The sequence below is a fragment of the Odocoileus virginianus genome, chromosome 1, assembly GCF_023699985.2.
Source record: "Odocoileus virginianus isolate 20LAN1187 ecotype Illinois chromosome 1, Ovbor_1.2, whole genome shotgun sequence".
In the NCBI taxonomy this organism is placed as follows: Eukaryota; Metazoa; Chordata; class Mammalia; order Artiodactyla; family Cervidae; genus Odocoileus; species Odocoileus virginianus.
Genome location: NC_069674.1, coordinates 12,816,209 through 12,888,297, shown reverse-complemented (window position 1 = coordinate 12,888,297; position 72,089 = coordinate 12,816,209). Strand labels below are relative to the sequence as shown.

The 72,089-nt window shown below is 41.3% G+C and overlaps 3 long non-coding RNA genes, 1 pseudogene and 1 gene segment (V, D, J or C); 3 read left to right on the top strand and 2 right to left on the bottom strand.

Moving 5' to 3' along the window:
• Window positions 1–1,372: 1,372 nt before the first annotated feature.
• Window positions 1,373–3,765, bottom strand: LOC139035114 (uncharacterized). Its single transcript, XR_011487637.1, has 3 exons — window positions 3,549–3,765; window positions 3,234–3,445; window positions 1,373–2,292 (listed from the first exon to the last, which is right to left on the bottom strand). It is a non-coding gene; the product is annotated as an uncharacterized lncRNA (long non-coding RNA).
• A 4,346-nt stretch (window positions 3,766–8,111) lies between these two features.
• LOC139035099 (uncharacterized) lies at window positions 8,112–9,306 on the top strand. The gene is made up of 2 exons (XR_011487612.1): window positions 8,112–8,718; window positions 8,826–9,306. It is a non-coding gene; the product is annotated as an uncharacterized lncRNA (long non-coding RNA).
• Window positions 9,307–41,838: 32,532 nt separating this feature from the next.
• Window positions 41,839–42,524, top strand: LOC139031842 (zinc finger CCHC-type and RNA-binding motif-containing protein 1 pseudogene; annotated as a pseudogene).
• A 13,490-nt stretch (window positions 42,525–56,014) lies between these two features.
• Window positions 56,015–56,493, top strand: LOC110125827 (probable non-functional T cell receptor beta variable 23-1). The segment is given in 2 exon segments: window positions 56,015–56,063; window positions 56,168–56,493. Coding segments are annotated over 2 exon segments (375 nt in total).
• A 6,988-nt stretch (window positions 56,494–63,481) lies between these two features.
• LOC139033882 (uncharacterized) lies at window positions 63,482–71,871 on the bottom strand. The gene is made up of 4 exons (XR_011486380.1): window positions 71,239–71,871; window positions 70,836–70,913; window positions 65,692–65,730; window positions 63,482–64,843 (listed from the first exon to the last, which is right to left on the bottom strand). It is a non-coding gene; the product is annotated as an uncharacterized lncRNA (long non-coding RNA).
• Window positions 71,872–72,089: the final 218 nt, after the last annotated feature.

Sequence of the window (72,089 nt, the reverse complement as noted above, 5' to 3'; positions counted from 1 at the left end):
AACTCTCTGCAACCCCATGGACTGTAGCACACCCTGCTTCCCTGTCCTTCACCACATCCCGGAGCTTGCACAAACTCATGTCCATTGATTCAGTGATGCCATCCAACAATTTTGTCCTCTGTAATCCCCTTCTCCTCCTCCTGACAGTCCAAGGCTAAGGGTAAATCTCACCCACTGGGTTTTCAAGTAATTATATAACCATCAGATAAACTCAGTTTGAAAGGGCTTCTACAAAATACTTGACTGGTGATCCTCAAAAGGGCATCCCAGGTGGTGCTACTGGTAAAGAACCTGCTTGCCAATGCAGAAGACATAAGAGTTGTGGGTTTGATCCCTAAGTTGGGAAGATCCCCTGGAGAAGGGCATGGCAATCCACTCTAGCATTCTTTCTTGGAGAATCCCATGGACAGAGGAGCCTGGTGGGCTACAGTCCATAGAGTCGCACAGAGTTGGACATGACTGAGCAACTGAGCATGCACACATGATTCTCAAAAGTGTCAAAATCATTCACAACAAGAAAAGACTAAGAAACTCTCATGGCTTGAAGGAATCTAAGAAGACAGGTCATCTAAATGTTCTGTGGTGTCCTGGATTAGATCCTGGAACAGAACAGTAGAAAAAAGCGGGAAATCTGAGTTTAGCCTGTAGCTGACTTGTGCATATGTTAAATCCTTGGTTCTGAGCAAAGAATCATGCTTATGAATGATGCTTACAACAGGGGAAGTTGGGTGAAAGGTGGAGGAACCATAATGTCTTTACAACTCATGGGAAATAAGTTCCCCAGCGTTGAATCTCCAGAGTCCCTGCTAAACCAACAAGTGATGTTGCTGTTAATTGTCCTGGTTCCCCAGGCTCAGAGCACTCAGACAGATCCAGACTCAGCTGCTGCTGAGTGCTCCAGTGCTTTCTGAACATCGGGCAGGGCAATGTAGGCCCAGCAGAAGCCTGCAATGTGGAAGCCCACCACCAGGGCTGGCCCCCTGCTTCTCTGAGGCGCCCCTTCTGTCCCTTCTGCACACAGCCGCCACGCACACTGGGGTCACTGACTCCGCCATCACCAGCTGCTACGAGCTGACAAACACTGAAGCCTAACAGTGAAGAGAATGTGTTGCAGATTTATATACAAAGGGCTCAAGTTGATTCATTTAGTATTATGGGGAAATGACACCCATAAAAATTCCCCAACTGATGAGCAGAACATTTTGTATTGTGTGGCAGGCTGAATAATGACCTCCGGCCCACCCCACCGTCCCAAAGATGCCCATATATTCATCCCTGGAACCTGTGGATGTTGTGACAAAAATGGACTTTATAGATGTGATTCAGTTAAGACTTTGAGAAGGGGCATTTATCTGGGATTATCCAACTGGGCCTTAATAATACCGTGTATATCTTTATTAGAGGGAGGCAGAGGAGATTTGATACAAATAGAAGAGGAAGTAGCAAGGTAACCACAGAGGCAAAGGTCGAACCCATACGAGGTCAATACCTAGTTAAATGCATTAAACAGGCCAGTTTTTTTGATGTCAGGTTTTCCTGATCACCGCTCAAAGGCAGCCTTTTTTGGGGAAAAATAAGCATGCTCTTTCTTCTATGCTTCTGTTTCCCTAGAGGGAGCCACTGAGACCATGGACGCCTGCTCACAGGGTGATGTCAGCGCCAGCCCACACCGTATAGGGACCCCGGGACATGGATCTGCTTTCATTTCTGCTCCCACACGCAAGTTCCCTCATCCGGAAAAGCTCTCATCTTCCTCTGGATCCTGCCATGCTCTCCAGTCTTCTTCGCTTAGCGTCACTGTGTCTCCTGGGAGCAAGTGAGTCCTCAGAAACACGAACGTCTCCACGGGGTCTTTTCCTGTCTATCCCGGTCACGTATGTTCTTGTCTTCTCCCGCAGGGTACATATCAGCTGAAGTCGCCCAGTTCCCCAGCCACAGGGTCATAGAGAAGAAGCAGGCTGTGAATCTGAGCTGTGACCCTATTTCTGGACATGATTCTCTCTTTTGGTACTACCATGCTGTGGGGAAAGAAATGAAGCTTCTGATTTACTTCATAAGAGAGTCTGCAGGACAACTCGGGGATGCCCAAAGGCCGATTCACAGCAGAAAGGATGGAAGGGACGTCTTCTACGCTGAGGGTCCGCTCTGCAGAGCTGGGTGACTCGGGAGTTTATTTCTGTGCCAGCAGCCGAGACACAGCGCTTCAGAGTTCCGTCCTTGCTGTGCAAAACCACATCCTATCCGCTCCTCTCAAGTCAGGCAGCCCTGGACAGAAGTCTTTCTCTGTGCCGCCTCCCAAAGGAAGAGAGGAGGGGAAGAACTGGAATTAACCATTGAAACTCAAGAGTATTTTTAAAAAATTTAACTGGGGATATCTGCGACTTGGGAGACTCCTGGGGTTCCTCATACAGAAGTCAATCTATGCAAAGCTATTTGCTTTAATTTATCTTGTTGAAATATAGATGATTTGCAATGTTGTGTTAATTTCTATTGTACAGCAGTGACTCAAGTTACACACACACACATATACATATACATTGTTTTTCATATTCTTTCCATTAGGCTTCATCGTAGGATATTTAATAAAGTTTCCTGTGCTGTATAGTGGGTCTTTTTGTCTATCCATTCTATACATACTAGTTTGCACCTGCTAGTCCCAAACTCCCAATCCATATGCAAATCGACTTGTGTGTGTGTGTATGTGTGTGTGTGTGTTATCCTGATGTAAAACACAGTGGGTTTCTTGCCTACCTTGGTGCTCTGATCTAAAAAGAATTTTGATGCTGATTGTAGCCACATCTTTATATCCCTTATTACATCATACAAAAGTGTCCCTGATAGAAATAAAAATCGTGACTCAAAATGCATTTACTCTTTTAGTTTGCTCCCTGATAAAGGAGATGATACGTTTAAGGTCCATTTGTCTAGCACACATCCATTAGCAAATATTTTAAAAAGTTCATTTTTGAGTGGAATAAGCAGATCAATTATCATCAGGATAATTTTTCTTTATCTGTAGGGTCTGATTTTTCTAATGTAAGAAGCACGGGTTAGTGCTAAATGTTAATGTGTGTCAGCCCCTCCCGACCATTTGTGAGGTCGGGCCCAGTGGCTGCACTAGGGCTCCGGCATCTTGGTGAGGCTAGTTCACTGGTGTGGTGGCCTGATCCTTCCAGATGCAGTCAGAGCAGGATGAGGGACTGGATACATCTCTAAGCCCTGACGTGACTAACCTTCACCCTTCACCCAGATTTGCTCGGACCAGTTGTAGGAAGGCAGCTTCTAGGCACATTTCTACTGGCCATAAGGAGGCATTCTTTTATCACTGATGGCTAAAAGGTGTGCATATTTCTTTGGTGCTCTCTGAAAAGTGGTCATAAATGGATTCCAGGACCTGGTTTCTGCATGGTGAGGAGAAGAGAGTTTGCAAGCACCAGTCACCCATCTGTGATGAGGAGGGCAAAACACAGACATTATCTCAACAAGACTTCAGCAAAAGCTATTCACATGTTGGGGGTTTCCCAGGTTGCTACTGGTAAAGAACCTACCTGTTAGTGCAGGAGATGCAAGAGATGCAGGATCCATCCCTGGGTTGGGAAGATCCTCTGGAGAAGGAAGTGGCTACCCACACCAGGACTCTTGCCTGGAGAACCCCATGGACAGAAGAGCCTGGTGAGCTAGAGTCCACGGAGTCACAGAGAGTCAGACATGACTGCATGACTTAGCATAGCACACACATTCACGTGCTGAGGAACCTCTGAACAATCCTATAGGAAAAAAGAAATGAGGAGATGGAGAGGCCAGAATGAAATGGGGCAGATGTAGGAACAGGGGCAGACAAGGGAACATCACCTTTACTCTATACCTGATCTGGCCAAGCCCAGATGCCCCTGTCAAGCAGGAAGCTGTGTATATTATCAGTGAGGGTGTCCTTGTGCTGGTCACATTGACGTCACAGGCAGACTGCCTGTCTGTCTCTCAACCCAGAGACTAGAGTCTGGAACGGAGGTCTCCTTCCTGTCCCAGCCCTGCCATGGCGCCCAGGCTTCTTCTCTGCATGGCCCTGTGTCTCCTGGGAGCAGGTAAGTCCTGGTCAGAAAGGACATCTCTAAAGCTTGTCCCCAGTTCTGTGCCTTTCGTTTACGGCAACAGCATGACTCTCCTTCTGCACTCCGTCTCTAAACCTTCCTCCTCCTCCACAGGTCACGTGGGGGCCCTGGTCATTCAGAACCCAAGATACCTGGTTACCGGGATGGGAAAACCAGTGAACCTGAGCTGTTCTCAGAATATGAAGCACGATGTCATGTACTGGTACCAACAGAAGCCAAGCCAAGCACCAAAACTGCTATTGTACTACTATGATAGACAAATCACCAGGGAAAAAAATACCTCTGAAAACTTCCAGTCCAGCAAGCCTAACACCTCTTTCTGTTCTCTTGACATCCGCTCGGCAGGCCTGGGGGACTCAGCTGTGTATCTCTGTGCCAGCAGCAGAGACACAGAGCTGAAGCCTTCCCTTCCCTCTGTTCATAAACCTCTGCTTCCCAGAGCCGAGTCCCCTCTAGACCTGCCTCCCCTCTGGCAACCACGAGAGGAAGTGGTTTAAGGCTGTCATTATCTCCTCTGTAGATAGAAATTGGATCTAAACCTACAAAAGCCATTGACAGTTATGCCAGGAGTGGAAAAGTGGTTACTCTCACCCGACATTCAGTTGGTGGTAACTTCCTTGAATCACACCTTCTGTTCTCTTCAGTAGAGTAATAGAACCTTTTTTCTTGGGTGTTTCTTTTAAAGTCCGAGTGGTTGACTCAGAAACATGTTTAAGGACAGACCCAGGCAAGAGGTAGCACCATTCCCCTAAATTCTCGCCATTAGAGGAAACTGTCCTCCTAAGCGTGTGAATGCAGTCTCACTGTTTTCTTATCAAGTAGGGAAAATTGATGGGGATGGTCTAGTTGCTAAGTCGTGTTTGACTCTTGTAACCCCATGGACTGTAGCCCATCAGACTCCTCTGTCCATGGGATTTCCCTGGCAAGAATGCTGGAGTGCATTTCTTTCTCCTCTTCCCAACTTAGGGATAGAACCCAGGTCTCCTGCACTAAGCTGGGTCTCCTGCATTGCAGGCGGATTCTTTACCAACTGAGGCAGCAGGGAAGCCTGGGGAAAATTAGAACTGCTAAAAATTTGTGCCAGATTTGAAGACAAGTGAATTGCCTGGGACATGCATTATGCACAGTGCCTCTATCAATTTTTCCTGGTATAAATCCATCTATGAAGCATTTAAGTGGCACAAATAGGTCTCATGTCAAAACTGAGAAGCAGCACTGTGGAAGATGTATTAAAATTACTCGAGTTTGCCCTATCTTTTTAATATTAATAAAAATACCAAACACCACAGTTTGTTTGAAACAAAAGGGATTTCTGCACTCTACTATGAACAGCTTTCTGAAAGCCAGTATGTGTCTTATGTCCTTTACTAGGTTGAAATATTTATGGTGACTGATTAAATAAGTGGATGCATGAGTGACTAAAGTTCATCAGTGCAGAAAGGAATAGGCATCTGTTAGCTGTGAGATGCCTGATTCAGAAGATGAGAATGTTTTAATGCTGTGTCCATGTTTTAATGCTGAAGGACACAGACATTCTTACTATACAATGTATTACATCACTGCATATAGGCACCAATATCACAGGTGTCCAAGTCTTTAATCAAGAGACCAAGAAGTACTGCCCTGGATCCCATTCTGGTGATGTTAGGTAAAAATCAGAGAAGCTGAAAACTGGCATCTGAGCCACCCACCATCTAACTTCCATGTTCTACTTTCCTCTTTCTTAACCCAGCATGCATTTACACCACTTTTCTTGTGAGTGATTAAACCCTTTGTCTATTTATTCATCTACCCAGATACCAAATTTTTCCTCTATAAAACGAGACGTTGGGCCTTGATTAATCTAAGGCAGCTCACATTTTATGGCTCCATGGTACAGTCTAGAAAACTGACTCATCTTGAGTGCAATGGCCAAAGAATTCCACCAGGGAGGCAGCAGATGAGAGCCCCCTTTCCTTCCCCAAATATTCCACCTCCTCTTGAATAAAAGGAGGAGAGAAGCGAAAACCACAGGCTCATCTCATTTCAGGCCCAGGTGAAAGGTGGAAAGATGATACGAGCCAAAGAAAGAAAATTAAGGAACGAAAGATAAGAAAAAGTGGAGAGGGGAGTGATACGAACTGTTTCAGAAGCTAAGAGCCTGTAATGAAGGTTATTCATCTCTCAACACTGTCCTCCATACGGACACATTCTAAACTAGGTTGTGTGTATAGTTAAGAAAAGATGCTCCACTCAACTGATGTACAAGATTAATTCTAGAAACAATATTTTTTTAGAGAAAATGCCTGTTGAAGAGAAGTGGGAAGGAAGCCAAGGAGGCTGGGGAGGCCATCTGACTGGGAGGCAGATCTGACCTTGTAAGGAGAGAGGGAAGGAAGAAAGGAGGAAGGAGAGAAAAAGAGAGGAAGGAAGCGAGGAAGGAAGAAGCATAGGGCTTCGGCTGCCCTTCTTTAAGTCACAGTAGAGCTCTGAAGCTCTGTGTCGTCGTGGCCTGCCACTCACCACGGGGGCAGGGACAGTGGCTCGCTTCTCTTGGAATGACACCCTCTGCTCTCTAAGTGGGTCCCTGGGGGGGGGGGTGTCTTCTTGACTTGCCCCGTGCCCCCCAGAATGGAACCTCCACCCTATGGGCAAGTCAGAAAGAAGGAGACTGGGGCCTTTTGTTCTTGGCCTGTTATTTCTGGAACAGAGTCCGCCCTTTGAATAGGTGCTGGTGGAAGGAGGGAACACAGACTTCTGGGCTGGACTGCCAGGAACAGAGTTTCTGCACCGCAGGTCTGGAGGGGAGGAGCACAGTTGGCAGCTGGCCCCTCTCCAGGAGAAACTCGGGGACCCCTGTGCTCTGGACCACAGCCCCATGAACTAGAGCTTCTATCACAGAGCAACAGGGCTAGAGTCATGGCTCAGTGCCGCCGACTCACATGGCTTCTCCCAAGATTTAGAAGATTTTCTTGAGTAACTGTTTCTCCATTTGCTGTATGCTCTTGGGACAGTTTTCAGAGGCTGCAAATGCTTGTTTCTAACTGTTCGGACATCATGCCATTTTCTTTGGAAATCAGGTGTTCAGAGCTTCCTCACGCTGTCATCCTAGAAGTGCTTCTTACCCCAGAACAGCTGTTCACATAAACAGGTGGCCAGGCCCTGGGTTATAATTTGCCAATCCCAGCTTGAGCCTCATTTTGTCCCACGACAAAAGCATGGCCATCCTGGGAGTACTGGTGAATCTTTTCTGTGCTTTCTCTCTAATGTTTGTTAGTTCCGTTCTACAGAGACACAGACTACCCCTGAATCGAAACAAAGGTTTCTGGAGTTTTTTGCGTAGCTTCTTCCTCTCTGGTAGTCTTCCTCCTAAATAGTAGTTGCTTTGGTTCCCTCTATCTTCTAACCTCTGTCTCATCACAACATTTACTTTCTCTGTTTTTCCCTTCACACTTGTTATGTGTCTGACTCTTTCTGATCCCATGGGCTGCAGCCCGCCAGGCCTCCCTGTCCATCACCAACTCCTGGAGTTTACTCAAACTCATGCCCATCAAGTCAGTGATGCCATCCAACCATCTCATCCTCTGTCGTCCCCTTCTCCTCCCGCCTTCAATCTTTCCCAGTGTCAGGGTTCGCTCTTCACATCATCCCTCCTCACTGTGTACAGATTTGTCCCCATTCTTTTCTGGTTTCAGAAGAATCAGTCTTGTGCTGTGTGTTTTCCAAAGACTGAGTACAGTTGTTTCCTATATTCTATTTTTTCACTTGTACAGAATAGGATTCTAAATTTAATGGATAGATTTAGGTTCTGGTGACTGCATTTAATAAAATAAGACAGGAAATGAGAAATCTAATGGGAGATGATGTGAATGAAGCTGAGGGAAGAGATTTCCAGGACCTAGTGGATAGTCTATAGTCAATGCTGTCAGATGCTTCAAAGAGATTAAGCAGCCAGAGAAAAAAATTAAGTTTGGGAGCTTCCCTGGTAGCCCAGTGGTAAACAATCCACCTGCCAAAAGAGGAGACATGGGTTCAATCCCTGATGTGGGAAGACCCCACATGATGTGGAGCAACGATGCCCATATACCACAACTATTGAGTCTGTGCTCTAGAACCCAGGAAATGCAACTACTGAGCACATATGCTGCAATTGCTGAAGCCTGAGCACCCTTGAGCCCATGCTCTGAAGCAAGAGACACCACTGCAATGAGAAGCCCACGCACCGCAACTTGAGAGTAGCCCCCATTCTCTGCAACTAGAGAAAAGCCCGCCCAGCAATGAAGACCCAGCACAGCCAAAAATAAATAAATAAAATAATTTCAAAAAATAAGTTTTTGTCCTAGTAAATATGCCATACTAATCTGTAGAGGAATAGTTTTATAAGCATAGATAGAGTGGAAATACACCATGAAAAAGCTGAAGATGCCATCTAAAGGAGTGACTTCTTTGTGGCAAAAGCAAACGTCTTTATATACATTTGACTGGGTTCCAGGAAGTGATCACATCACAGAGGAGCCGCTCACAGGGGATGAAAGAGGCTCAGAGAAACCCACTTGCCTCTGCCCTTTTCCTGATGCTGCCATGTGCCCCGCATTCACCTGCTTCACAGTCCTTTGTCTCCTGGGTGCAGGTAGGTCCCTGTCTTGATCTGGTCAGTGCCCTGCTCTCAGCCTTTCATCCAGGTCATCAGACTCCCTCCAGGGCTAAGTCTCCTACTTCTGTGTGCTTTCTTCACAGGTTTCCTTGAGGCAGAAGTCACCCAGACTCCAGGGCACCTGGTTCAAGGGAAAGGACTGGATGTGTAAATGTATTGTGTTCCCAAAAAAGGACATATTTATGTTTTCTGGTATCAACAGATCCTGGCAAAAGAATTCAAGTTCTTGATTTCCTTCCAAAATGATAAAGTCTTGGATGATAAAGAGATGCCCAAGAAGAGATTTTCAGCTGAGTGCCCCTCAAACTCACCTTGTAGTCTGAAGATCCAGGCTACGGAGCTGCAGGACTCAGCTATGTATTTCTGTGCCAGCAGTGATTGCACAGTGAGAAATATTGGCTAAGCTTAATACACAAACTCAACCCAGGCTCAGCTCAGGAAGCAGGTGGTATAACAGGTTGAAAGGAAATAACAGACAAGAACTAGAGCAATCTTAAGCCATATGAAAATTTCTTTCACGACTAAATGTATTATTGTACATCTTATAAAATCTTAAAACAAGAACACAGGTATTCTTCTGGAATGAAGTCCCAAAGCTGTGATATGGTAGATTTGATGACTCTTTTCTTTTTCCAAGTTGTTGGCTTCATTTATTCTCCCTTATTATAAACTGTCTCCTCTATTTCTTAGATTTCATAGTAAGCTGTTGTTCAGTCACTCAATCATGTCTGACTCTGTGGAGTGGACTGCACTCCATGGCCTGCAGCATGCCAGGCTTCCCTGTCCTCACCATCTCCTGGAGCCTGCTCAAACTCATGTCCACTGAGTCAGTGATGCCATCCAATCATCTTGTCCTCTGTCATCCCCTTCTCCTCTTGCCTTCAGCCTTTCCCACATCAGGGTTTTTTCATAGTAAGTAGAAGATTATAGATTCAGATGTCAGCCCTCCAGCCACATTAAGGACCAACTTTATTTCATGTTAGATTCCAAATCTAGAGAATAGGGGAAAAGATGATCCTATTTTACTAGAAAACATGCTTTTGAAAAATACATTAACCAAAGGGGTTGGGCTATTTTGAACAACATGGCAGCTGAGGCTCTGTCACTTTGACTTTATAGATCAAAAATTGCAAAGAGAAGAATTCTTTAATTAGGAGCCAGGACACCCAAGAGATGGTCATCACACATGAGGTGTGAAGAACAACTAATGCATTTGCTGGACACAGAAAACCTAGGAAAACATAAAGAACTAGAGAAGGGAGCAGATCTTTAGTTTCTAGAATAATGTCAGCCCAAGTGAAGACTCTGGTTAATATCTTTTTTAAGGCATTAAATCCAGGTAACACAAAAAACACGTTAATTTTAAGTGTGACCATGTCAGACCCAACAGTCACTAATTATTTTCTATGGAGTTGACGGAGGAGACAGATTAATATGTTCTCAGCAAAAAAATACCTGATGTGCAGACAACTGAAATCCAGATAATTGAAAAACCCTCAGGTATCTGACCCAAGTTGTAATGAGGGACAATACAATCTACATCAGTGTAAGTGAAGGGAGCTGGGGAGGTCATTGCTGTGACATGGAGCAGTTAGAGAATTCAAAATCCCTCTGTTAAAATCTAACGATCCTTTCTTTTTACAATTCTGATTATTTAGCACCATGTAACAAAAGCTTATTTCCTCTTTCTAGTCAATCATATCTGTTCTTATTTTGGTATAAGCTGAACCTATTTTCTTACTCCCAGAAGTTCAAATATAATTCTTTTTGTTTTTCTCTTCAGGCAAAATTTCATCCTGACCCCCTGAAACAGAAACTCAGAGAAATGCTCCTTGGTGTCCATTTTTGCTCCTTTCCAAATCCGATCTTACTCTTGATCACCAGCACTTTGTTTTTGTCAAAGAAGAGTCACTCCTTTGAGTGCTATCTTTGGCTTTTTAAAGAGGTATTTCCATTCTTATGAAACTGTTAAATATTAGAAACTCGTAAATATTAGAAGTATATATTTTGCTGAAATAAAGACTTATTTTTGTTTCTCTACAGCCTGATCTCTTTGAAGCATTTGACAACACTGACTATATTTTACCCTAGACCCTGGAAATTTCTTTTCCTTCAGCTTCATTCACATAATTTTCAATTAGGTTTCTTGTTTCCTATCTGTCTTTTAACACAATTTTCAGAACCTAAATCTGTCCATTAAATATTCCCTTTCCCAGGCTTCCCTGTAGCTCAGACAGTAACTAATCTGCCTGTAATGCAGGAGACTCAGGTTTGATCCCTGGATAGGGAAGATCCCCTGGAGAAGAGAATGGCAACCCACTCTAGTATTCTTGTCTGGAGACTTCCATGGACAGAGGAACGTGCTGGACTATAGTCCATGGGGTCACAAGGAGTTGGACAGGACTAAGTGACTAACACTACTATACTACTTCCCAGGAAATTCTTGTTCTACTTAAATTTTAACATGTAATTTAATGCTTTAGGTGTCTTTTTCAGTTAGTTTAGCCTATTAAGAACCTCTACTTGGAAAAAAAAAAAGTGTATTGTGATCTGAGACAACTTGCCTTACCTGAGGGACAGAATAAACAGGTAAATTCTAGGACAGCATCAGAATTTCAGAGGCAAAACTTCTGGGGTAGGTTATAGGAATGCATATAATTCTACCAAGACCCTGGTGGGTTTTGTTCATATTAAAATTTGAGAATATATGTCAAGAGAACTTTATAAGATGGATAGAAGTGCAACCCTTGTGGAGAACTCTACCATTCTCTTCTTGATCTTTTTTATTATTATTATTATTTTCACTCTCTTCTTTTGCTGTTTCTATTTCTTCTTGCTTCTTTGTTGTTGTTTTGTTGTTGTTAGGATGATTTCTATATTTGATACATAACAGGATGCTGGCAAGATAGTTCCCCGTGAAAGGAGAGACATAATTATAGCTAAATAATTTATAATCCTAGATCAGTATTAAAGACAGCCACTCATTTCTGATGAAAATTTTGAAGCATGTGCTTCAGTTCAAATGAAAAAAATATATTCCAGAATTGCTGGCAGAATCACTTCCTGATTCTCCTCCAGGTCTTCGGGGGTCCTGCCTGCCCCAGTCTTGTTCCAGGTTGATGCCAGAGGACTCAGTTGGCAAGTAATGTGATTCCATGACCCAGCTTCTCTGGAGCGATGGGGTCAGGGTTTGGAGGCAGTCTTTGGACTCAGAGATTGAATTAAATCCAACAGAGATGTCTCATACCTGCTGGTGTTGGAGGGTCTCCTGTGGAGGTGTGGGTTGGCAGGGGCTAACCACAGGGATGGGGTACTGCCAGCAGCAGTCCTGGAAGGTCCCCCTTGGCATAAGCCCTCCTGAAGGTCACCATCAACCCTACCAAAGAGTCTGCAGATCCTAGGGCTGGGTGACCCCGGGTCAAACAACCAACAGGGAGGGAGTGCAGCCTTATGGTTTTCTTAAACTTCCACTTTCCTAAGAGCCCTCAAGTGGGTTTGGAGCCTGTTCACATTGTCCATGTAACAAAATTAACAAGAGGTCAAACATTTGGACTGAGGGTTCCCTGTCTCCTGCAGAAGGTGCCCCTCAGGCTGTGGGTGTCATCAATGGTGCCTACGGTCTGCAATCCTCTTTGCTGTTGCGCATCAGAAACCATTGCTGGGAGAGCGATTCCTACTCTGATCCTGCCATGGACATGAGGCTCCTCTGCTGGGAGACTTGCCTCCTGGGGGATGGGAGTTGAGGGGTGCATGAGGACCTGTGTAGAAGATATTTCCTGGAGTCTCAACAGAAGCACTGTCTGTGCTTCTGTCTCTTCCCACAGGACATGCAGACCCTGGGGTCAGGCCAGTACCACCCACTGATCACAGAGATCGGATGGGGTGAGTCTTAGATCTTTCAGGATTTGAAACGGCTCAACCGGAATTCCATCACCTCCACTAGCTTTGTTCGTAGTGATGCTTTCTAAGGCCCACTTGACTTCACATTCCAGGATGTCTGGCTCTAGGTGAGTGATCACACCATTATGATTATCTGGGTCGTGAAGATCTTTTTTGTACAGTTCTTCTGTGTATTCTCACCACCTCTTTTTAATATCTTCTGTTTCTGTTAGGTCCATAGCATTTCTGTCCTTTATCAAGCCCATTTTGCATGAAATGTTCCCTTGCTATCTCTAATTTTCTTGAAGAGATCTCTAGTTTTTCCCATTCTGTTGCTTTCTTCTATTTCTTTGCATTGATCGCTGAGGAAGACTTTCTTATCTCTCCTTGCTTTTCTTTGGAACTCTGCATTCAAATGGATCTTTCTTTTTCTCCTTTGCTTTTCACTTCTCTTCTTTTCACAGCTATTTGTAAGGCCTCCTCAGACAGCCATTTTGCTTTTTTGCATTTCTTTTCCGTGGAGATGGTCTTGATCCCTGTCTCCTGTACAATGTCATGAACCTCTGTCCATAGTTCACCAGGCACTCTGTCTATCAGATCTAGTCCCTTAAATCTATTTCTCACTTCACTGTATAATCATAAGGGATTTGATTTAGGTCATACCTGAATGGTCTCGTGGTTTTCCCTACTTTCTTCAATTTAAGTCTGAATTTGGCAATAAGGAGTTCATGATCTGAGCCATAGTCAGCTCCTGGTTTTGTTTTTGCTGACTGTATAGAACAAAGGTCTGTCTAGTCAAGGCTATGTTCTTTCCAGTAGTCATGTAGGGATGTGAGAGTTGGATGGTGAAGAAAGCTGAGCACGGAAGAATTGATGCTTTTGAACTGTGGTGTTGGAGAAAACTCTTGAGATTCCCTTGGACTGCAAAAGATCCAACCAGTCCATCCTAAAGGAGATCAGTCCTGGGTGATCATTGGAAGGACTGATGTTGAAGCTGAAACTCCAATACTTTGGCCACCTCATGCGAAGGGTTGACTCCCCTAATGCTGGGAAGGATTAGGGGCAGGAGGAGAAGGGGATGACAGAGGATGAGATGGCTGGATGGCATAACTGACTTGATGGACATGGGTTTGGGTAGACTGCGGGAGTTGGTGATGGACTGTGTGCTGCGATTCATGGGGTCACAAAGAGTCGGACACGACTGAGTGACTGAACTGAACTGAACTGATAGAACTTCTCCATCTTTGGCTGCAAAGAACATAATCAATCTGATTTTGGTGTTAACCATCTGGTGATGTCCATGTGTAGAGCCTTCTCTTGTGTTGTTTGAAGAGGGTGTTTGCTATAACCAGTGCATTCTCTTGGCAAAATTCTATTAGCCTTTGCCCTGCTTCATTCCATACTCAAAGGCCAAATTTGCCTGTTACTCCAGGTGTTTCTTGACTTCCTACTTTTGCATTCCAGTCCCCTATAACAAAAAGGACATTTTTTTTGGGGGGGGGGTGTTAGTTCTCAAAGGTCTTGTAGGTCTTCATAGAACCATTCAACTTCATCTTCTTCAGCATTATTGGTTGGGGCATATGCTTGGATTGCCGTGATATTGAATGGTTTGCCTTGGAAACGAACAGAGATCATTCTGTCATTTTTGAGATTGCATCCAAGTACTGCATTTCAGACTCTTTTGTTGACCATGATGGCTACTCCATTTCTTCTAAGGGATTCCTGCCCACAGTAGTAGAAATACTACAGTAGTAGTATCTCAAATCCTGAAAGATGATGCTGTGAAAGTGCTGCACTCAACATGCCAGCAAATTTGGAAAACTTAGCAGTGGCCACAGGACTGGAAAAAGTTAGTTTTCATTCCAATCCCAAAGAAAGGCAATCCCAAAGAATGCTCAAACTACCACACAATTGCACTCATCTCACACGCTAGTAAAGTAATGCTCAAAATTCTCCAAGCCAGGCTTCAGCAATACATGAACTGTGAACTTCCAGATGTTCAAGCTGGTTTTAGAAAAGGCAGAGGAACCAGAGATCAAATTGCCAACATCTGCTGGATCATCAAAAAAGCAAAAGAGTGCCAGAAAAGTATCTACTTCTGCTTTATTGACTATGCCAAAGGCTTTGACTGTGTAGATCACAATAAACTGTGGAAAATTCTAAAAGAGAGGGGCATACCAGACCACCTGACCTGCTTCTTGAGAAACCTATATGCAGGTCAGGAAGCAATTGGACATGGAACAACAGACTGGTTCCAAATAGGAAAAGGAATACATCAAGGCTGTTTATTGTCACCCTGCTTACTTAACTTATATGTAGAGTACATGAGAAACCCTGGGCTGGAGGAAGCACAAGCTGGAATCAAAATTGCCAGGAGAAATATCAATGACCTCAGATATGCAGATGACACCACCCTTATGGCAGAAAGTGAAGAGGAACTAAAGAGCCTCTTGATGAAAATGAAAGAGGAGAGTGAAAAAGTTGGCTTAAAGCTCAGCATTCAGAAAACTAAGATCACGGCATCCAGTCCCATCACTTCATGGCAAATAGATGGGGAAATAGTAAAAACAGTGGCAGACTTTATTTTTGGAGGCTCCAAAATCACTGCAGATGGTGATTGAAGCCATGAAATTAAAAGATGCTTACTCCTTGGAAGGAAAGTTATGATCAACCTAGACAGCATATTAAAAAGTAGAAACATTACTTTGCCAACAAAGGTCTGTCTAGTCAAGGCTATGGTTTTTCCAGTGGTCATGTATGTATGTGAGAGTTGGACTATAAAGAAAGCTGAGCGCCAAAGAATTGATGCTTTTGAACTGTGGTGTTGGAGAAGACTCTTGAGACTCCCTTGGACTGCAAGGAGATCCAACCAGTCCATCCTGAAGGAGATCAGTCCTGGGTGTTCATTGGAAGGACTGATGTTGAAGCTGAAACTCCAATACTTTGGCCACCTCATGTAAAGAGTTGACTCATTGGAAAAGACCCTGATGCTGGGAGGGGTTGGGGGCAGGAGGAGAAGGGGATGACAGAGGATGAGATGGCTGGATTGCATCACCGACTCGATGGGCATGAGTTTGAGTAAACTCTGGGAGTTGGTGATGGACAGGGAGGCCTGGCGTGCTGTGATTCACAGGGTCGCAGAGTCTGACACGACTGAGCAACTGAACTGAACTGACTGAACTGAGTCTTAGATAGGATCCAATTTCTGATTACACTCAGTTCAGTTCAGTTCAGTTCAGTTGCCCAGTCGTGTCTGACTCTTTGCTCCCTGTGGACTGCAGCATGCCCCGGCTTCCCTGTCCATCACCAACTCTCGGAGCTTGCTCAAACTCATGTCCATTGAGTTGGTGATGTCATCCAACCATCTCATCCTCTGTCGTCCCCTTTGCCTCCTGCCTTCCATCTTTCTCTTCATCAGGTCTTTTCCAGTGAGTCAGCTCTTCACATCTGGTGGCCCAAGTTTTGGAGCTTCAGCTTCAGCATTAGTCCTTCCAGTGAATATTCAGGATTGATTTCTTTTAGGATTGACTGGTTGGATCTCCTTGCAGTCCAAGGGACTCTCAAGAGTCTTCTCCAACACCACATTTCAAAAGCATCAATTCTTTGGGGCTCAGCCTTCTTATGGTTCAACTCTCACATCCATACATGACTACTGGAAAAAACATAGCTTTGACTAGGTGGACCTTTGTTGGCAAAGTACTGTCTCTGCTTTTTAATATGTGTCTAGGTTGCTCATAGCTTTTCTTCCATGGAGCAAGCGTCTTTTAATTTCATGGCTGCAGTCACCATCTGCAGTGATTTTGGAGTCCCAAGAAAATAAAGTCTGGCACAGTTTCCATTGTTTCCCCATCTATTTGCCAGGAAATGATGGGATGGGATGCCATGATCCTTGTTTTTTTTAATGTTTAGTTGTCTGGTCATGTATCTGTTGAGAATGTCTGGTCAGATATTTCTTTACAAAATGTGAGGCTGGAAATGGGGTTTCTGTTTCCTTCCATTCCCAAAGCACCGCAACAGAATCAGGATGCCCACGGATAGATTCTCAGCCAAAAGACGTAAGGGCACCCATTCCCCTCTGAAGCTCCGGCCCGCGGATCCTGGGACTCAACTGTGCATCTCTGAGCCGGGCAGCCCTGGTGCAGTGTGGCTGAGTCAGTCTCCTCTGGTGCAGGCTCCCTGGCCTTTCTTCTCCCCCTGAGCTCTAGGAAGATGTTCAGAAAGGCCTTTCCTCATCTTTCTGCCTCGGAGGAAAGAAGCAGCTTGATGGCTGTGACTCCAACTGCTACTGGCAGGGAGCCAGACTGTAAATTCTCTCTTAAATTATTCTGATGGATATGCTTTGGGACTTGGGCTTCTGAAATTCCTAAAAATAATGCAGAATTAGGCAGCCTGTGATTAGAATTAGGTTTAGTAGTAAAGACCCCCATCCCAACAGCTTCAAGTACAGAAGCCAGAGAGCTGAAGTCAGTATCTCAGAAATGCTAAGAAACTCCTTCTGAGTTTACCTCAAACACAACTCCCCTGCAAATTCTTTCTCCATCAACATACCTTCCTGAAATGATGACCTCCACATCTGTGGAACCATGGACAGTTGACAACTAAGGGTTTGTAATAACCTTTTATCACAAGTCTGTCTCCTCCACAGACTGACAGAGCCTTAAAGGAGGTGATTATATAGAAGTAACTGTGAAGGAACAGCAAATACAGTCTTCTTGAGAGGAAGGGAGTCAAATAAACACTAATTAGTGATCCCCACTCAGAGACACTTTCAGGAAACTCAAATCTCAATGCTTGTACAGCTCAGGAAAGCATGAAATGATACTCTGTGATTTCAAACCCTCAACCCCTCCTTTCTCTCTCTCACAGTCTCCAGGTCCACAGACACTGAAACTGAAGTTTTAGGAAACCTGCTTCCTAATTCTAATTCTGGGACTTGCCTAGTGGCTCAGTGGGAAAGGATCCATCCCCAGTGCAGGAGCTGCAGGAGCTTCGGGTTTGATCCCTAGATCGGGAAGATGCCCTGGAGAAGGAAATGGCAACGCACTCCACTATTCTTGGAGAATAGTGGAAAATCCCTGAAAATCCCATGGACAGAGGAGCTTGGTGGGCCACAGTCCATGGGGTTGCAAAAGAGTTGGACACAACTTAGCAACAAAACAACAACAATCCCAATTCTGGCTTTTATTTTAAAAAGCTGTAAGATGTTGGCAGATGCCCTCAACTTTCTCAGATTCGGTGTTCTCTTTAAGATTAGAGACTTGCATCATTTACTTGTTCTTCAAGATCTGACATGACTATTATTTTTTGACTCAGGATGTATCTGCATTTTTTCCCCCATGCCTGTGACCACAGGGGTTGCTGGGGAAGACATGTCACAACCACCTGGAAGTAACTGAGCATAATTGTGCATGTGGATATGACTGATCCAAGAACATCTGCTTGGAAGGGGCACTGTGGAACACTCCTGCTTGCTTCAAAGTGGATTCTGACTTGAAATGTGTTCCTATCAAAGAAAAGAGTGTGTATTTCCTGCAATAGCCCCTGCTGCTGCCAGCTGGTACTAAAGGAATGTATCAGAAAGTCCACCACCACAGAAATTGGTCAGACCCTCTGGTGTACATGGCAGCCCTGATTCACACCCGTCATCCTGGCCTCATTATAAAGAGCATCTTTTTCACATACTGAAAGGTTCCGTTTGGGACAACAAATACATGGCCATTGTAGATCAGAAGACAGCTTGCAGCTTCCCTCTGCAAAAAGCAGACCGTTTATTATCTTGGTGAATTGTGTCAAAGAAAATTTTACTCAGACACTTTTTACAAGGATAAGGCAGACTTTATTCAGTGAAACCACAGCAATGGGGTTTTGCGGTAGGGGAGAGAAATTGGGCACAACTCAAATAAACAAAGAAAAATTTACTTTATAGTCAAGGAGTAGGGAGGAAGAGGGGTTCAGTAGACAGAATTACTAAGAGGAAACTTCAGGAATAAGGGAAGATACTGGCTAAATTGAGCTACCTGGGTTGTTGCTGAAGGCAGGTCAGGATGGTCAGACTTCACCTTGGGGGGTTGGGGGTATAGGAATTAGGTTAGATACCAAGGGTATCAGACACTGAGGGTGGGTATTCTGGCTAACTGACTTATGAGGGTTTTTGCTAAAATTGGGCTCTTGAGGACTGCCCAAGAACAGGGCCTAGTTCAAGAAGAGAAGGGATTCTTAATGTAGAGAATGGACAGAATTTTAACACAGTTGTTGTAAGAAATGAAGGAGAATGATAAGGTGAAGAGGTGAAGAGACAAAGATGACTCTCAGGTTTTAATAGTTAGGATGCTCAACAAATCCAGGAATCACAGATAAAAGAGAGCATTGAGTGAACAAATTCAGTTTGGATCGCTTTTGAAATTGTGGTACGTTTGAGGTGTCCACATGGATATCCTTACAACCGTCCCCTGCCAAGAACCCCTCTCCTTTCCCTTTTTCTATGGCCAGTGACCTCACCCACTGCTGCCCCATATTTCAAGGCGAACACACACACACAAGCACACACATGTACATACGTACACGTCTGCTAAGACATCCATTTAAGGCACACCTCAGCTCGTTCTTTCCCCACCTTCCCCAGCAGAGGGCAGTATCAGATTTAAAAAGCAGTCATCTATTTTAATTTTGTTTCATTTCTATCCTCTCTTATCTAAATCTTGTGCATAACAAGAATACTATTCCGGTGAAGTAAAAGCAAATTCATATTTCCATTTTTACTATTAAAAAGTATATAGTAACAAACTAGAGTTTCTCTGAAGCCTTATACATCAAAATAATAAAACATCTAGGGAAAAATTTAACAAATAAAATGAAAGCTGTTGACTAAAAAGGACAAAACATCGCTTGAAAGAAATTAAGGAAGGTCTCAATAAATGGAAACCTCTACCAGGATCATGGATTGGAAGAGTTAATATTGTTGAGAAGGAAAAACTGAATTCCAAAATTCCAGCTACCTTTCTTGGCCCGAAAATTGATAGTTCAGTTCAGTTCAGTCACTCAGTCGTGTCTGACTCTTTGCGACCCTGCGGACTGCATCATGCCAGGCCTCCCTGTCCATCACCAACTCACAGAGTTTACTCAAACTCATGCCCGTTGAGTTGGTGATGCCATCCAATCATCTCATCCTCTGCTGTCCCCTTCTCCTCCTGCCTTCCATCTTTCCCAGCATCGGGGTCTTTTCAAATGAGTCAGTTCTTCACATCATGTGGCCAAAGTATTGGAGCTTCAGCTTCAGCATCAGTTCTTCCAATGAATATTCAGGACTGGTTTCCTTTAGGATAGACTGGATCTCCTTGCAGTCCAAGGAACTCTCAAGAGTCTTCTCCAACACCACAGTTCAAAAGCATCAATTCTTCAGTGCTCAGCTTTCTTTATAGTCCAATTCTCACATCCATACATGACTACTGGAAAAACCAAAGCTTGGACTAGATGGATCTTGGTTGGCAAAGTAATGTCTCTGCTTTTTAATAGGCTGTCTAGAAATTGACAGGCTGGTGCTAAAATTTATATGGAAATTTAAGGTACTAAAATTAGTCAAAACAGTTTGAGAAAAGAAAATTTTCAGATGACTCACATGTCCCCATTTCAAAACTTGCTGCACAACTACAGAAATCAAGTCAGTATTGTGCTGGAAACAGGATAACCACATAAATCAATATAATTTTTATTAATAATAAAATTACTAAAGTCAATATATTAATTAATAAAATTAATGGCATTAATATAATTCTATTAATATAATAGATTTGAGAGTCATCTCAAATGAATCAATATATTTATTTGGAATTGACTTTAGATAAGAGTGCAGAGGCCATTAAACTAGGAAACAATATTCTTCCTAATGAACGGTGCTAGGAAAACTAGATATCCATGTACTAAAGAATACAGTTACATCCCTTCCTCATACCATATACAAAAATTCACTCAAATGTATCAAAGAGCTAAGTCTAAGATCTGAGATTATTCTTAGAAGAAAAGAAAGGTGTAAATCTTCATGATGATGGAATAGGCAATGATTAACCTATCACACCAAAAGCACAGAGGCAGCTAAGAAAAATTAGGTAGGCTGGAATTCTTTGAACTAAAAAAAAAAAAAAGTTTGTGCTTAAAAGAACACTTTCAAGAGAGGTAAAGATAACCTCCAAAATGAGAAACCATTTATTAATCATATATATGATATATATATATTTTTTAAAAAGCTTACATATATATATGTATTTTAAAGAAGCTTACAACTCAACAATAAAAAAGACAAATAATCCAACTTTAAAGTGAGCAAAAGATCTAAATACACATCTCCAAAGAAGATATGTTAAGTGGCCAATAAATGTAGCAAATAGCATAATTAATCATTAAAGAAATGAAATTAAAATCACAGTAAGATGCCATTTCACATCCACTCTGCTATAATGAAAAAGACAGACAGCAACTAATTTGGGGACAGCTGGGGAGGAATTTGGGAGACTCATGCATTGCTGGTGGGAACGGAAAATGGTACAGCCACTGTGCAAAATGTATGGGCAGTTCTTTGAAAGTTAAAGTGGAATTACCATATAGCCTAGCAATTTCAATCGAAAGCATGTGTCCACACAAAAATCTTTCACATGTGTGTTCAGGCAGCATTATCTATAATAGACAAAAAAGTGAAAAGATAACTCATTTCCCCACTGCCTTAGCAGCTTGAAGATTCCTGGATCTGACAGCATCCTGAATGAGTCCCTTTAAGCTAGACGTGTGTGTTCAGTGATGGGCAATTTTGTCAATAGCATTAGTGAACAATTTGGAGAAATGACTGAACAGATTCTAAGTGGTGATGGCAGCTAAGTTCTGACTGAAGTGTATAATTGGGTAAGCCTATGAATACCTCCCACAATAAGAAAGACTCTTTGAAGAAGGCCTTAGGATCGTGCTATTATAAAAGGAGGCCTTGAACCATGGTTATTTGGACACTAAAAGTTACTATAATCTTATTTATTATTCGAGGCCTAAAACATCCTAGATGTACAAGTTACATCTCCTCCAGGGAGCCTGTAAGTTCTAAAAGGGAGGCATTGCCTCTCATTCCTCTTTGCCTCTTCTTTCATATAATTGTCTACTGTCACAGGGTAGGAAAGAAGGACAAAGAATGGAAGGAAGGAAGCTTCCTCACACACAGGTATTCCACTTGTGATTAAAGAGAATAATGCAAATAAATAGAAATGAGACAAAAGTTTGAGAGGGAGAGTTTATGGTTTTTCTAGTGACTGTTCTTTTTATTACTTACATCAAAAAATCAAGTAGGGTAATAACAGAGGAGAAAATGGATTATGAACCATAAACTAAGGCTCCCTCAAGATACTTGAAGCTTTGCTTAGCTGAGGTGGAGGAAAGAAAGAAACTGAGTCAAATCATTTTCTGTCTCTATTGTTTTTTGGCAGAAATTCTGGTCTCTACTTCCCTGCCTCTCAACAAGCATACCTAAATATCACATGTGGTCACTGCCTCTACTCAGTAATGGAAAATGGAAAGATGATATAAGGCAATGAAAGAAAATAAAGGAATTAAAAAGTGTGTAGAAGTGGCACAAATTGTTTCAGAAGCTGATAATGAAGTTACTCATCTCTCAACACTATTTTGAAATATTCAAAACCAGGTTGTGTGCATAATTCAGGGGAAAAAAAATGGTGACCTCACAGAAAGACCCGCCTCAAAGAAGCCAGCTTTGAGCTCTAGCTCACCAAGCTGATGCAATAAATACCCTTCCTGGTCCTGCAGGCTCCCCTTCATGCCCAACCCTTCCATGGGCACCAGCCTACTCAGCTGAGGGGTCATATGGCTCCTGGTAGCAGCGAGTTCTGAGCTAATGGATCAGCATCACTGGACTTGATCTGTGGGTCAATAGCTGCATCTCAAATATTCCCTGGACCTCCATGTTTCCCAGAGATGTTCTAAAAGGTGTTGACATTCATACCAAAGCAAATAATTGCATTTTGGAGTAAAAAGCAAAATTCCTGTGAACTTTTATTTTATTTTTTCCCTGTGAACTTTTAAATGAAGGCAGGAGACTGCAAACATTTTTGAGCTCCCCTTGCGTTGCTTCATTGGAAGGCACTCACGTCCTCTTTCATTTAAGCTGTCTCATACGGTCCCTTCAGCTCTGAGGTCCCAGGAATCTTGGCATCACCAGGAACCCAAGATGCCTTGTCAGGGGTGAAGAACAGGAGGTAACACTGAGATGCAGCCCAGTAAAAGGACACAGTTAAGTTTACTATCAGCAGCTCCTGGAAGAAGATCTGAAATTCATGACTTACCCTGAGGAAGCAAAAAATCATAGATAAGTCAGGAACGCCAATGGAGTGCTTTTCTGCTGAGTTACTCAAAGAGGGACCTGGTGTCTTGAAGACACAGTTGCTGGAGCTGGAAGACTCTTCAGCATGTTTCTGTGCCAGTTCCTAATCCACATCAATGCAGTCATGTCCCTTCACTGCACAAACATCCTCCAGGTCTCATCCCGGAAACAGCCGTGGGCTGGGGAAGCCAACATGTCTGATTAGTAAAATTGGCTACAAAGCCTTCCAAAGGATGAAGATGGAAATAGGAGAGGACTGGAACATGCCAACTGAGGCTCAGGGACGAAGACTCTGTTACCCCCAAACAGGAACATAATTTAGAACAACATCATTTGTCATGGAAATATTCATTGCCTGATGCTTCTCTTTACTTCATACTCTATTTTGAGTTCTCTACCACATGCTTTAAATATAGGATTTTATTTAATCACCAAGACAAGCAAAGGCACTATTTTCTTCAGTTTCAACATAGGAAAACACAGTTTCAGGAGTTCACTTTTTCTTTCTCAAGCTCAAAAAAATGGGAGGTGGGCTGTGGAGAAACATAGAGAGAAAACACAGGTCTGTTTGGCCAAAAGGGTTGTGCTCTTTATACCAACCTATGCTGCCTCTTATTCTTTCTGGAACGTTCCCTGCCTAGTGCCTGTGCAAGTAGGTATGGATGCCAGGATTAGAAATTCTTCAAATGTCTACGGGACATCCCAGAGATGGTGGGAATAAAGTTGGATAAATTGGTCTGGAATTTAAGAGATGGGTCTGATCCTGAAATATTATTCATTAGAAACACATCACCTCAGATTTTCATCTCAGTGAACTTTTGTTTTTAATTCTCATCACACAAAAAATGTTGAACACCTACAGAACACCATTTTATTATCATTTTCTTTGATGAAACAATTGCAGAAAATAAAAAAGCAGATGAACCAACAAAGACCTACTATACAACACAGGGAACTCTGCTCAGGGCTATGTGGTAGCCTGGATGGGAGGGGAGTTTGGGGAGAATGGATACAAGTATATGTATGGCTGAGTCCCTTTGAAAACATCAAAACATGGTTAATCAGCTATATTCCATTGCAAAATAAAAAGTTAAAAAAAAAATAAACTCTGCATTCTTGTGTGACCAGAGCATCTACTGTGCTCCCATAGAGATCAAACATTAGTTACTGCAAGGAGGAAGGTGAAAATCTGTGGGCCAATCACAGTGAGGCTCTGGCCTGGAAATGTGGGGTGCTGTCCACTAGGGCGAGACAAAATGCAGAGTTTGGGGGAGGGAGGCACAAGGGAGGTGCAAGTGATTCAGATCTCTGTCCTCAGTTGCCTCATCTGCCAGATTAGGCAGCGCCTCTTGAATATCTACAGGATCCTGTCCAACTCTCCTTTCTGGCCTTCTGATAGATTCCGCACATTCAACCAGGGGGAGCCCCATAACTAAGTTTCTTTCCTCATCTGTCTGTGCTGGGAGCTACGAGGAGACCCCCTTCCCACTATGGGCAACCAAGTGATCTGCTGCTTGTCCCTTTGTCTCTTTGGAGTAGGTGAGTCCCGGGTTCAGAGAGCAGATTCCTGTTCTAAAGACGCTGAGCTCCAGAGCTAAGCCTTTCCCTCACGGCAGCAGCATTGGCTGCCCTCTTGGGCCATGTTTCCCGACCACTCCCTTTACTCCATAGGTACTGTGGCTGGTGGGGTAACTCAGACCCCTAAATACCTGCTCAAAAAGGAAGGCGGAGCTGTGACCCTGGAATGTGAACAGGATTTTGATTATGACTCAATGTACTGGTACCGACAGGACCCAGGTCTAGGACTGAGGCTGATCTTCTTCTCACGATTTGTAAGCGTTGTTCAGAAAGAAGACATAGCTAAAGGCTACAATGCCTCTCGCAAAAAGAAGCCTTTCTTTCCTCTTACTGTGACGTCGGCACAGAAGAACCAGACGGCTCTGTATCTCTGTGCTGCTAGTAGACACAGTGAATCAAAGCCACCTCCTCTCTGCACACAAATGAGTCCCGTTTCCCCACCAGGTGGCGGGGCTTTTCTGTGTTCAGTACCCTGGGCAGTCAGCTTCTTCCTCCTGAACCAGGCACCCAAAGCAGCTGCCGCAGCAACACATGTTGTGAAATGGCACAATCACATTTCAGCAATCCACCAGGGTGATTCTTAAAAATCACACCTATCTACATTAGGGGGCTTCCCAGGTGGCGCAGCAGTAAAGAATCTGCCTGCCAATGCAGGAAATGCAAAAGATGTGGGTTCGTCCCTGGGTCAGGAAGGTCCCCTAAAGAAGGAAATAGCAACCTGCGCCAGTATTCTTGCCTGGATAATCCCATGGACAGAAGCACCTGGTGGGCTACAGTCCATGCGGTCACAAAGAGCCAGACTTAGCAACTAAAACAACTACTGAAAGGATACAGATTTCCTCCTTCCAGTGAAAGAATTTATGACCAAAAAAGCAGATGGGCTTCACTTGATTTTAAAACATTCACTGTAAAACTATCGAACTCTTTATTATTTCAGGGTGGTCCTAGTACTAAAAAGAACTCTTTAACTGTGAAATTTCATAATGGCCCCCATTCCCATGGCCAAGTTCTAAGAAAGTGACTGTATGAAGGTCAAAAGTATCACTCAATGTTTTCTTAGTGTTAAGAAGCCATTGCATCAATCACCTCGGAAGAACAATTTCTAGAAAAATACAATCAAATAACTATAATATTTCTTGGACACCATACACATAGTTTCTGAATTTAAAAATATACTAGAAGAAATAATGAGTAAATTAGACACATCAGAAAACCAGTTTAATTGTATAAAAATTTAAATAGTCCAGAATTCTGAGGAAATAGAAAGGGAGGTGTGAGAAAAACCTATTGTCATGGCAGCTCTATTCATGGTGACCTCAAACTGGAAAACACCCAAATGACTGTCAACAATATGGTGAACAAACAGCTACGCTTAGTAATAGAATAAAATCTAGCAGAAAAGCAAATGTTATTTGTGAAATCATGGATGGATCTCATAAATACATGGATCTCTTCTTGAAAAAGAAGCCAGAGCACAGATTGTTCAAAGTTAAGATAGCAACTGCATTCTGAGGGCATTTTTAATTTACTTGTAGAAAACTATGAAGGAGGCTTCTGGGTCCTATATCTTGATCTGGGTCGTAGTTATATAGATGTACTCATTTGTGAAATTTCACTATGCTGTACACTCAAGATTTGTGTAGTCTATTATATATGGATTTTATATCTCATTTTAAAAGCGTAGAAAAACAACAGTAACAACAACCACCTCAAAATGTAGTGACTTTAACATATATTTAACATCTCTCATGGTTCTGTGGGCTGAGTGGGCCTGGCTGGGCAGTTCCCATCTGGGGACATCATGCGGTCATGGTCAGATAGCCCCTGAGGTGGGAGACGCCTGAGGCTCCAGTCGCCTGCACATCCAAGATGGCGTCTTTCCGCACATGGCTGATCCCTGCCCCGGGGTGCCTGGGACAGCTGTGGACCAGCCTAACATGTCTGCCTTTCTAGCCCCTCAATGTGGCTAGGTGGGTTTCCTTGCAGAATGGTGGCCTCGGAGTAGTGAAAATGATTATCTCGTGGCTGGCTTCCCCTAGAGTGGGCATTCAAGAGACCCTGGAGGGATCTACAATGCTACTTATGACCCAGCTTCAAAAATCATAGCATCACTTATACCACATTCAGACTATAATAAAGAGATGTGTGTTTATATAATACATAGATATGTTTAGTATTCAGTCCATTATATGAGGGGACTGGCATAAGATGCTCATGAAATAAATACCTCATTGAGAAGATGAGGAAGTGTTCTTTTTCAGTGTGAAGAAGCATTGAGCTTCTAGCCTAGTAGTCCTTATGTTCATCTGTGGTTCTAGTGATTAACAAGCATGAGTTGTCTTGATTACTTTGAGGGTACATTACAGAAGTAAAGAACTAACAATAATGTCATTTACCACACAAACATAGCCATTTCCTTACATAAGGCTAACAAACTAATATCATTTCAATGATCTAGGTCTCAGTTTCTGGTCTATAAAATTGAGAATTGGGTTAGAACATCTCTGAGGTTCCTTCCAGCAATGTTTGAATGGTTCTTTTATAGAAAGGGGCTTTGCTGGGGGCTCAGACAGTAAAGAATCTGCCTGCAATGCAGGAGACCCAGGTTCACCCCCTGGGTCAGGAAGATCCCCTGGAGAAGGGCATGACTATCCACTCTAGTATTCTTGCCTGGAGAATCCTATGGACAGAGGAGCCTGACGGGCTACAGTTGTGGGGTCACAAAGAATTGGACATGACTGAGCAACTTTCATTTTCACTTGATAGAAAGAGGGGTGGATCCTGCATCAGTGGCGATGATGATCACCAGAGGGCAGATTAGAGCATCCTTAGAATTATGCGGACAGTCAGCCCTCCTTCTAGGGGTGGAGAAAGAAAGGGCAAGGTCATATCTTTCTTCAAAGAGGTGTGGTGAGAGGCCAGTTCCTGAAGATGCTGGTGCTTCTGCTGCTTCTGGGACCCAGTACGAGCCTTATTAGCTAAGTAGCTTGGTCAAGTGTGTGTGTGTGTGTGTGTGTGTGTGTGTGTGTGTGTTGGCATGAGTGAAGTGATAGCCAGGGATTGTGGACTTTTATAATTTTTGAAGCTTTTCTTGGCTGCTTGGTTTGTGGGTTCTTAGTTACCCCACCAGCCATTAAACCTGGTTGCTGGCAGTGAGAACACTGAATCCTAACCACTGGGCTACCAGGGGATTCCTTAAGCTTGTGGATTTTTCTACGCTGAACAAAATGGGAGGGGACATCCATCCTCTTTGGAGGTGTAGAGGACAAAGTGAGGAGCCACCAGTCAGGAGAAATGGGGGATGATAAGCCTGAGAATTAGGACAGGGCGATTTCACAAAACAAGCAGGATTCCCTTGGAGCCAGGAGAACGGTGAGCAAGTGAGCAGGGCTGTGGTTTTCTGCCTGTGGTCGTGTCTTCCTGTCCTGCTGGGCTCTCATCTCCTTGACCTCTGTCTCCGCAGGCTCTGGCCTTGGCGCTCTCGTCTCTCAGCAGCCCCGCAGAGCTGTCAGGAAGAGTGGCGACTCTGTGACCATCCAGTGCCGTGCAGTGGACTTTCAAACCACAACTGTGTTCTGGTACCGTCAGCTCCCGAAACAAGGCCTCGTGCTGATGGCAGCTTCTAATGAAGGCACTGATGCCACATACGAACAAGGTTATAACAAAGACAAGCTTCCCATCAGTCAGCCAAACCTAACATTTTCATCTCTGACGGTGACAAGTGTGGATCCTGCCGACAGCAGCCTTTACTTCTGCGGTGCTAGAGACACAGCGCTGGGTGGAGATCAGAGAGCCAGACAAGAATCTTGGTAGCAGCCCCCTTCCCCATCCCACTGAACCATGGGGCCCCGTGGAGGGAGGTGTGGAGAGAGAAAAGCCACAGCCTCGCTGACTGAGTCATCTGTGGCTCTGTGTGTAGAGAGAGAAAGAGAGAAAATGTCTGAGTACAGAGTGGGGAGAAGGTATGGTGTTTGAGAACTAGCCGTATGGGAATGGGGCTAGGCCTATAAATGGCCAACCAACCTGGAAAGTTCCCTGGGCTGAAAAGTATAAAATCTAGATTTTTTTTTTCCTGATTCTCCCATATGCTAATCATATGTTCTTAGATAAACTGACACATAATCCTATAGGTAGATCCCAAAATGCTTCTGTAAACACTGAGTACTTTTATAATGGGCTGCCCCGGTGGCTTAGACAATAAGGAATCCATCTGCATTGCAGGAGATGGGAGTTCAATTGATCCCTGGGTTGAGAAGTTCCCCTGGAGAAGGGAATAGCAACCCACTTCAGTATTCTTGCCTGGAGAATTCCATGGACAGAGGAACCTGTCAGCCTGTAATCCTTGGGATCACAAAGTGTTAGACATGACTGAGTGACTAACATTTTTATAATAAACGCTGGAGTTTTTTCCTCCAAGAAAATTCAGCACTCTTGTCACCATCCTAGACTCTCAAGACAAATGGAATCATTAGCCAGCCAAGTAGAGATGTTCACTCATGAAAGAATTCAGGGATGTGCTATATACAGTATTGAGGTTGATAAAAGAACAGAATAGGACTGAACAGGGCAGCCCTCTACACCCAAGTACAGAGCATGCCCAGAACCTTCACAAAGGGACCAAAGGGAAGAGAAGACAGAGAAGATAAATAAGAAAGACTTCAGACAACAAGGCTTGTCTGCAAAACTAGAAAGTTCTGTTGGAAGTCACAAGATAGTAAGTGAAGCACTGAGTGTAAACCCCTAGAAAGATCCTTTTCTAGAAAAAAAAAATCACACATTGACCATAAATCTTGTATAGCCCAGTAAAAATAAGCAAAAGATATTAACGTACACTCTGGAGAAGAAACATCTGTAATCAATAAACATTTATTTACTTGTGATCAAGAAACATGGAGCAAGATGCAATTATATGTAAGTTGATATCCATTTGGTTAGCAAAATATAAAAAGCTTAAAAAAATATAGAGTGTTAGACAAAGTCTTGCAAATTGTGGTGCTGGAGAAAACTCTTGAGAGTCTCTTGGATTGCAAGGAGATCTAACCAGTCAATCCTAAAGGAAATCAGTCCTGAATATTCACTGGAAGGACTGATGCTGAAGCTGGAGCTCCAATACTTTGACCACCTGGGCTGAAGAGCTGACTCATTGGAAAGACCCTGATGCTGGGAAAGATTGAGAGCAAGAGGAGAAGGGAGCAACAGAAGATGAAATGGTTGGATGGTACCACCGACTCAGTGGATCCAAGTTTAAGCAAATTCAGTGAGATAGTGACAGGGAAGCCTGGTGTGCTGCAGTGCATGGGGTCACAAAAGAGTCTCAGACACGACTCAGTGACTAAACAACAAGACACATGTGAGATCAAAAAGGAGAGACAATGAAAGAAACAACCGAATGGATATTGAAGCTAGGATGATGGTGGTGGCAGTGCTAGAAAACAGAGAAATGAGAGTTTTAAAACATAACTAGGAAATAAAATCAAAGACGTGGGTAACTGATTCATCACAAGAGGCAATAGCTGGAGAGGAAGGTTTTGACTACAAGTCGGATGAATCAGGAGGACCAAGTGGGAAGAAGATCATGATTTTCTTGACATTGGGGATGCCTCTGAGACAGAAATCTGACCAGAAATATGCAGAAAGCAGTGGTATGTAGGAGTCAGGGGCTCAAAAGAATGGACCTGGATGAAGGTAAAAATTTGGGACAATTTCCATAACTGGAAGGATGAAAGTGACTTCTTGAGCCCTTGATGACAGAATATACAAAGAAAAGATCACAGAACTGAGGACAGAGATCTGAGGAGCCCACTCACCTTGAATGTGGCCCTAAGAGATTAAATTTAATTGACTGATCAATAACACCAAGCAATACCGGATTAGTGACTATCTAACTGAGTACTAGTAACAAATCTCTACAGTACTCGAGCAGGTCACCACACAGATGGCTGCATGTTTCCTAGTCCTGATGATTCTTGGGGTGTCTGGCTGCCCCTCTGCAGTGTGGAGAAAGCAACTGCCCACTCGCCACACAGGAGGTGAAGACCACGGGAGACCAGAGGCCTGTGAGAAGTGTGCCCCTTTGACCATCTAGTCAGTCAGTCAGTCAGAGTTATCAGAGCTTCCCTTTGGCAAAGAATCCTCCTGCAACGCAGGAGTTCAGTTCAGTTCAGTCGCTCAGTCATGTCCGACTCTTTGCGACCCCATGAACCACAGCAGGCCAGGCCTCCCTGACCATCAATTCCTGGGTTGGAAAGATCTGCTGAAAAAGGGATACGCTACCCATTCCAATATTCTTGGGCTTCCCTTATGGCTGAGCTGGTAAAGAGTCCACCTGCAATACGGGAGACCTGGGTTCGGTCCCTTGGTTGGGAAGATCCCCTGAAGAAAGGAAACGCTACACACTGGTATTCTGGCTTGAAGAATCCATGGACTGTATGGTGGTTGGGGTCACAGAGTCGGGCATGACTGAGCGACTTTCACTTGACCACTAGGGGGTGATGTGGGTCTTTCTGTAAAACACTTCAGCGCATAGAGAGCAGCACCAACCTTCCAGAAGTTGTCTGATACTTCTGGAAACTCAGGTGAGATCCTTTAGGTAGTGGCTGTGGAAGCGTGAGTAAGAATTAATCAAATCCATTGCACCTGCCTTCACTAATCAAGGTCGCTTTAAGACTTGCTTGGCCTCCAAGTGGCATGTATCCTGAATAAGATGTTTGCCTGAGTTCTTTTCCAGGAAACTGCTGGTAGTGCAGCAGAGCCCAGAGTCAACTGTGTCTAGTTTCAGCTGAACTGGTTGAGACTGGTTAGAACCAGTGACCCTCCTCCTGGGGAAGCACAGGTGTCTGCTTGGGTACCTTTCGACCTCAGAGGACCCAAGACTCCATTCTCAGATCTTGCTGAGCACTTCTATGGTGAACAGGCAGAGGCTATAGCTCAGTTACCCTAGCAGAGAAGGACAATGCATGCATGTTTTTTCAGTCACCCTTCCCCAAGCTTCCCCAGCACCCCACGCTCCCCATGTGCACGTGTTCAGTAGCTAAGTCGTGTCTGACACTTTGTGACCCTATGGATGTAGCCCACCAGGTTCCTCTGTTCATGGGATTCTTCAGGCAAGAATACTGGAGTGGGTTGCCATTTCCTTTTCCAGGGGACCATCCCAACCCAGGGATTGAACCCCCATCCCTTGCATTGACAGGGAAGATTTCTTTACCACTGAACCACCAGGGAAACCCATATCTCAGACCATCAGGTCATGCTTCATTCATGACCCTGTAAATACCCTGTGCCCCTTGCCTTTGCGGGGGTGGATTTGAGGTCTTGTTTTCCCTGGTGGCTCAGTGGTGAAGAACCCACAGGCCAATGCAAGAGACCTGGGTTTGATCCCTGGGTCGGGAAGATCCCCTGGAGAAGGAAACGACAGCCCACTCTAGTATTCTTGCTGGGAGAATCCCATGGACAGAGGAGTCTGGAAGGTTACAGTCCATGGGTCGCAGAGTCAGCACAACGGGGTAGAGGGGCGGGGGATACCCTTGCTTGGCTGGCTTGAGAAGAAGACCTTACTTTGCTGCAAGCATCAGAGTCTCAGCAGTTTGGCTCCTTGTACTTAGGGCAAAATGAACCTGGAAGCAGTTGGGAGAATGATTTGCAGCTATCCTGGGATGACAATAGGTCTTGAAAATAGCAGAATCTAATTTTACACTTCCTAATCCCCAGAGCATGTATCACAGTATACAGTACCAGTAGTTGTTCTGGTCATACGTAATTGATAAGGAAGTTAATGAATGTCATCACTATTTCTGTTTCACATTGTGCTGAATTTCCAGCCTGGTAAAGGAAGAAAAAAGCGTGAGAATTAAAAAAGAAGGGGGAAAGAGTGATTATAGACAGATGACAAGTTAAGAAGGCACAAAGGAATCTAAAGAAGCATTGCATTATTTATAATACCATTTAATAAGTTAACAAAAATGAACATAAAGTAGGTTTATTCCCATATACTAGCAATAGATTTTTAAAGAGAGATCATTTAGTAACAGAAAATAGAAAAGATAATACACCTAAATCTATACAAAGATAAACAATTCAGAAATCTAAATTTCAGAGGAACGCTTTTAAAATCTGAAAAAAGTGAAGTTATATGCCATGATCATGAATAAATTAAACCAGTACTAAAAGTATTCCAATTTCAGCACTATCATCTATGTATTTCCCACAGCACTAAACAAAGTCACAAAAGGAATTTCATGGAATTTGACAAAAGTAGTCAAAAGTTTAAGTGGAAAAAAGAGGAAAGAATACTTAAAATAATATTAAAGAATTACAAAGTGATGTGAATTTGCAATCTAATCACCAAATTATTTTCTAATTTTTTTATAACTAAGTGGACAAATGGAAAATCATAAATTTAAAATAGCACTATGCATATATAGGCACTTAATATATAGTAAAGCCAACACTGCAGGTGTGTAGGGGAGTAATGCAATATACAAGTTCTTCTGGGACAAGTAGTTCTCCACAGGAAGAAAAATTAAACTCTCTTACAGCAAAAGCAAAAAAAAAATTCTAAAAAGATTAAATGCTTAAATGCAACATTTAAATTATTAACTATTTGGTAAATATTATAGAAGTATATTTTTATGAACTTGAGCTATGGAAACATTGCTTATAAAGAATTAAAGAATTCACACCCTCCCAAAGAAAGAATGATAGATTTTACTAAATAAGGAATATCAATAAAAAATTTGCAAAGAGTAAAAACACAAGTCACAAATTGAAAAGATATTAGCATACATGTAAATGACAAAGTTTAGTATCTGAGATATATAAAGAACTGGTACAAATAACTGATAGTTAATCTACCAAAAATATGAGAAAAGAGCAATGTACAGAAAAACCAGTGGCCTATAAGTGTATTAATTCAGAATATCAATCTCCTTAGCAGTCATAAAAATGCAAACTAAAGCTATAGTGAGATACTGCTTTAACCTAATAAACTGACAAAATTAAAAGAAGAGTATGTGCCAATTGAGTGCTAGATGGGGAACATTTGAATATGGTTGATAAACTGTTGTGGAACTATTTACTTGCTTAATTAATTTGTAAACCATTTTGTCTTGCTATGTAAAATAGACATGGTGACCCTAAGGCTCAATTTTTACAATCCCAGGTATAGAGAAACTTTCACCTAAGTATGTAAAGAATTGTGTAAGAATACAGTCCTATTTATAGTAGCATTAAAATCTGGGTGAAAAAAAAAACAAAACAACTAGGGTGCATGAGGTTAAATGGATAATAGATTCTGACAAACTAATAAATGGAATCCTACATATTAGTGAAACTGATTTATCTAAAACTACATGAGACAACATGATTTAATAACATAGGCATATGTTGAATGGAAAAAGAGCATGGCCAATAAAAAGAACTCCCACAAATAAATTTAAAAGACATACAACATTGATTAATACAAAATTTGCAGATTCTTACATAAATGAGAAAAGCTGTAATGAAAAGCAAGTGAATAAAAATATGAACTTCGGAAGTGTAGTTACATGGACATGGTAGAAAAACAATAATAAAGTCTATAAAAATAACACAGGGGTTTAAAAATTCTTAGTATTAATCTAACTCCTAAGCTGATTGATTCCAACAAGAGGATTCGTTTTATTGTTTCCCTAAATGCATTGCATGTTCATCATAAATATTATTTTGCATAAGTTCAACATTTAGTTTTTTAAGAGGCAGATTTATGATTTTTAAGTGCAGTGGACACTATGATTGATAACAGCAAGCTATGAACTGTCTGAGAGGGAAGGGAAGAGGCAAAGCTACAAGTTAAAAAAGGAAATAAATTGTTAATATGTAAATAACTTTTATTTTTAAAGAAATAGTGAAAGAGTAGAATCAGGAAAAATAAAATTAAAGCAGCTTGAAATCCACACTAGTTGTTTTACCAGCTTTCTCTGCCCTCCCAGGCTGTGCAATGTCAGTCTTATTATGTGATGACCATGAAAAGTAATCACGTCACAAGGAGATGCTGAAGGGGGATGAGGAGGCTTAGAGAAAAAGTTCCTGCCCTGCTTTCTCCCTGAGCCAGCCATGTGCTTCAGCCTCCTGTGCTGTGTGGCTTTTTTTTTCCCCTGGGGAGCAGGTGAGGTGAATTTATTGGATTCCAGTTTCAGGACTTTCTCCTATGGCTGCAAAATCAGGCTTTCTCCTGGGCTTTCACTGCACTTTCTCCTCTTTCCTTATAGGCTCCATGGACACTGAAATCATCCAGAGTCCAGATCATCTGGTCAAAGGAAAAGACCAGAAAGCAAAGATGGATTGTGTCCCCAAAAAAGGACACTCTTATGTTTACTGGTATCGCAAGAGGCTGGAAGAAGCAATTGAGTTTTTGGTTAACTTTCAGAATCAAGACATTGTGAAAGATACAGCTATGTTCAAACAGCGATTTTCAGCTGAGTGCCCCAAAAACTCACCCTGCAGCCTGGAAATCAAGTCCACCGAGGCAGCGGACTCAGCTCTGTATTTCTGTGCCAGCAGCCAGTCCACAGTGCAGCACATCAGCTCTTCCTAGAACACAAACTCACCAAGAACCCAGCTCAGGAAATCAGCGGTGTCGTAGGAGGGTAGAAACTAACAGAAACCCGCCTTGAAAGAGCAATAGCCAGAAGGAAAAATCTGTAAATGGCCACACTGGATGAGCAGAAAGAGAGGTAGAGAACAGCTGGTGGGAACACAAACCCAAGGATGGGGCAGGAAGCTGTAAGGGGTCTCAGATTCCCTGGGTTGCAGGTTACCTGGCGAAGGAGACACAGGATGTGACCTTGATGGATTAATAACAACCTTTATTAAAACATGTAGTTCTGTGTTTTTCACCTGATAAAGCTGTGCCTTTAGGAATAAGGATAATCGGCAGGTCATCTGTCTTCCCTGGGCACCCTGATCACCCGGCTCTGCACATTGATCCAGACCCAGAGACTCCTCAGGGTTCATCACTGCTTCTCTCAGCTGTCCCTGCCAGAAAAACTGAGCAAGAAACTCAGCAACTCCCTTCGTCCAGATTCCTGCAATCATGCAACTTTTAAAAGCATCGTTGAGGCATAACATACCCGCAACAAAATGCACCCATTTTAGGCACATATTGATGTGTTTTGACAAGTTTTTACACCCATGTAACCAGCATGACAATCAAGACACAGAACATTTCCCCCTTCCCAAAACATCCCCCATGGTATTTTACTGAGGTCCTTTTAACTTCTCTCACTATTGCTTTGTATATTTTTCTTGATCGATCATGTCCCATACATATTTTGTTGAAGTTTTCTTAATTTTTCATAAAATTACTTTAAGAGATATATTATGAATGCACTTTTTAATACCCATAAGGAATTGATTTATTAAAATATTTTCTGTGAAGACTTTACATTTTCCCACTTTGATTTAGTCTTTACATTTCTCAGTTGATGTCTAAACCTCAGTATAGAGGTTTATAGAAAAGACATTCTCCAGAAGTTAGTGTTTACCGGCAGCCAAAACTGAGATCACAAAAGTAGCCTCATTTTCTGTGTGACCAATTGTTAGTATTGCTCTGCTTTAAAGTAAAAGAGACTAAATCAAGCATATTGTTAAAGTTAAGAAGAAATACATTTTGCTTATGAAAATAAGCCAGTGAGTTAAGAGTAATTAAGGAGAATATTTGACAAAACACATGATTTGCAAAGAAAAATTTTGGTTCTGCCCCTCTGCTGGTCAAGTCTGTGAATATATTTCTTATTCTTCTCACCAGCCATTTCTACAATTAATATTGTTCAAAGGTCTGTACTACAGATTTACTGCAGTCTCTATCAAAATGCCTACGAACAGAACTAAAACAAGTAGTTCTAAAATTGGTATGAAACAACATAAGACCTCAGATAGTGAAAGCAATCAAGAGCAAAAAGAACAAAGCTGGAGAGATTACAATCTCTGATGTCAGTGAATGCTCAAAGCTATAATAATCGAAACAGAATGGTACGGCACAAAAATGGACATAGAACTGAGAGCCCAGAAATAAACATGTATGGTCAATGAAACTATGGCAAAGAATGCAAGAATATACAGTTTGGAAATGGCTTCCTCTTCAATAAGTAGTACTATTAAAACTGGACAACTACATAAAAGAATGAAATTAGGACATTTTCTGACACCATACACAAATATAAAGTCAAAATGGATTAAAGACCAACATGTAAGGCCAGAAACCATAAAACTCCCAGAATAAAACCCAGGTGGAACATTCTTTGACATCTATTGTAGCAATGCGTCTTTTGATCTGTCTCTACAAAGGAAAGAAACAAAAGCAAAAATAAACAAATGTGACCTAATCAAGATTAAAATCTTCTCATAGAAAAAAAGAAGAGAAAAAAAATAAAAAAACATTGTCGAAACAAAAAGCTGAACTGATGAATGGAGGGAAATATTTGCAAATAATAAAACCAGTAAAGTGTTAATATCCAAAATATCTTAACAGTTCAGGCAATTCAATTTAAAAAACACAAGCAACCCAATTAAAAATTGGGCATAAGATCTCTCATCTCTTTGCTTTGTTGCCTTGCAAACAAACCTCTTCTTGCTCCAATCACGGGCATCTAGTGTTTTGTCTTCCTGTGGGTCAGCCAAGATGAACCTGGTCCAGCAGCATTTGGGATAATGATTTGCAGATATCCTGGCACACCAGTAACTCCTTTAATAGTAAGATCTAATGTTACACTTTGTAACCCCCATAGCATCTACCACATATCCAGTATCTGTAGTTGTCTACGTCAAACATAGCTGATGAATAAGTAAATGAATGTGACCACAATTTCTAGTCAAGATTGTGCTGAATTTCAAACCAGCAGAACAAGAGAAAAGAGTGTGAATAAGAAAAGGAGGGAAAAAAGTGATTAAAGACAGATGGCAAATTTAGAAGAAGAACCAAAGGAACCTAGAGAAGTATTGCATTATTAACAACAACAAATTAATAAGTACTGAATTTAACATAAATATAAAAAGTCAGTTTATTTCTATGTTCTAGCAACAAACAGTTAAAAATATTTTTAGGGAGAGACCATTTACAAATTCTTAAATTACATATAAAATACGTAAAACAGATTGATTAGGTAAATGAGACTTTAATACAGAAAAATATTAAATCTTAAAGGAAAACATTTAAAAAATCTGAAATAAGTGAAGATTTATACCATGATCATGAAAAAATTAAACCAGTAGTATTTCTGCACTATTATCTATGAATTCAATGCAGCACAAAACAAAATCACAATAGGTATTTTCATGATATTTGATGAAAGTAAACTGAAATTTATGTGCAATAAAGAGACTAGGGAAGATAATATTAAACAAGTAGAAAGTGAGGTGGTTCCTCTTTGAATCACCAAACCATTTCCTAATTTAGGACAATGAAAAAGGCATAAGAATTTACAAATGGAAAATCATAGAGTTGAAATGGCAGCATGCTTATATAGGTATATTATATATGATAGAGCCATCACTGCATGTATGCAGAGGAATAAGGCACTACACAAAATGTTCTTCTGGGACAAGTTGTTATAAAAGATTTTAAAAATTAAAATTCCATTCATTATAAAAGAATTAAGTGCTTTAGTGCAACATTCAAAATGTCAGCTGTTTGATAAATAACTTGTGGATTTATCTTTATGACCTTGGATTATGAAAGCGTTGCTTATAAAGAATTAAATGTGTACACTCCATAAAAAGAATGTAGACCCAACTAAATTAGAAATATCAATAAAAAACACTCCAGGCACTTCCCTGGAGTCCGTTGGCTAAGACTGGGTGTTCTCAAGGCAGGGGGCCCAGGTTCCACCCCTGGCCAGGGAACTAGATCCCGCAGGCTGCAACCAAGACCCTGAGCAGCCAAAGAAATATATAAACATATTTTAAAAAATTACAAACAGTGAAACACAAGCCACAAAATCAAAGGTATTAGTAACAAATGTAACTGACAAAATTTGGTAACCAGAATATGTAAGGAACTGTTACGAATAAGTAATAGCTACCAAACCAGAAAGAAATATGGGCATAGCAGTGTACAGAAAACAGTAGTGGCCTGTAAACAGAAAAAAAATATATTCAACCTCCTTAACAATCATAAAAATGCAAACTAACATTACAGTCAGATACCATTTTATCCTAATAGACTGGCAAAAGAATTGTGCCAATTGAGTCCTAGGTGTGTAACACTAGAAAACACAAAATAAAATGTTCTTGAGATCACTTGACTTAATTAATTTGGAAAGTATTTTGTCTTAGTATGTAAAGTTAACGTGGTGACCCTAAGGCTCAATTTTTCTATTCCCAGGTATAGAGAAATATTACAACTTGGTTTATAGAGGAAGGTATGAGAATGTAGTCCCATTTGTACTAGTACCAAAATCTAGAGGAAAAAACTACTGTGAATAAATTCAAGAATGGATAATAAATTCTGACAAACTAATAAATGGAATTCTACTTACTAATGAAATTGAATTATCTAAAATTATGTGCAAAACATGAATTACTGGCACAGACACACTATTGAATAAAAAAGAACATTACCGGAACAAAGTGCAAACAGAATGAACCCCTTAGATAATTTTCAAAGACATAAAACATGATTAATAAATAATTTACAGATTCTTACATAAATCTAAAAGTGGTAATAGAAAGTGAGTAAAAATTTGAACTTTGGGATTATGGTTACCTAGACCTGGTAGAAAAGAATGATAGAATCTAGAAAAAGAACAAGGACTTAAAAATTCTCTGGGAAAATCTACCTTCCCAAACTGATTGCTCCAGGTAAGATCATTCATTTTATTATTTGTCTAGATCTATTGCAGGTTCATCACAAATATTTCTTTTGTATAGTTCAAAATCTGGTTTGTTAACATAAAGTAGCTGCTATACATTTTGTGAGTTCAGTAGAAGTTACGATTGACATACCGCAGGTGATATGGTTCATTGTCTGAGGGAAGGGAGGGGGAGAGAGGGCAAGCTGACAAATTCAAAAAGCAAACAAATTATTCATGAGAAATGATTTTTATATTTAAAGAAGTGGTGGAAGAGCAGAATCAGGAAAGAGAAAAGGAAAGCAGTTTGGAATGCGTACTGGTTGTTTCACCAGCTTTCCTTGTCCTGTCAGCCTATGAAATGTTAGAGTCTCAGGTACCCGGGGACGGTGACCACCGGAAGCGACCACGTCACAAGGAGGTGCTGAAGGGGGATGAGGCGCCTGAGAGGAAAAGGTGCTGCCCTGCTTCCTCCTGGAGTCAGCCATGTGCCTCGGCCTCCTGCGCTGTGTGACTCTTTTTCTCTGGGGAGCAGGTGAGGCAAATGTATTGGATTCAAGTTTTAGGACTTTCTCCTATGGCTGCCAAATCTAGGGCTTTTTGTGAACTTTCTGTCTCCTCACAGGCTCCGTGGACACTGAGGTCACCCAGAGTCCCAGTCATCTGGTCAAAGGAGAAGACCAGAAAGCAAAGATGGACTGCGTGCCCATAAAAGGACACTCTTATGTTTACTGGTATCGCAAGAAGCTGGAAGAAGCATTTGAGCTTTTGGTTTATTTGTGGAATGGAAAAATTACAGAAGATACAGCTGTGTTCAAACAGCGATTTTCAGCTGAGTGCCCCCCAAACTCACCCTGCAGCCTGGAAATCAAGTCCACCGAGGCAGCGGACTCAGCTCTGTATTTCTGTGCCAGCAGCCAGGCCACAGTGCAGCACGTCAGCTCTTCTTAGAACACAAACTCACCGTGGACCCAGCCCAGGAAATCAGTGGTGTCGTAGGAGGGTAGGAATTAACAGACACCGACCTTGAGAGAGCATTAGCCAGAAGGAAAAATCTGTAAATGAGCAACACTGCATGAACAGAAAGAGAGGTGGGAAATAGCTGGTGGGAACACACACCCAAGGAAGAGGAAGGAAGCGTGCAGGGGTCTCAGATTCCCCAGTTTGCAGAAAGTGGAAGTGAAGCCACTCAGTCGTGTCTGACTCTGAGCGACCCCATGGACTGCAGCCTACCAGGCTCCTCCGTCCATGGGATTTCCCAGGCAAGAGTACTGGAGTGGGTTGCTCAGCTGGTAAAGAATCCAGTTTGCAGAGTATCTGGCAAAGGAGACATGGGATGTGACCTTGATGGGTTTCTGACCATCTTCATTAAAACATGCAGCTCCGTGCCTTTCATCTGGCTAAGCTGTGCCTTCAGACATAAGGATAATCGGCAGGTCACCTGTCTTCCGTGGGGACCCTGATCACCTGGCTCAGCACATTCATTGATCCAGACTCAGAGTCCTTAGGGGTTCATGGTTGCTTCTCTCAGCTGTCCCTGACAGAGCAACTGAGCAGAAAAATTAGCATCTCCCCAACCAGATTCCTGCAATCGTGCAACTTTTAAAAGCAACTTTGAGGCATAACATACCAAAACAAAATGCACCAATTTAGGTCCATATTTCAGTACATTGTGACAAGTTTTTAATCCATGCAACCAGCATGAGAATCAAGACACAGACTATTTCCCCCTCCCCCAAAATACCTCCATGCTATTTTACTAAGGTCTTTTTAACTTCTTTTACCATTGCTTTGTATGTTTTTTATTGAATATGTCCAGCACATATTTTGTTGAATTTTTTTTGTTTTCTCTAAATTTTTAAGACATGTATTGTGAATGTACTTTTTAATACTCATATGGAATTTATTTATTAAAATATTTCTTCCAAGACTTTCCATTATCCCACTTTGACTTAGTCTTTACATTTCTCAATTGATGTCTCAACCACAATATATTATAGAAAAACACCTTTTCCAGAAATTAGTGTTCACTGGCAACCATACCTGAGATCACAAGAGTAGCCTCATTTTCTATGTGCCTGTTAGTATTGTTCTGTTTTAAAGTGAAAGAAACCAATTCAAACATACTGGAAGAGTTAAGATGAGATATTTTTTGCTTATGAAAGTAAACCAGTAAGTTAACTATATTTAAGGAGAATATTTGACTGCAAAGCACATGACTTGCAAAGAAGAATTTGGGTGTTGCATCTCTGCTGGTCAAGTCTGTGAATTCATTTCTTGTTCCTCTCATGGGCCATTTCTAGAATTAATATTACTAAAAGGTCTGTACTACAGATTTAATGCAATCCCTATTGAAATGCCTACAACAATTTTCACAGAATTAGAACAAATAATTCTAAAATTTATGTGAAAGTCACAGAAGACCCCAGACAGTAAAAATCATTATATTGGATATTTTCCAAGTATGGCAAAGTTGTAAAGGTTACTATAATGAAAGATAAAGATAGAAGGAGGAGTAAAGGGGTTGCATTTATTTTATTTTTGGATAAAGACTCTGCACAAAACTGTACCAGCGCAATAAACAACAAATAGTTATTTGGTAGAGTGATAAAAGCAAGCATTGCTATTGACAATGGAAGAGCAGCTGAGTTCATCCGAAGACAAAACTACTTTGATAAATCTAAGTGTTATGAATGTGGGGAAAGTGGACACTTAAGTTATGCCTGTCCTAAAATTATGCTTGGAATACATGAACCTCCAAAGAAGAAAGAGAAAAAGGAAAAAAAAAAAAAAAAGAAAATTCCTGAGCCAGAAGAAGAAATTGAAGTAGAAGAAAGTGAAGATGAAGGGGAAGATCCTGCTCTTGACAGCCTCAGTCAGGCTATAGCTTTCCAGCAAGCCAAAACTGAAGAAGAACAAAAAAAATGGAAACCCAGTTCAGGAGGTCCTTCAATAGCAGATGATTCAAGACTCCCAAGGATAAAGAAAAGTCCATAATTCAGTGATGAGGAGGAACTTAGTGATGAAAAATATATATATTATCTAAATATCATTAAAAATTTTTTAAGTCTGGGAGTACCAAGTTCCCTTGGGATTAAAAATTACTTTTAGAATTTGAACGTAAGAACACTTAGTAGCAAATACTTTTTTACTTTAGATAGTTGATAGGAAATGGTAATTTTTTACTATCATGTTTATCTTGCATCAAGATTTGCTAATAATCATTAATCTTTAAAATAGTTCATTTGAATAAAAAAGAAAATGTAATACTATCATAACAATGCTATCCCAAGAAGAAAGTGAAAGTCGTCAGTCATGTCCGACTCTTTGTGACCCCATGGACTATACAGTTAACGGAATTCTCCAGGCCAGAAATACTGGAGTGGGGGGCTTTTCCTTTCTCCAAGGGATCTTCCCAACCCAGGGATCGAACCCAGGTCTTCCGCATTGCGGGCATATTCGTTACCAGCTGAGCCAGAAAGGTAGACATTAAAAAGATTTGAGAAGTTCATTATAAAAGTTTATTCATGATTGGCTTATATAAGAACTTTTGAAATAAATTTCATCTTTAAAACAAACAAACAATAAATAAATAAATAAAAGTGGTCAGGAGATCTTTAATCTCTTTGCTTGATTGCCTTGCAAATAAACCACTTCCCTGATGCAAACAGGCTTCCCTTGTGGCTCAGCTGGTAAAGAATCCACCTGCAATGCAGGAGACCCCAGTTCAGTTCCTGAGTTGGGAAGATCTGCTGGAGAAGGGATAGGCTACCCACTCAAGTATTCTTGGGCTTCCCTGGAGGCTCAGCTGGTAAAGAATTCACCTGCAATGTGGGAGGCCTGGGTTTGATCCCTGGGTTGGGAAGATCCCCTAGAGAAGGGAACTGCTACCCACTCCACTATTGTGGCTTGGAGAATTCCAAGGGCTGTATAGTCCATGGGGTCACAAAGAGTTGGACACAACTGAGCAACTTTCACTTTCACTTTCTGCTGCAAACCTGGGCATCTAGTGGTTTGGCTTCATGTGAGTCAGCCAAGATGAACCTGGGCCAATAACAGTTGGGAGTGTGATGTGCTTCCCAGGTGGCACTAGTGGTGAAGAACCTGCCTGCCAGTGCAGGATATGTAAGAGACATTCGTTTGATCTCTGGGTAGGGAAGATCCCCTGGAGGAGAGCAATGCAACCCACTCCAGTATTCTTGCCTGGAGAATTCCATGGGCAGAGGAGCCTGGCAGACTACAGTCCATGGGTGGCAAAGAGTCAGACATGACTGACTATCACTGTCACTTTCACCTTGGCATGTGGCTAACTCCTTTAATAGCAGGATGCAATCTTATAACCCTCATAGCATCTACCACATATTTAGCACCTGTAGTTCTCCAAGTCAAATATAACTGATAAATAAGTAAATGAATGGCACTAGTATTTCTAGTGAAGATTTTGCCAAATTCTGGCCCGTAGAACAAGAAAAAAGGCTGAGAATGAGAAAAGGAGGGGAAGATAAGTTTTAAAAGACAGATGGCAAGTTTAGAAGAAGAACCAAAGGAACCTAAAGGAGTATTGCATTATTAATAATAACAGATTTAATAAGTTTATTGAATTTAATATAAATATTAAAAGTTTATTCCATATATTATCAATGGCTAAAATATTTTTTAAAGAAAGATCATTTAAAAATTCTAATGTAACATATAAAATACATAAAAACAAATCTATTAGGCAAATGAGACTAATTCAGAAAAGGATTAAATTTTAAAGGAAAACATTTAAAAAATCTGAAATAAGTGAAAATATATACCATGATCATGAATAAGTAAAACCAATGGTAAAGTGAAGTGAAAGTGAAGTTGCTCAGTCATGTCTGACTCTTTGCGACCCCATGGACTCTAGCCCACCAGGCTCCTCTGTCCATGGGATTTTCCAGGCAGGAGTACTGGAGTGGGTTACCATTTCCTTCTCCAGGGGATCTTCCCGACCCAGGGATTGAACCAGGTCTCCTGCATTGCAGGCAGACATTTTACCCTCTGAGCCACCAGGGAAGCCCATAGAGTATTCCTAATTCTGCATTATCATCTGTTTGTTCAGGGCTGATCAAAATCCCAAAAGATATTTTCATGAAATTTGATGAAAGTCATCTGAAATTTAAGTGGACAACATAGAGAATAGAGAAAATAATGTTGAACAGGGACAAAGTACGGTGATTTCTTGTTGACTTATCAAATCATTTCTTAATTTAGGATAATGAAAAAGGCATAAATAAACAGACAAACGAAAATCATGGATTTAAAAGGGGAGCATGTTTAAGTAGGCATTTTATATATGATAGAGCCAGAGCTGGAGGTATGCAGGGGAATAATGCAATGTTCTTCTGGGACAAGCTGTTATCCACAGAAATAAGTATGGATTTAAATTCATTTTCACAGCCTAAGCAAAAAATAATCTTTATAAAAGAATTAAATGCTTACACATAACTTTAAAATGTTAGCTGTCTGGTAAATAACTTGTAAATATATCTTTATGATCTTGGGGTACAAGAGCATAATTACAAAGAATTAAATGCATACCCTCCCCAAAAAGAATGTAGACTCAACTAAGTTAGGAATACCAACTAAAAAAAAGGCATTACAAAAAAAAAAAAAAAAGGCATTACAAAGAGTGAAAGACAAGCACAGACTGAACAGATATTAGCAGCACATATAACTGACAAAGTTTGCTACCAGGAATATGTAAGGAATAAGTACATTCAAAAAGAACATTCAAAAAGAAATATGGGCAAAGGGCAGTGTACTAAAAACACTAGTGGCCTATAAACATAAAAAATATATTAAATCAAAAAGCAAAAGAATTCCAGAGAAAGGTTTACTTCTGCTTCACTGACTACGCTAAAGCCTTTGACTATGTGGATCACAACAAACTGTGGAAAATTCTGAAAGAAATGGGAATACCAGACCACCTGATCTGCCTCCTGAGAAACCTGTATGCCTGTCAAGAAGCAACAGTTAGAACTGGACATGGAACAACAGATTGGTTGAAAATTGGGAAAGGAGTACATCAAGGCCGTAGATTGTCACCCTGCTAATTTAACTTATATGCAGAATATATCATGTGAAACACTGGGCTGGATGAAGTTCAAGCTGGAATCAAAATTTCTGGGAGAAATATCAATAACCTCAGATATGCAGATGACACCACCCTTATAAAAGAAAGCAAAGAGGAGTTAAAGATCATCTTGATGAAAGTAAAAGAGGAGAGTGAAAAAGCTTGTTTAAAACTCAACATTCCAAAAACTGAGATCAATCATGGTATCCAGTTCCATCACTTCCTGGCAGATAGATGGGGAAACAATGGAAACAGTGACAAACCTTATTTTCTTAGGCTCCAAAATCAGAGCAGATGGTAACTGCAGCCATAAAATTAAAAGATTCTTGATCCTTGGAAGAAAAGCAATGACCGACCTAGACAGCATATTAAAAAGCAGAGACATTTACTTTGCCAACAAAGGTCTGTCTAGTCAAAGCTATGGTTTTTCCAATGGTCATGTATGAATGTGAGAGTTGGACCATAAAGAAAGCTGAGCACCAAAGAATTGATGCTTTTGAACTGTGGTGCTGGAGAAGACTTGAGAGTCTCTTGGACTGCAAGAAGATCAAACCAGTCAATCCTAAAGGAAATCAGTCCCGAATATTCATTAGAAGGACTGATGCTGAAGCTGAAACTCCAGTACTTTGACCACCTAATATGAAGCCCTGACTCATTGGAAAAGACCCTGATGCTAGGAAAGATGGAAGGCAGGAGGAGAAGGGGATGACAGAGGATGAGATGGTTGGATGGCATCACCAACTCGATGGACATAAGTTTGAGCAAGCTCTGGAAGTTGGTGATGGACAGGGAAGGCTGGCATGCTGCAGTCCTTGGGGTCACAAAGAGTCAGACATGACTGAGCAACTGAACTGAACTAAACTGAAAAATCATAAAAATGCAAACTAAAACTAGAGTGATATACTATTTTATCCTAATAGACCAGCGAAGTTGAAAGAACATAAGTGCCAGGACTTCCATGGCAGACTAGTGGCTAAGACTCTGGGCTTCCCCTGCAGGAGGCACTGGTTCTATCCCTGTTCAGGGTACTAGTAAACCACATGCCACCTGGCACAGCCAGAAATTTAAAAAATTAGAAAGAATAGTACCAATTGAATTTTAGATGTGCAACCCAAGAAAACACAACAGCTGTTGGGATTATTTATCTGGCTTAATTTGGAGCTTTCTGGAGCTTCCCTAGCAGCTCAAATGGTAAAGCATCTGCCCGCAATGCTGGAGACCCGGGTTCAATCCCTGAGTCTGGATGATCCGGTGGGGAAGGAAATGGCAACCCACTCTAGTATTCTTGCCTGAAAAATTCCATGGATGAAAGAGCTTGGTAGTCTACAGTCCATGGGGTTGCAAAGAGTTAGACACGACTAAGCAACTTCATTTTAATTTGGAAAGCATTTTGTCTTAGCATGTAAAGTTGACATGGTGACCCTAAGGCTCAATTTTTATATTCCTGGGTATAGAGAAATATTATACCTTGGTATGTAAAGAAAGGTATAAGAATGCCATCCTGTTTGTACTAGCACCAAAATCTAGAGGAGAAAACTAGTGTACATTAACTCAAGAATGGATAATAAATTCTGATGAACTATTAATAATAAATTGAACCTTATATATTAATGATGGCTCAGTGGGTAAAGAATCCGCCTGCTTTGCAGGAGACACAGGAGATGCAGGTTGGACCCCTGGGTTGGGAAGATCCCCTGGAGGAGGACATGGCAACCCACTCCAGGATTCTTGCCTGAAAAATCCCAGGGACAGAGGAACTTGGTGGGCTACAGTCCATGGGGTCACAAAGAGTCAGACACAAGTGAGGAAATGAGCAGGCATGTACATATTAGCAAAAGTGAATTATATAAAATTATCTGCAAAAACATAAATTATTATCACAGACATAATGCTGAATAAAAAAATGACACAGAAAAAGTATAAACAGAATAAATCCCTTAGATAAATTTCAAAGACATAAAACACTGGTTAATATATAATTTACAGATTTTTACAGAAGTCTAAAATGGATAATGGAAGGAAAGTGAGTAAAAACTTGAACTTTAGGATCATGCTTTCCTAGACCTAGTAGAGAAAGAATGATAAAATCTAGAAAAATAACACAGGGACTTAAAAATTCTCAGAGAAAATCTGTCTTCTAAGCTAACAGTTTCAGGCTAGATGACTCATTTTATTATTTCTCTAGATGCTTTATATATCCATCACAAATATTTCTTTTGTATAGTTCAAAATTTGGCTTGTTAGTAGAAGGTAGCTGTTGTATTCATTTGTAGGTGCAGTAGAAGCTAAGACTGACATACAGCAAGCTGTGTAGTTCATGTCGGAGAGGGAAGCGGGGAGGGGAGGAGGCAAACTGGCAAAATAAAAAGCAAGTAAGTTATTCACGTGTAACTGATTTTTATTTTTAAAGAAATGATGAAAGAGCAGAATCAGGAAAAACATTATTGAAGCAGTCTGAAATGCACACTAGTTGTTCCACCAGCTTCCCCTGCCCCCCCAGTCTATGAAAAGCTAGCATCTCATGCACATGGGGACTGTGATGACCACAGGAAGCCACCACGTCACAAGGAGGAGCTGAAGGGGGATGAGGCGCCTCAGAGGAAAAGCCACTGCCCTGCTTCCTCCCTGAGCCAGCCATGTGCCTCGGCCTCCTGTGCTGTGCGGCTCTTTTATTCTGGGGAGCAGGTGAGGTGAATTTCTTGGTATATAGATTCAGGACTTTCTCTTGCGGCTGCAAAATCAGGCTCCTTCAAGGGCTTTTTGTGAACCTTCTGTCTCTTTCCTTACAGGCTCCATGGACACTGAGGTCACCCAGAGTCCCAGTCATCTGGTCAAAGGAAAAGACCAGAAAGCAAAGATGGATTGTGTCCCCAAAAAAGGACACATTAATGTTTACTGGTATCGCAAGAAGCTGGAAGAAGCATTCGAGTTTTTGGTTTACTTACAGAATGAAAAAATTATAGAAGATACAGCTGTGTTCAAACAGCAATTTTCAGCTGAGTGCCCCAAAAACTCACGCTGCAGCCTGGAAATCAACTCCACCGAGGCGACGGACTCAGCTCTGTATTTCTGTGCCAGCAGCCAGTCCACAGTGCAGCACATCAGCTCTTCTTAGAACACAAACTACCATGAACCCAGCTCAGGAAATCAGTGGTGTCATAGGAGAATAGGAACTACTAACGGAAACCCACCTTGAAAGAGCATTAGCCAGAAAGAAAAGTCTGTAAATGGCAACACAGGATGAGCAGAAGGGGAGGTGGAAAATAGCTGGTGGGAACACAAACCCAAGGATGGGGAAGGAAGCTGTAAGGGGTCTCAGATTCCCCAGTTTGCAGGGTATCTGGCAAAGACGACACAGGATGTGACCTTGATGGGTTCCTAAGAATCTTCATTAAAATATGCAGTTCTGAGCTTTTCATCTGGCAAAGCTGTGCCTGCAGAAATACAGATAATTGGCAGGTCATCATCTTCCATGGGCACCCTGATCACCTGGCTCAGCACATTCATTGATCCAAACAAGGAACTGAGTGCTTAGAAATAAACCCACACAAATATGTTTAGTTAAACTATGACAAGGAATGCAGAATATACAGTTTGGAAATAGACATTCTCTTCAATAAGCAGTGCCGGTGAAACTAGACAACTATGTTAAAAAAAAGAAACTGGAGCATTTCCTCATACCATACACAAATTCAAACACAAAATGGATTAAAGACAGACATGTAATGCCAAAAATCATAAAACTCATAGAAAAAACACAGACGGAACACTCTCTGCTCTCAGTTGTGCGATATATGTTGAGATCTGTCTTCTCAGGAAGAGGAAATAAAAGCAAGAATAATCAAAGGGAAACTTATTAAGCATGAAACTTTCTCATAGCCAAAAACAAACAAACAAAAAAACAAACAAACAAAATATTGACAAAGACAACCTGCTGAATGGGAGAAAATATTTGTGAATGATATAACCAGTAAAGAATTAATATCCAAGTTTTTCATATTAAGTTCACTCAACTCAATATGAAAAACAAAAACAACACAAAAAAATCGGCAGCTCTCTCATCTCCTTCCTTGGCTGACTGCCTTGCAGACAAATCTCTTCTCTCCTACAAACCTGGGCATCTCTTGTTTTGGCTTTCCTGTGGATCAGTCAAGAAGGACTTGGTCCAGTAACAGTTGGGAGAATGATTTGCAAATATCCTGGGATGCCAATAACTCCTCTAATAGCAGGGCCTAATCTTACACTCTTTAACCCTCCATAGCATCTACCACATATCTAGTACCTATAGCTGTCTGGGTCAAACATAATTCATAAGTAAGTAAATGAAGTCTGCCACAATTTCTGGTCATGATTATGCTGAATATCTAGCCAATAGAACTAGATAAAAGGGTGAGAATGAGGAAAGGAGCAAAGAAATTATTAAAGACAGATGGAAAATTGAGAAGAAGAACCAAAGGAATCTAAAGAAGAATTGCATTATTAATAACAACAAATTTAATAAGTTTACTGAATTTAGCATAAACTTAAAAGTCAATTTATTTCCATATACTAGCAACAGTCAAAAAATATTTTTTAAAGAGAGAGACCATTTACAAATTATAAAAATATATAAAATACATTAAAAAATCTATTAGGTAAATGATTATTAATTCAGGAAAGTATTACATTTTAGGGAAAGCATTTTAAAAACCTGAAATAAGTGAAGCTATATACCATGATCATGAATAAGTTAAACCAATAAAGAGCATTCCTATTTTTATACTATCATCTATGTATTCGATGCAGCACTAATCAAAATCACAAAAGATATTTTCATGAAATTTGATGAAAGTCATTGAAATTTATGAAAAGAGAGAGAATAGGGAAGATAATGTTACTATTACCAAGATAGGTAGAGAAAGAAAGATAAGAATCTAGAAAAATAACACAGAGACTTGAAAATTCTCCATGAAAGTCTGTCTCCTAAACTGATTGTTCCAGGCAAAATCATTCATTTTCTTACTTCTCTAGATGTATTGCATGTTCATCACAAATATTTGTAGAGCTCAAAATTTGTTTTTTTTTAACATAAAGTAGCTGCTATACAATTTTGTAAATGCAATAGAAGCTATGATTTACATATAGCAAAGTGTATCATTTATTGTCTAAGAGGGAAGGGAGGAGGGGAAAAGGCAAATTGACAAGTTAAAAAAGCAAATAAATTACTGATGTGAAATGACTTCTATTTTTTAAAGACTTATGAGAGAGAAGGATAAAGCAGTTTCAAATTCAAACTAGTTGTTTCACCAGCTTTCTCTGCCCTCCCAGCCTATGAAATGTTAGAGACTGATGTACACAGGGACTGTAATGACCATGTGAACCGACCACGTCACAGGGAAATGCTGAAGGGGGATGAGGCAGCTTGGAGAAAAAGTCACCACCTTACTTTCTCCCTGATCCAGACATGTGCTTCAGCCTCCTGTGCTGTGTGACCTTTTTTTTCTGGGGAGCAGGTAAGCTCCTGTTGTGAAGTTGTTGGATTCCAGTCTCAGGACTTTCTCCTGGGGCTGCAAAATCAGCCTTTCTTCTGGGTTTTCACTCCACTTACTGTCTCTTCCCTTACAGGCTCCATGGACACTGGGGTCATCCAGAGTCCAGGTCATCTGGTCAAAGGAAAAGACCAGAAAGCAAAGATGGATTGTGTCCCCATAAAAGGACATGTTCATGTTCATTGGTATCGCAAGAAGCTGGAAGAAGCATTAGAGTTTTTGGCTTACTTACAGAATGAAAAAATTATAGAAGATACAGCTGTGTTCAAACAGCAATTTTCAGCTGAGTGCCCCAAAAACTCACCCTGCAGCCTGGAAATCAACTCCACCAAGGCAGCGGACTCAGCTCTGTATTTCTGTGCCAGCAGCCAGTCCACAGTGCAGCACATCAGCTCTTCCTAGAACACAAACTCACCATGAACCCAGCTCAGGAAATCAGTGGTGTCGTAGGAGGGTAGGAACTAACAGAAACCCACTTTGAGAGAGCATAAACCAGATGGAAAAATCTGTAAATGGCCACACAGGCTGAGCAGAAGGGGAGGTGTAAAACAGCTGGTGGGAACACAAACCCAAGGATGGGGAAGAAAGCTGTAAGGAGTCTCAGATTCCCCAGTTTGCAGGGTATCTGGTGAAGGAGACACAAGTTGGGACCTTGATGGGTTCCTAAGAATCTTTATTAAAACATGCAATTCTGAGCTTTTCATCTGGCAATGCTGTGCCTTCAGAAATAATCAGCAGGGGCACCATGATCTGGCTCAGCACATTAATTGATTCAGGCTCAGGGACTCCTTAGGGGTTCATGGCTGCTTCTCTCTGCTGTCCCTGTCAGAGAAGCTGAGCAAGAAACTCAGCAACTCCCTAGGTCCTGAATACTACATTTACACGAGCTTTAAAAGCAACAACTCTGCAATAAAATGCACCCATTATGAGCATATGTTTCAATACATTTTGACAAGATTTTGTACCTATATAGATAGCTGGCATGGCAATCAAGACACAGAATACTTCTCCCTCCCTTGAAAGTCCCTCCTTGATATTTTACTGAGGTCTTTTTAAGTTTTCTAAACTTGGCGTCTAATTTTTTTAATCATAAGATCATAGCACATGGTCCCATCATTTCATGGCAAATAGATGAGGAGAAATTGGAAACAGTGAAAGATTTTATTTTCTTGAGCTCCCAGATCACCACAGATGGTGACTGTAGGCATGAAATTAAAAGACTCTTGCTAACCTAGATAGCATATTAAAAAGCAGAGACGTTACGTTGCTGACAAAGGTCTGTCTAGTCAAAGCTATGGTTTTTCCAGTAGTCATGTGTGGATGTGAGAGTTGGACCATAAATAAAGCTGAGCGCCGAAGAATTGATGCTTCTGAACTGTGGTGTTGGAGAAGACTCTTATGGTGCTGGAGAGTCCCTTGGACTGCAAGGAGATGAAACCAGTCAACCCTAGAGGAAATCAGTTCTGAATATTCATTGGAAGGACTGATGTGGAAGCTAAAGCTCCAATACTTTGGACACCTGATATGAAGCCTTGACTCATTGGAAAAGACCCTGATGCTGGGAAAGATTGAAGGCAGGAGAAGTGGGCAAGGGAGTATGAGATGGTCGGATGGAATCACCAACTCGATGGCAAGCTCTGGAAGTTGGTGATGGACAGGGATGCCTGGTGTGCTGCAGTCCATGGGGTCACAAAGAGTTGGATATGACTGATCAACTGAACGGAACTGGAAAATCATAAAAATGCAAACTAAAACTACAGTGAGATACTGTTTTATCTTAATAGACTGGCAAAGTTAAAAGAACATAAGTGCCAGGACTTCCATGGTGGTCTAGAGGTTAAGACTCTGGGCTTCTTGCCGGGGTCCAGCCCCAGCAGGATCCAGGGGAACCCTCAGGATGAACGGTGTCGGCGAGAGAAGACATGTGAGACCAGCCTTGATAGGGCCAAGTCTGCAAGGGAGAGAGAGAGAAAGAGAGAGAGAAGAAAAAGAGAGAAAGAGACCAGACCAGGATATGCAGCAGAATCTGGCAGTTGCTTTATTTTTCACCATCGCCTTTATACCCTAAGTTGGTACATTTCTAAGGGGCAGATAGGCACACAGACTTAGTTTAACATTACATCAGCTTGTCCTTCATGAAACCAGGTGTTCTCTGTATATTTTTTGTTTATGAGAGTCTTTTCCCATAGATTTTTGTACATTATCTTCTGGCCTTGAGCTTAGCAGAAAACAGAAAAGTGGCAGTCTCATGATACAGCAGGTTGTAACAGTAGAAATATAATCTTGTTAACACAAAGGTCAGTCTTTTTGCAGAAACTCTCAGCTAAATTTATCTAAAAAGATTAACACACAAAGACTCGGTGGCTCTGGTGAGGCAGCCCCTGTTTAGCACTCCTGGTTAAAATTAACAATTATCTTATTGTTTTTACACTAGGGCTAAACTCTTATTTTTCTAGTTCTCCAACTATATTAACAATAGTTTCCATTGCACAACCTCAGCACATTAACATCAATCAAACATTGATCCAATAACCACTTTTAAAACAATATTTTTTGTGTTCTCTAATAGGGCTTCCTCACCCCGCAAAGGGCTCTGTGCCTATTAGGGCCCTTTTTATGGTTAATCTCTATGTATAATATCTTTTGGCTTTCAGGCCTGTTGACAATTTATGGCTTGCACCTGGTGTAACTTTAAGCAACTTCAGTAGCCGACCCTGTCTTTTTTGTGGTAAATCTATTTTCTTTCTATTAGGTGTCATCTCCATGGGAACTAGATAGGATTATATTTTTACAGAACAGAAATGCAAAGGACTGCAAAAACAGCAGATATGGCACAAAACAGGCTCTTAGTCTAAAAGTTAATTACCTGCAAGAAGTCACCAGCTAATCTCTAAACTATTTTCTATTAGACACATTTGTGGCTATAATATTTGTGGAGCTTTTCTCACCCTGTGGAAGGACCTATGCTTAATAGTTTCTTTTGTTAGCGTACTGTGCTTAAGATGTTTAGAACAATCATGAGCATTTTGTGCAATGAGAGCACACATTTATCAAACAAGCCAGAATGCCAGCAAAAGGGTTTGAATTGAAGCATTTCCTTCATCCCTGGCCCCTTCACAGGGTACCAGCATCTAGGAGATTTATTAATTAGGGTTTTAAGTTGGTCTTTATTTAGTGAAAGAGGAGCAGGAGAGCTCTCGGCAGGCAACACAAGAATCCGCAGCAGGGCAAACAAGAACAACAGCAGAAAAGGGAGGAGGATACAGGGTGGGGTAGAGGCCGAGGCCAACATGGAGGGTCCCTTATATCCTGGACGGCCTTGCCTGTCAGGTTTTTTCCTCGTGACCTCGTCATGGATGGGGTCCCGGACGGCCTTGCCTGTCCTATATTTTCTTCATGACCTCATCACAGGCGGGACCTCCCATAACGGCTCCTAGCACTGTTTTATCTTAATAGACTGGACGTCCATGGTGGTCTAGTGGTTACGACTCTGGGCTTCTGCTGCAGGGGGCGCTGATTCTATCCTTGCTCAGGGTACTAATAAACCACATGACACCTGGCAGAGCCAAAAATTTTAAAAATTAGAAAGAACAGTACCAATTGAATTTTAGATGTGCAACCCTAGAAAACACACAATGGTTGTTGGGATTATTTATTTGGCATAATTTGGAAAGCATTTTGTCTTAGTATGTAAAGTTGACATGGTGACCCTAAGGCTCAATTTTTTTATACGTGGGTATAGGGAAACATTATACCTTGGTATGTAAAGAAAGGTCCTGTTTGTACAGGAATGCAGTCCTGTTTCTACTAGCACCAAAATCTAGAGGAGAAAACTAGTGTACATTAACTCAGAATGGATAATAAATTCTGACGAACTATTAATAATAAATGGAACCTTATAAATTAGTGATGGCTCATTGGGTAAAGAATCCACCTGCTTTTCAGGAGACACAGGAGACACAAGTTGGACCCGTGGGTCAGGAAGATCCCCTGGAGGAGGAAATGGTAACCCAATCCAGTATTCTTGCCTGAAAAATCCCAGGGACAGAGGAACTTGATGGGCTACAGTCCATAGGGTCACAAAGAGTCAGAAACGACTGAGGGAATGAACAGTCGTGCACATATTAGCAAAAGTAAATTATATAAAATTATCTGCCAAAACAATAATAATAAAGTATTCTCATTTAAATTATTATATAAAATAATAATAAATTATCACAAACATAATGTTGAATTTTTTAAAATGACACAGAAAAAGTATAAACAGAATAAACACCTTAGATAAATTTCAAATACATAAAATACTGATTAGTATATAATTTACAGATTCTTTTATAAGTCTAAAACTGAAAATGGAAAGAAAGTGAGTAAAAAGTTGAACTTTGGGATTATGTTTTCTAAGACCTGTAGAGAAAGAATGATAAAATCTAGAAAAATAACATTGGGACTTAAAAATTCTCAGAGGGAAAAAAAAAATTCTCAGAGAAAACCTGTCTCCTAAGCTAACAGTTTCAGGCTAGAGGACTCATTTTATTATTTTTCTAGATGCTTTATATATCCATCACAAATACTTCTTTTGTATTGTTCAAAATTTGGCTTGTTAATATGAAATAGCTGCTCTAATGATTAGCAAGTCCATGGAAGCTATGACTGATGTACAGCAAGTTGTGTATTCCATTGCCTGAGAGGGAAGGGAGGAGGGGAGGAGGGAAACAGACAAGATAAAAAGCAAATAAGTTATTCACGTGTAACTGATTTTTATTTTTTAAAGAAATGATGAAAGAGCAGAATCAGGAAAAGAGACAATTGAAAGTCTGAAATGCACGCTAGTTGTTCCACCAGCTTCCCCTGCCCTCCCAGTCTATGAAAAGCTAGCATCTCATGCACGTGGGGACTGTGATGACCACAGGAAGCCACCACGTCACAAGGAGGAGCTGAAGGGGGATGAGGCGCCTCAGAGGAAAAGCCACTGCCCTGCTTCCTCCCTGAGCCAGCCATGTGCCTCGGCCTCCTGTGCTGTGCGGCTCTTTTATTCTGGGGAGCAGGTGAGGTGAATTTCTTGGCGTCTAGATTCAGGACTTTCTCCTGCGGCTGCAAAATCAGGCTCCTTCAAGGGCTTTTTGTGAACCTTCTGTCTCTTTCCTTACAGGCTCCATGGACACTGAGGTCACTCAGAGTCCAAGTGGTCTGGTCAAAGGAAAAGACCAGAAAGCCAAGATGGATTGTGTCCCCAAAAAAGGACACATTAATGTTTACTGGTATCGCAAGAAGCTGGAAGAAGCATTCGAATTCTTGGTTTACTTACAGAAGCAAGACATTGTGAAAGATACAGAAGTGTTCAAACAGCGATTTTCAGCTGAGTGCTCCCAAAACTCACCCTGCAGCCTGGAAATCAAGTCCACCGAGGCAGCGGACTCAGCTCTGTATTTCTGTGCCAGCAGCCAGTCCGCAGTGCAGCACATCAGCTCTTCCTAGAACACAAACTCACCAAGAACCCAGCTCAGGAAATCAGCGGTGTCATAGGAGGGTAGGAACTAACAGAAACCCACTTTGAAAGAGCATGAACCAGAAAGAAAAATCTGTAAATGGCCACACAGGCTGAGCAGAAGGGGAGGTGTAAAACAGCTGGTGGGAACACAAACCCAAGGATGAGGAAGAAAGCTGTTAGGGGTCTCAGATTCCCCAGTTTGCAGGGTATCTGGCGAAGGAGACACAGGATGTGACCTTGATGGGTTCCTAATAATCTTTATAAGAAATGTAATTTTGAGCTCTTCACCTGGCAAAACTGTGCCTTCAGAAATAAGGATAATCAACAGAGGCACCTTGATCACCTTGCTCAGCACATTAATTGATCCAGACCAGGGACGCCTTAAGGGTTCATGGCTGCTTCTCTCAGCTGTCCCTGCCAGAGGAGCTGAGCAAGAAACTCAGCAACTCCCTAGGTCCTGAAGACTACAATTACACGAGCTTTAAAAGCAACAACTCTGCAATAAAATGCACCCAATTTGAGTATATGTTTCAGTATTTTTTGACAAGATTTTGCACATGTATAGATAGCTGGCATGACAATCAAGACATAGAATGCTTCTCCCTCCCCCAAAAGTCCCTCCTTGCAATTTTACTGAGGTCTTTTTAAGTTCTCTAAGCTTGACTTCTTATTTTTTAATCATAAGATCATAGCATCCAATCCCATCACTTCATGGCAAATAGATGAGGAAAAATTGGAAACAGTGAAAGACTTTATTTTCTTGGGCTCCTAAATCACTGCAGATGGTGACTATAGGCATGAAATTAAAAGACGCTTGCTCCTTGGAAGAAAAGCTATGACAAACCTAGACAGTGTATTAAAAAGCAGAGATATCACTTTGCTGACAAAGGTCCATATTGTCCAACTATGGTTTTTCAGTTGTTATGTACAGATGTGAGTTGAACCACAAAGAAGTCTGAGAGCCAAAGAATTTATGGTTTTGAAATGTGGTGCTGGAGAAAACTCTTGAGACTCCTTTGGACAGCAAGAAGTTCAAACCAATCAATCCTAAATGAAATAGACTCTGAATATTCATTGGAAGGACTAATACTGAAGCTGAAGCTCCAACAGTTTGGTCACTTGATGTGAAAAGCTGACTCACAGGAAAAGACCCTAATACTGAGAAAGATTGAAGGCAGCAGGAGAAGGGGACGATAGTGGGTGAGATGGTTGGATGTCATCACTGACTCAATGGCCACGAGTTTGAGTAGACTCCAGGAGTTGGTGATGGACAGGGAGGCCTGATGTTTCAATCTAAGCTTCAATCAACAGATGAAGGGATACATTATATATATAATATATATGTATATACTTTATATATATATACATATAATAGAATACTACTTAGACCTTAAAAGAGATAAAATTTTGACATTTACTGGTTGCTAATGTCTATGGAGAAGGGGGACATGGGGAGTTGTTAAATTGAAATTTCATGAGGACGAGATGGTTGGATGGCATCACCGACTCAATGGACATGGGTTTGGGTAAACTCCGGGAGTTGGTGATGGATAGGGAGGCCTGGCGTGCTGCAGTCTATGGGTTCGCAGAGAGTCGGACACGACTGAATGACTGAACTGAACTGAACTGATGCTAACTCATTAAACTGTGTACGTTAAATATGTGCAGTTTTAGTACATAAATTATAGCTCATGAAGCTGTTAAAAATAATTAGAAAGTAAGTAAATCTAGGGCTTTCCTGATAGCTCAGTTGGTAAATAATCTCTCTCAATGCAGGAGACCCTGGTTTGATTCCTGGGTCAGGAAGATCCACTGGAGAAGGGATAGACTACCCACTCCAGTATTCTTGGGCTACCCTTGTAGCTCAGCTGGTGAAGAGTCCGCCTGCAATGTGGGAGACCTGGGTTGGAGAGAGGAAGCTGCTAAAACAAATAAAAGGTAAATAAATGTAATTCAAGCCAAAAGGGCTGCTTAGAACAGTGCGTGTATGCTTGCTCATATGTGTCCAACTCTTTGCAACACCATGGACTGTAGTCCACCAGGCTCTTCTGTCCATGGGATTTTCCAGGCGAGAATACTGGAGTGGGTTGCCATTTCCTTCTCTTGCTTAGAATAGCAACTTACATATTAAAGGGAATTGGTGCAAAGGATTGTTGGATGAACTCAGAAGGGATAAGAGAAGAGGTAATCAAGTGCAGTTTAGTAAGAACAGAAATCTTCCTTCCCTGTTGCTAAGCAACAGAAGCTCATAAGTCTTCTTTCTAAAAGACAGGCATAAAATGCCTCAGCAACCATTACTTTCTGTGTCTATGGCTCTGATAAAGTTTCATATTCATGGGAAAAATATTTATTGGGATCTGGTGTCCCTTCTATCGGTGGGACATGGGCAGGGTATTATTTGAACCCAGTTGCTACTTTTTATGACCTAGGGAGACTTAACAGAGTTACAGAGAAGTTTCCTTAAAGAAAATCGTGTTTACAATGACATCCTAAAGATGGGTTGGAGTTTACAAAATGGGACTGGGAACAGAGAACAGACAAGCATGGATAGAAGATCTGGTGCAAAATTGTTCAGGTAGGAAAGAAACCCGTGTGCTTAATGAATGAAGATGCAGCGATGTGAGAGGAGCAGAGAGAGGAAGGAGGTGAGAACGAGGTGAGACAGCAGAGAGGCAGGCAGACATCAGCCATCCCCCCGCCCCGTCCATGAATTTGCAAATCAAAGTATACGCTATGGAACTTAACATACAATTTAATATGAGTCACTGAGTTCTTTCATAGCCTTAATTTCCCAGAACAGTTTCAAGTTCACAGAAAAGTTGAGCAGAAGGTACAGAGTGTTCTCAGATGCTTCTTGCCCTGCCATTAAGATTTTAGGCATTTGACTTTTGTAGTAATCATGCTAGTATTTGTTAATGTGTGTGTGCAGGCACATGTTTTGTTTTGTTTTAATAATCCTGGCTATAGTATGAAACTACAAAGGACAAAAAGCATAGGCTAAGAATACAGTTGTAAATGCAGTGGCCTAGACAGGTGACAGTGTAGTTGTTCATGCAATGATGATGATGGTAGTGAAAGAAATACACGAAAATGAGAGATTTAAAACACAATTAGGAAATAAAATCAAAGGACTTCGTAATTGATTAGACACAGGAGGCAACAGAAGGGGAGAACTGAGAGGGTTATCACAGCCATATAGGATGGATGGTGGCTCAGGGGGTAAAGAATCTGACTGCAATGCAAGAGACCTGGGTTCGATCCCTGGGTCAGGAAGATCCCCTGGAGAAGGGAATGGCAACCCACTCCAGTATTCTTGCCTGGAAAATCCCATGGACAGAGGAGTCTGGTGGGCTACAGTCCATGGGGTCACGAAGAGTAGGACAGGAACAAGCAGTTGTCACTCACGCACTCACCATAGCCTTGGGTTAGAACCAAATGGGAAGAAGATTTGCAAAAACTTTGACCACTAGAGGGTGATGTGGGTCTTTCTGTAAAACATCTCTGAGCACGAAGGGCAGGCACAGACTGACCTTCCATCTGAGAAGTTGTAGGGTGCTTCATGGAACTCAAGTGAGATCTCTTAATAGTGGCTGTACAACTGTGGGTAATGATTAGTCAAATCCCCTTCACCTGCCTTCAGTCCTTTTAAGACTGCATATTCTCCAAGGGGCAGGTAAATCTCAACAATGAGATGTTTGTCCCACTTAGTTTCCAGGACCTGGAATCAGCTGCCTGTATTGCAACTGTATCTACTTCCAGTTGAGCTGGTTAGGAATGAATAGAACCAGAGACCCACCAACTGGAAATAAGCAATTGTCTGCCTGGTGACTTTTAACATTAGAGGACCCAAAACTTCACCCTCAAATCATGCTGGGAGACTCCATTTATGAACCCCTTGCAGAGGCTTGTAAGCTTAGCTACCCCTGTGCAGGATCAGGATTACCATACCTTTTCCCAACCAGCTTTCCCCATGATCCCCAGGCTCCTCACACCTGAGACAGCACTGTTTCTTTATTCTTGATCACATATGTGCCCGAGTCCCTTGGCTGCAGAGAGAGGGATATGAGATCTGCTCTCCCATCTTGCTTCAGTTCAGTTCAGTTCACTCACTCAGTCATGTCCGACTCTTTGTGACCCCATGGACTGCAGCACGCCAGGCCTCCCTGTCCATCCCCAACTCCTAAAGCTTGCTCAAACTCATGTCCATCGAGTCAGGGATGCCATCCAAGAATCTCATCCTCTGTCATCCCCTCCTCCTGCCTTCAATCTTTCCCAGAATCAGGGTCTTTTCCAATGAGTCAGTTCTTTGCATCAGGTGGCCAAAGTATTGGAGCTTCAACCTCAGCATCAGTCCTTCCAATGACTATTCAGGACTGATCTCCTTTAGGATGGACTGGTTGGATCTCCTTGCAGTCCAAGGGACTCTCAAGAGTCTTCTCCAACACCACAGTTCAAAAGCATCAGTTCTTCAGCACTCAGCTTTCTTTATGGTCCAACTCTCACATCCATACATGACTACTGGAGAAACCACAGCTTTGACTATACAGACCTTTGTCAGCAAAGTAATGTCTCTGCTTTTTAATATGCTGTCTAGGTTTGTCATAGCCTTGCTTCCAAGGAGTACGCATCTTTTAATTTCATCTTCTTGCATGGAGTCTTGCAAACAAACTGCTTCTCTGCTGCAAACCTGGGCATCTCGTGTTTTGACTTCCTGTGGGTCAGCCAACATGAGCTTAGTCCAGTAATGGTTGAGAGAATGATGTGCAAATATCCTGGCATGCCAATAAGTGTTTTAATAGAATCTGACCTTACACTTTGTAACCCCCATAGCATCTACCACCTACCCAGTATCTGCAGTTGTCTGGGTCAAACATAACTGATCAATAAGTAAATGAATGCAACCACAATTTCCAGTCAAGATTGTATTGAATTTCCAGCCAGTGGAACAAGAAAAAGGGTGAGAATGAGAAAAGGAGGAGGAAAAGTGATTACAGATGGAAAATTTAGAGGAACCAAAGAAATCCAAAAATGGACTGCATTATTAACAACATTTAACAAGCTTAACATAAATATAAAAAGTTAGTTATTTCCATGTAATAGCAACAAATGGCTAAAATATATTTTTTAAAGAGAGAGATCACTTACTATTACTAACATAACATAAAATACATAAAAAACAAATCTATCTGGTAAATAAAATTAACTCAGAAAACTTTTAAATTTTAGAGGAAAGCATTTTAAAGATCTGAAATAAGTGAAGCTATGATCATGAAAGTTAACAATTGGAAGAGTATTCCCGTATATGTGTTCAATGTAGCACTAAGCAAAGCCACAGAAGTTATTTTCATGAGACTTGACAAAAGTCATCTGAAATTTAAGTGAAAAGCAGAGAGAATAGGGAAGATAATATTGAGCAAGTACAAAGGGGACTTTCCCTTCAAATTACCACATTAGTTTTGTAATTTAGGATTACAAAAAAGGTAAAAATAGACAATTGGAAAGTAATAGATTAAAAATAGGCTTTTGAATATATAACCTAGTTTATATATGATAGAACCATCATTACAGGTATGTAGAAGAATAATGCAATATACAATAAGGTCTTGTGGGACAGATTGTTTTCCAAAGAAAGAAAGATTAAACCAATTTTCACAGCATAAGCAAACATGAATTATGAAAGGATTAAACGCTTAAATGCAATATCCAAAATGTTAACTATTTCATAAATAACATGGGAATATATTTTTATGAACTTCGACTGCAGGAGCATTGCTTATAAAGAATTACAGCATGCATACCCTCCTGAAGAAAAATATAGATGCTCCTAAAAAAGGAACATCAACCCAAAAAAAGCATCCTAAAGACTGAAACACAAGTCACAAATTGAAAAACATTGGGTTGGCCAAAAAGTTCATTTAGGTTTTTCTGTAACAGAGTATGGAAAAACCCGAATGCAATTTTTGACCAACCCAATATTAGCAGCACAAATCAATGAAAAAGTTTATACCTGGGATACATAAGGAATTGTTACAAGTAAATAATAGCTAATCAACCAAAAAGTAATATAAGCAAAAGGCAGTGTACAGAAAACACCAGTGGCCCATGAAAGCAAAAACTACGTTGAGCCCCCTTAGCAATCATAAAAATGTGAACTAAAACTACAGTGAGATATCATTTCAACCCATTTGTTATTTAGTTGCTAAGTTGTGTCTGACTCTCTGCAACCCCATGGATTCCAGCACACCAGCTTCCCTGTCCTTCACTATCATCCAGAGCTTGCTCAAACTCATGTCCATTGAGTCAATGACACCATCCAAGCATCTCATCCTCTGTCACCCACACATTAGACTGGCAAAATTCAAGGAACATTACATGCCAATTGAGTCCTAGATGTGGAACATTTGAAAACACTTGACTACTTATTTGACTTAAATATATCAGAAAGCATTTTCTCTTGTTATTAATATGTTAAGCTGACATGGTGACCCTAATGCTTGGTTACTATATTACCTAGTGTAGAGAAAATCTTGCGCCTAAGTATGTAAAGGAATACCTAAGAATGAGGTCCTATCTGCAGTAGCGTCAAAATCTAGAGAAAATAAAACATTAATTTAAGAATGTGCATTAATTTAATAATGGATAATAAATTTTGACAAATAGAATGGAGTCCTACATACCAGTGAATTATCTAAAATTGTATGTAATAACATGAATTACTATTATAGACATAATGTTGAATAAAAAGCATGTCACAGAAAAAAATTATGAAGAGACTGATCTCCCTTAGATAAATTTCAGACATACAACATTAAGTAATATATAATTCACAGTCTCTTAGTGTGTTAGTCACTCAGTAATGTCCAACTCTTTGTGACCTGCCAGACTCCTCTGTCCATGGGATTCTCCAGGCAAGGATATTGGAGTGGGTTGCTATTCCCTTTCTGGATATCTTCACACCCAGGGATTGAACCTGGGTCTCCTGCATTACAGTCAGATTCTTTACCCCAAGGGAAGTCCTAACATAAGTGCTAAAAATTATAATGAAGACCAAGTGAATAAAAATATAAACTTCAGGGTTATTACCTGGATGGGGTGAAGAAAGAATCATAAAAATCTTATAGAAAAAGCACAGGGATTGAAAGAGTCTCAGCGATAATCTAACTCCTAAACTGATTGGTTCAGGCAAGATCATTCATTTTTGTGCTTACCTACATGCATTGCTTCCCTTGTGTCTCAGGTAGTAAAGAATCTGCCTGCAATGCAGGAGACCTGGGTTCGATCTCTGGGTCGGGAAGATCCCCTGGAGAAGGGAAATGCTACCCACTCCAGTATTCTGGCCTAGAGAATTCCTTGGACTTTATAGTCCATGGGGTCGCAAAGAGTCAGACAGGACTGAGTGACATTCACTTTCACTTTCAGATGCACTGCATATTCAACAGAAATATAACTTTTATGAGTTCAACATTTAATTTAAATAGCTGCTGTATGATTTTGTAAGTGTGGTAGAAGCTATGATTGACATACAGCAAGTTGTATATTTCATTGCCTGAGAGGGAAGTGAGGACAGGAGAAGGCAAACTGACAAATTCGATAAGCAAATAAATCAATGATGTGTGATTTTATTTAGAAGATAATAGAAGAGAAGATTCAGGAAAAAAAAATAATAAAGCAGTTTAAAATTTGAGCTAGTTGTTTCACCAGCTTTCCCTCCCCTAAGCCCAAGAAATGTTAGAGTCTCAGGTACCCAGGGACTATGAAGACCACAAGAAACCGTCCACGTCACAAGGAGGAGCTGAAGGGGGATGAGGCGCCTGAGAGGAGAAGCCACCGCTCTGCTTTCTCCCTGAGCCAGCCATGTGCCTCGGCCTCCTGTGCTGTGCGGCCCTTTTTTTCTGGGGAGCAGGTTAGTTCCTGCTGTCAAGTTGTTGGATTTCAATCTCAGGACTTTCTCCTGTGGTTGCAAAATCAGGCTTTCTCCTGGGCTTTCACTACACCATCTGTCTCTTTCCTCACAGGCTCCATGGACACTGAGGTCACCCAGAGTCCAAGTCATCTGATCAAAGGAAAAGACGAGAAAGCAAAGATGGATTGTGTTCCCAAAGAAGGACATGCTTACGTTTACTGGTATCGCAAGAAGCTGGAAGAAGCATTTGAATTTTTGGTTTACTTTCAGAATGAAGACCCTATGGAAGAAACAGCTGTGTTTAAACAGCGATTTTCAGCTGAGTGCCCCAAAAACTCTCCCTGCAGCCTGGAAATCAACTCCACCGAGGCAGCGGACTCAGCTCTGTATTTCTGTGCCAGCAGCCAGTCCACAGTGCAGCACATCAGCTCTTCCTAGAACACAAACTCACCGTGAACCCAGCTCAGGAAATCAGTGGTGTCGTAGGAGGGTAGGAACTGACAGAAACCCACCTTGAAAGAACATGAACCAGATAGAAAAAAATCTGTAAATGAGCAACACTGCATGAGGAGAAGGGGAGGTGGAAAACAGCTGGTGGGAACACAAACCCAAGGATGGGGCAGGAAGCTGTAAGGGGTCTCAGATTCCCCGGGTTGCTGGGTATCTGGCGAAGGAGACACAGGATGTGACCTTGATGGGTTCCTAACAACCTTTATTAAAACATGTAGTTCTGTGCTTTTCATCTTGCAAAACTGTGCCTGCAGGAATAAGGAAAATCAGCAGGGGTACCCTGATCTCCTGGCTCTGCACATTCAGTGATCCAGAGACTCCTCAGGGTTCATCACTGCTTCTCTCAGCTGTCCTTGCCAGAGAAACTGAACAAGAAACTCAGCAACTCCCTACGTCCTGAAAACTACAGTCACACAAGTTTTAAAAGCAATTTGAGGTATAACATAGTCACAATAAAATATACCCATTTCAAGTATATATTTTAATATGTTTGATAAATTTTTAGACCCATGTAACCTACTTGATAGGGCTTCCCTGGTAGCTCAAACAGTAAAGAATCTGCCTGCAATGCGGGAGACCTGGGTTCAATTCCTGGGTCAGGAACATCCCCTGAAGAAGGAAATGGCAACCCACTCCAGTATTCTTGCCTGGAGAATCCCATGGACAGAGGAGTCTAGTGGGCTACAGTCCATGGGGTTGCAAATAGTTGGACACGACTGAGCTATTCACACACACACACAGACACACACACACACACGCAGAGGAGACCTACCTGATGGGCTTCCCTGGTGACTCATGGTGAAGAATCCGCCTGCCAAAGCAGAAGACAAGGGTTTGATCCCTGGGTGGGGAAGACCCCCTAGAGGAGGAAGCGGCAACCCACTCTAGTATTCTTACCTGGGAAATCCCATGGACAGAGGAGCCTGGCATGCTACAGTCCATGGGGTCGCCAAAGAGTTGGATACTCTTAGTTGGACACGACTTGGAGATTAGACAACAATAACAAGCATGATACTCAGGATACAGAATATTTCCCCCTTCCTAAATGTCCCCACATGCTGCTTTATTGAGGTCTTTAAATTCTCTCTGCATTGCTGCATTGCTCTGTATTTTTTATCCAACACATCTTACATATATTTTGTTGATTTTTTCCTGTTTCTCCTAAATTTATTTTTTAAATGTATCATAAATATACCTTTTAATACTCAGAAGGAGTTTATTGATTAAAATATTTCCTGCCAAGATGTCACGTTAGCCCCCTTCATTTTAGTCTTTACAATTCTCAACTCATGTCTCAGCCTTAGCGTATGATATAAAAACACCTCCAGAAGTGAATATTCATGTTCACCAGCAGCCACATCTTTGATGAGGTATCATCTCATGTCTGTAAGAATCATATTTCCAGGACTAGAACACAATCTTAGTAAGTCCTGTTCTTGTCATAACTTAGGTCTGTCAATCAGTCTGAAAGTGTTTTATTTTTTTAATCAAACCCCTTTAACAAATCTGAACTTACACTGTAGATAAAATATTTCTCAGGATACATGAACTTCCTAATACTTCTTGTCCATATATTTTATCACAAAGAATATTCTCTTCTAAAGCAGAAATATTTAACCTGGGACCCATGGATCTCCAAGGGGTAAAAGGATAGAATTCAGGAATCCATGAATCTGAGTGGGAAAATGAATCTTTATTTTTACTAATCTCTAACTAAAATACAGCTTTTAGTTCGCGATAGATGTAGTGAGTAAACCAGAGCAATGTTCGTAGAACCTGTGACAAAGTCAATAATGGAAACCACGGGGTATTTGCATGTATTTTTTGTGTATTATAACAGTTGATGTGTATTACAGTTGATATGAAACTTTCATATCCCATTACACAGAGTAAATATCATTACTGTCATCACTCCCTGCTTGGAAATCTTGCCAGTTTTCAGATATATTTCAGAATATATATATTTTTTTCAATATTTACTTATTGATTTGGCTGCACTGTGTCTGCTTTCAGCGTGGGGGATTGTTTGTTGTGGCACACAGGCTTGGTTGCCCCATGGCAGGCAGGATCTCAGTTCCCAGACTAGGGATCAAACCCATGTTCCCTGCCTGGAAGGCAGGTTCTTAACCACTGGACCACCAGGAAAGTCCCCCAGGATATATTTTATTAAATGAATTTTAAAGATGTATATATATCATAAATTTCCTTGAAAATATCTTGATAATATTTGCATTTATTCTGCATTTCAGAATAGTTGGTATCTTTTGTAATACTGTATATCCTACTTTATGAGTTTAAAACATTATTCTCAGAAGCAGTGCCTAGGATTTAACAAATCACCAAAAGTGTTCATGTGTGAAGAATGAGACCCTCAACTTTACAGATGTCATTTCAACCTCAAACCTAGACCCAATGTTTGGAAATGACCTCTCAGCCAGCATTCTTTTTCAGAGTTCTACCCCAGGGCTGCACTGTCTCATCATTCTCATTCTAAATCATACATCATTTCCTTTCCCTTTGTATCTCTCTCTCTCTCTCTCTCTCTCTCACACACACACACACACACACACACACTCACACATGTACCTTTCTTCCAGAAAGTGGCAGCAACAGCGTCTGAACCACGAAATTCCAACCAAGTTTCATCATAAAATTGTCTTTTTATCACAGATGACCCCAGATATAAAAATAAAACAAACATTTATCTACCAAAATAACAACATTTGATAAGAAATAATCTATGACCACATTATCATTTATCTAAGATTCTGGAATAAATGATTTTATGCAATGAATGTAAACTGATTGCATAAATTTCAGCTCAGTGCTGGGAAATGATATGTTTGTGAGCTTGCATAATCCCATGTCAGTAAATATCTGAATTTCCTGGATGTAATATTAGCTTCCTAAGTCCTCTTAATGAAATAAAAAGTCCAGAAAATAATAATAGCAAACACAAATATGGTGCTTATTCTGTGTTAAGAACTGTTCTTTATATAATATTTAGAACAACTTTTCAAGCAGATGCTTATTATATCCATTTTACAGATGAGAAAATCGAGGGGAGGTTAAGAGACTTGCCCAGTGACATAGCTGCTAGTTGGCAGGGCCAGAATTCAAGCCCAGGTTGTCTCCCAAACCCTTGCTCTAATCCACCAACATGGGGGTGGGGTGGATTTAGGGCCCTTTGTTTTTTGCTAAAGTTACCCAACTCACCTCTATACTTCATCTCTACTCTATCAATTTGTTGTTGTTGAGTCACTCAGTCGTGTTTGTCTCTTTGTGACCCCATGGACTGCAGCACACCAGGTTTCCCTGTCCATCGCCAACTCCCGGAGCTTGCTCAAAATCCATCCAGTCGGTGACACCATCCAACCATCTCATCCTCTGTCGTCCCCTTCTCCTCCTGCCTTCAGTCTTTCCCAGCATCAAAGTCTTTTCTAATGAGTCAGTTCTTCGTATCAGTTGGCCAGAGTATCTGAGCTTCAGCTTTGGCTGAAGTAACTGTATCAATTACTTGTAATAAATACAGAGGACAGAGAGAACTGGCTTATTTTACAGCAAAACCTCTGAACCTCTTCTTGTGTTTGGAGTTCTCCACTAACAGTGTTAGTGGGAGATCGAGCCGTTGATAGAGAGGCAATAATAGTCTGTGAACACGGTAGGTATCCTAGTTTTCATCACGGTGAATGCACAGGCACAGTCTGCTTGTGACTCTGACCAGGAAATGGGAGATTCAGTCTCCTCACCACTTGGCACTTGTCCGTTTAGAAGGGATATAAACAGCTCTGTTAGGCGGAAGGGAAAATGCAAATGTCTTGATCTTTCTCAGTGTCTCCATGTGCAAACTCAGCTGCGACAGTCCCTTGACAGCAGTGACAAATGCTGCATATTTTGAGCCAGGGGGAGCTCTAGGTTCCAGCCTTTGCCCTTGGCATACTTTGTCTGGGGTTTTACAAAGACCCAGTCCTTGCCATGGGTAGCTGGGCCCTCTACCTGGCCCTTTGTCTTCTGGGAGCAGGTGAGCCCCACACACAGTCAGTAAAGTCCGGTCCTGGATGTGCAGACCCCCACGCACTCCGGCACCCTCATCTCACAGAGGCGTCTGGCTCCCTTCTAGGTGTCATCACCAGCCTCTGTATCTTTACCCCACAGGACCCACGGATGCTGAAATCTACCAGATAAGATTCCTGCTCGCTGAGGCTGGCCAGGATGTGACCCTGGAGTGTAAACAGAACCATGTACTGGTACCGGCAGGACCCAGGGCAGGGTCTGAAGCTGATTTATTACCCTACGGTTGAAAAGGATATTCAGAGAGGAGACTTATCTGAAGACTACAATGTCTCTCGAGAGAAAAAGGAACTGTTTCTCTCACTGTGGAGTCGTCTCACACCAACCAAACAGCCGCGTGCCTCTGCTCTGGGAGCACCACAGTGGAGCACGGCCCCCTCCCACCTGAGCACAGACCCACTCCAGCCCAGAGCCCCCGATACAGCCTCCATCTAAAAACTTGTAAAGCATCCTTTCCCTTCACTCTCTGGCTTCCTAATCAGGAACTCATCAGAACAGACCCAGAGGATACACTTTGTTCCTTTGTCTTTTCATTACTCCTTGTACATTTATCAATAGTTTTTCTTGACATTTTCCTATGTCCCACTATTTTTCCAAATACAAAGGGTACAAAACTGAGTAGAAGACAGATCTTTTCTCTGAGGAGCTGACAGCCTAGTAAGGAAATAATTATGGTGGATTTGAATATAGTAATCTGTAAAATCATATATCACATCATATTACAATATTACAATATAATAGCAATACTATAATCAGAAGTCCCATGGGAGCTCTGAGGAAGACCCGCCAGTTCTGTCTGGTTGGATTAGAGAAAGCTAAGAGCATTTGAGCTTCATGAGATGGATCTGATTGTGAATAGGACATTCATGTCAATGAGTCAGACTTTGAAAAAATAATAGAAGAGAAAGAACTTAATCAACTGATAAAAATTTTATCCAGTAGAACAATTTTGAGAGAGTTAATGGGTTGGAATTTCTTAACAAGATGGGTTTCTGGTTTCATGGATGGGAGTATAGAAGTGTATGATAGGTTGTTACTCAAAAGAGGGAATTGAAATAAGGAAAATATTCAGTTGTCATTAGCAGACAGGCGATCAATACAATTTTTCAGTGGTCTTTGTATGACTTTGGTTCCTTACAAAGCTGCATCAGCAGATAAAATGGGACCATGTTATCAGTAGCCATCCCCATTTGAGATAGTAGAGTTTGAATTGTTTATTGGATAATGAGATAAAAATTGGAAGTAGGCAGTTGTATATACAGATGTCAATAGAGCTGGATTAGCGATATAGGTTTTGCAGAATTCAGCCTATAAAAGATTAAACTATGGCACCAGAAAAGTCCACCCAAAATACAGATTTATGTAGGGATAAAATACTTGGAAATATATATTGTGGTATTCTAGTTCCCTTAGGAGAAAAGAAGACAGGAATGAACTGTATGGGGATTGATCAAGGCATGGAATGTTTGAGAAAAGAGGGAATTAAGAAAGAATGTGAGGGGCTTCCCTGGTGGTCCAGTGGTTAATATCTGCCTGCCAATGCAGGGGACACAGGTTTAATCCCTGGTTGGGGAAAATACCACACGCCACAGAGCATCAAATCCCATGCACCACAACTAGTATTATTTCTGCTAGTAAAAATAAATATAAAACAGCTTCAAAATAAACATTTTAACAAATGAAAACTTATAATTGAATGAAATATAAACTAGTTATATTTTCTGAACTAGGATAAAAGCTTTTCTTCTGATACCATGAAATGTTCTGTCCAGTAGCATGACAATTATGAGTCTACAAAGTGATCACATCACTAGAAGGTTGCTGATGGATATTTTAAAACCTCACCCTTGTGCTTCTTCGGTGCGATCATGGGCCACAGCTTCTCTGCTGTGTAGCTCTTTGTTTCCTGGGATCAGGTGAGTCCTGAGAACAGACAAAAAATCCTGCTCTGGGCTTGCCAACTCCCTCAACCTTGTCAGGGTCCCTCTTGGATTTTTGTCTATAGTTTCTCTATGGGTCCTATTGGTGTCAAAGTCATCCAGACTCCATGACACTTGGTCAAAGCAAAGGACAGAAAGCAAGGATGGAGTGTATTCCCTACAAAGGACATTTTTTTTTTTTTTAATCAGTATCAACAGATCTAGAAAAAAGAGCTGGAGTTTTTTATTTCTTTTCAGGATGAACAAGTCCTTGATCAAATGAAGTTGGTCCAAGAAGCAATTTTCACCTACATGTCCCCCAAACTTACCTTGAAGCCTGGAAATCCAGTCCTCTGAGCCAGGAGACTCCACGGTGTATTTTTGTGCCAGCAGTCAATCCATGGCACTGAAGTGTTACTTCCTCTTAATGCACAAATTCACCATGGACCCAAGTCAGAAAACTGGTGATTTATTACATTGGAAGGAAGTAGCAGAAGTTAACTGGAGCTAGCTTAAGCACAATGCAATTTAATACAAGGCTTACGGGTGCTTAGCAGAAACCAAGGAGTGATGGACAGACAGTGCTGTGATATACTATATTCTAGTCCTTTTTCTCCCTTAAACATTGAAATACCACCTCCCTGTATGGCTTCATCCCCACCCCAGACTTCAAAGAACTACTGAGTATGGGGAAGAGGTGGTCTCTCTTCTTGAGCAGGTTCACTTTGTTACCTGACTCCCACCTGTTTTCTTCCATTTCCAGGCCCCCTGCACATCCAGACAGTGGTCCCCTCCATCATCACTCTTGTCTTTGTGTAGCATAGAAAAGCACCCAGCCATTGCTGCATCCAAAACTGCCCATCGCTCATCAATAACTACCCATTCATTTGGAAAGTCAGAAAAAATGCTTCAGTCCATTCATCCAAGCTTTTTGCTCCCTGGAGTAAACTTGATTCAGACTAATTTCTCTCCCTCCATTTTTCTAATTCTAACTGAATTCTTCCCCAAGGGGCAGCAGAAATACACACATCTTTCTTATATTATCTGTCCTCATATTATCTATTTTAGAGCCAAATCCCATCCAGTGAAATGATCTATATCATTAGACTCTTGATACGCCAGCTGATCCATTTTAATTCTGCCAGTGCTTACGGAACAACCCTCGTTCACTGAGGCTTAA